The sequence below is a fragment of the Hippopotamus amphibius genome, chromosome 7 (genome assembly GCF_030028045.1).
Source record: "Hippopotamus amphibius kiboko isolate mHipAmp2 chromosome 7, mHipAmp2.hap2, whole genome shotgun sequence".
Taxonomy (NCBI): Eukaryota; Metazoa; Chordata; class Mammalia; order Artiodactyla; family Hippopotamidae; genus Hippopotamus; species Hippopotamus amphibius.
The window spans coordinates 65341480-65413568 of NC_080192.1; the positions used below are offsets into that span (position 1 = coordinate 65341480).

The 72089-nt window shown below is 37.8% G+C and overlaps 1 non-coding gene across 1 annotated transcript; it reads left to right on the top strand.

The window, feature by feature from the left end:
• Positions 1–14303: 14303 nt before the first annotated feature.
• Positions 14304–14410, top strand: LOC130857885 (U6 spliceosomal RNA). Its single transcript, XR_009054887.1, has one exon. It is a non-coding gene; the product is annotated as a U6 spliceosomal RNA (small nuclear RNA).
• Positions 14411–72089: the final 57679 nt, after the last annotated feature.

Below are 72089 nucleotides of genomic sequence, written 5' to 3' on the forward strand. Positions count from 1 at the left end.
TGGCATATAGTTGTTTATAGTAGTCTTTTATAATCTTTTGTAATTCTGCAGTCTCAGTTGTGATTTCTCCTTTTTCATTTCTAATTTTACTGATTTGTGTCCTCTCCCTTTTTTTCTTGATGAGTCTGGCTAAAGTTTTATCAATTTTGTTTATCTTCTCAAAGAATCAACTTTTAGTTTTATTGATATTTGCTTTTGTTTTCTTTGTTTCTACTTCATTTATTTCTGCTCTGATCTTTATGATTTATTTCCTTCTACTGTTTTTAGGTTTTCTTTGTTCTTCTTTCTCTAGTTGTTTCAGGTGTATGGCTAGATTGTTTACTTGAGATTTTTATTGTTTCTTGAGGTGAGATTGAATTGCTATAAACTTGCCTCTTGGAACTGCTTTTGCTAATTCCCGTAGGTTTTGGGTCATCATGTTTTCATTGTCCTTTATTTCTACGCATTTTTTAATTTCTTCTTTGATTTCTTCAGTGATCACTTGGTTATTTAGTAGTGCATTGTTTAGCCTCCATGTATTTGTGATTTTTACAGTTTTTTGCTGTAGTTGATTTCTAATCTCATAGTATTGTGGTCAGAAAATATGCTTGATATGATTTCAATTTTCTTGAATTTTCCAAGACTTGATTTGTGATGCAAGATGTGAACTATCCTGGAGAATGTTCCATGTGCACTTGTGAAAAAAGTGCATTCTGTCACTTTTGGGTGGAATGTCCTATAAATATCAATTAAATCTATCTAGTCTATTGTGTCATTTAAAGCCTGTGTTTCCTTGTTTATTTTCTGTTTGGATGATCTGTTCATTGGTGTAAGTGGGGTGTTAAAGTCCCCTACTATTATTGTGTTACTATTGATTTCTGCTTTTAAGGTTGTTAGCATTTGCCTTATATATTGAGGTGCTCCTATGTTGGGTGCATAAATATTTACAAGTGTTATATCTTCTTCTTGGATTGATCTTTTAATCACTATGTAGTGTCCTTCCTTATATCTGTAACAGCCCTTATTTAAAGTCTATTTTATCTGATATGAGTATTGCTACTCCAGCTTTCTTTTGATTTCCATTTGCATGTAATATCTTTTTCCATCCTTTCACTTTCAGTCTGTATGTGTCCCTAGATCTGAAATCGGTCTCTTGTAGACAATATATGTGTGGGTCTTGTTTTTGTATCCATTCAGAAAGGCATCAGAATAAATTTAAATCCCCACTTTGTGTGATACATGGGGCTATAAATTCTCAAAGAGCATCTCCAAAAGTGTGGGAAGACATTCTGGAACCTTTTTGATGTGGGCCAAGCGATGGGATTCTTGAGCAGTGGAGGAGCTGAGGGTGCGGGGCGTGGAGACTAATATCACCCTGTTTGGTCCTGAGGGATGGCTGGTTAGCCAAAGACGGGTAAGATTCCTCAGAGGAGGAACAACCTAAGACAGGCACAGCCGCAGAGGGGCCAACAGAGTTGGTGCATAGAACCTTCCTTATATCACCGTGTTTGGCCCTGGAGGATGACTGGTTAGCCAGAGACGGGTAAGATTCCTCAAGGGAGGAACAACCTAAGACAGGCACAGTCGCAGAGGGGCCAACACGGGTGGGGCACAGACCCCTAATATCTGAGAGAGGTCTCCTGCCCCCAGGGCTGTTTTGCTCTCCACCCCCAGCTCAAATCCACACCTGCTCAACTCGGACCCAGGAAGTAAACAAAGATAATTGCCTCAATCATGTGAGGCTTTTGACTGTTTATGAGTGTAACCTGAGAATGTTAGCCCACGAACTCAATAAAAGCAGCCTGGGATGAGTCAGCGGGGCTCTTGATCCGAGAGGTCTTGAGCCCCCCGGTCCCACTTTTCTCTTCAGTCTGTGTCTGTGTCTTCTTCAAGCTTGCGGCACCCGTCACTCACCTCGAGTCGCCGAGCTGGTCTCGGCAAGTGGCGCCCAACGTGGGGCTCGAAAGGCTTGAGTGACGAAGGTTCACAGAAAGTGAAATTGATAAAAGTAAAGAATTGGGAAGTGCCGTGAAGCCCCCAAGAGGAGAGTAAGAGGCCTCTGAAAAAATCCTGCCAGTAAGTAAATCTCTTGGGTAGTCTATGTTCGGGGTAAAATATGGGAAATAAAAGTTTAGATTAATATTGACCAGATGTATGCCTGTTACGGCAGCTCCTAAGGGCAGGTGGAGTAAAAAGCAAGTGAAGGTCTTGTAAAAAGCAAGTGAAGGTCGATTGTTAGAAATTCTGTAAATAGTTGAGAATACTGTATGTGGTTTCCTTCTTTAGGCTAACACTGGGTTTATGTACTTGGGGATAAGGTTGGGAGCAAACTTAAAAAATTGCATTCTAAAGGGACTCCCGTACCAGGTTCTGTTTGGTCAAATGTGGTCTCTGATTAAGTCAGTATTAGAGCCTCTATTAGAGCCTCTATGGGCTCCTGAGGGCTCAAATGATAGCTTTGATGAAGAAGCCGGTCCATCAGAGGACCGATGGGCTTGTGCAGTGCCAAACGAAACTGAAAAATCAAAAGGAATTAGAATTCATACTGAAGTGATTGATAATGATTATACTGGAGAAATTAAAGTGATGATATCAACTTCGGTTCCATGGAAAGCCCATCCAGGTGATAGAATAGCACAGTTGCTTATTCTGCCATATTATAAGATTGGCAATAGTACAAAAGTAAGGAGAATGAAAGGCTTTGGAAGCACAGGAGAGGCTGGAGTTTTCCTCTCTGAAAAAATTTTAGAAACACGCCCGACGTGCTCAATAACTATAAATGGAAAAGCTTTTAGAGGATTAATAGACACAGGTGCTGATGTTTCAATTATAAGCAGTAATCATTGGCCTTCTCGCTGGCCTACTTGTCCTGCAGACATTACAGTGGTAGGTTTAGGTAGAGCTCATGGCTTGCAGCAAAGTGCTAAAATATTGCCTTGTATTGGCCCAGATGGGCAGCCAGCCAGCAAAGTGCTAAAATATTGCCTTATATTGGCCCAGATGGGCAGCCAACCCTATATAGCAGACCTTCCAATTAATTTATGGGGAAGGGATTTATTGCAACAGTGGAAGGCTGAAATCCACATCCCAAAGATAGATACTTATAGTATGCAAAGTCAAGAAATGCTAGTAAATCAAGGACATCAGCCAGGGTTAGGTTTTGGTAAATATCATCAAGGGAAACTATTTCCCATTCCAGCTGAAGGTAATGCAAATAGAGAAGGTCTTGGATATCAGTCTTTTCACTAGTGGCCACTGTTCGTAAAAGCTTACTGCTTCCCCCAGCACCAATCCCATTGACCTGGAAAACTGATACACCTGTATGGGTTGAGCAGTGGCCTTTAACCATAGAAAAGTTAGAAGCTCTAACAGAATTCGTGACTGAACAGTTAGAAAAAGGTCATATTGAAGAATCTTTTAGCCCATGGAACTCTCCAGTATTTCCAATAAAGAAAAAAACTGGTAAATGGCGTTTATTAACAGATCTCAGAGCAGTCAATGCAGTTATACAACCAATGGGGGCCTTACAACCAGGCCTCCCATCACCTAATATGATCCCTGCTAATTGGCCTTTGATAGTTATTGATCTGAAAGACTGCTTTTTCACCATTCCATTACATCCCAAGGATAAAGAAAAATTTGCTTTTTCTGTGCCTGCACTAAATAATAAAGAACCTCGAAAAAGGTTTCAATGGAAGGTGTCACCTCAAGGCATGTTGAATAGCCCTACTATTTGCCAGAATTTTGTTGCTAAAGCCCTTGAACCAGTACGACTAGAATTTCCTAATTGTTATCTTATCCATTACATGGATGATATCTTATGTGCTGCTCCTAATCAAGATTTACTTACTCAGCTTTGCCTTGATAGAGCAGGACTTAAAATAGCTCCAGAAAAGGTACAGATGCATAGCCCATATCAATATTTGGGCACAATAGTTGATAGAACAACTATTAGACCACAAAAGGTGGAACTGAGGTCAGATCAAATCCAAACTCTTAATGATTTGCAAAAACTCCTAGGAGATATTAATTGGCTCTGCCCATGCATAGGGATCCCCACCTATGCATTGTCTAACCTATTTGCTTTGTTAAAAGGAGATTCAAAATTAAATAGTCCAAGAACTTTAACATCAGCTGCTTTAGAGGAACTAAAACTTGTAGAAAGTAAAATTCATTCTTCTCAATTACAGAGAGTAACTGTTAATCAGCCATTGCAATTAATTATATTACCTTCTCCTCATTCACCTACAGGGATATTAATGCAAAATGAAGGAATTGTGGAATGGTTGTTTTTAGCAAATACTGTGGTAAAATCCTTGTCACCTTATTTAGAATTATTAACTCAGTTGGTTCTGAAGGGAAGAACTCGAAGTAAGCATTTAATTGGAACTGACCCTTCACATATAATTATTAATTTAACTACTAAAGAAATTCAGGCTTGTTTCCAAAATTGTGTAAGTTGGCAAATTGCCTTTGCTGATTATATTGGAAAAATTGATAATCACTATCCGAAAAATCCCATTTTGCAGTTTCTTAAGAGAACTCAATGGATTCTACCTTGATATGTGGTCTATATCACATTCTACAGGACTTCCTTACAACCCCCAGGGACAAGCAATAGTTGAAAGAGCAAACCAACTACTTAAAAACATGCTCCAAAAACAAAAAGGGGGAATCACCCAAGGGCAACAAACAATTTTAAATAAAGCCTTATTTACTATTAATTTTTTGAATGTATCTGCACAGGCTACAGATACAGCAGCTGAGAGGCATTTTCGAGCCTCATCTAGGAATGTGACTCATTTTAATGATGCACAGCCGCTGATATGGTGGCAGGACCCATTGACTAATATCTGGTCATCAGGAAGGTTAATCACATGGGGAAGAGGGTTTGCTTGTGTGTCACCAGGACAAGGCCTGGAACCTGTGTGGATTCCATCTCGGAGAATTAAGCCATATCATGAGCGTTCCAAAGAAACGCCATCTTGAATGGGATGTAGAATCTCCGGAGATGAACTTTGTACATTTGTCTTCAGGTTTGAGCTTTGGAGACTAAGTTTACTAATTATGCCATCCCTGATAGACCTTTGTGTAAAATAAAACGGATATGGGCTGACAGACAAGATCAGATTCTTTGGGATGTTTGCTGTGGGACGGAGGGTGTGATACTACTTAATGGTTCCTATGGAACAGTATGAAACTGGTCCCCTAAGGGGTATGCAGTCTCTAATGGTTTACACCAAAAAAACTCCTCCTGCAATCCCTATAAAAGGTTGTAATGGCATATACCAATATTGCCATGCACTCGCCCTATCCCATCTTATGGCTTAGGATTGGATTAATACTTCCTTGGCCTCAATTAGAGAATGGCAGAGCTCAAACAGAAATATGGAAACTTCCTTTAAGTTTAAGAACATTACAAATCTGGAATGGCCATGATGCCAGTGACACATCGGCTGGGATATGGAGCGGATGGTCTCACACTGGACATACAACAATTACAAACTAAAATAACTGGCATGCAATATGATTTTTGCAGTCTCTACACCAAATTTACTACTTTACAAAGTATAGCTGATGGATTAAAAGCATTGCATCCATTGGATTGGATAAAAGGCATGAATAGCAGTCTCCTAAGCATTTTGATACTTTTTGTTGTCTTTTAATTATCCTATGTTTAAGTTCTCAGGTGCACAGGAGGAACGCTCCAAGGATTGACAGAAAAATAACTCCAATAGGCTTATCTTCTCCTACAGGCTTATCTTCTCCTACGAAAACAAAAAGGGGGAGATGTGGGAAGACATTCTGGAACCTTTTTGATGTGGGCCAAGCGATGGGATTCTTGAGCAGTGGAGGAGCTGAGGGTGCGGGGCGTGGAGACTAATATCACCCTGTTTGGTCCTGAGGGATGGCTGGTTAGCCAAAGACGGGTAAGATTCCTCAGAAGAGGAACAACCTAAGACAGGCACAGCCGCAGAGGGGCCAACAGAGTTGGTGCATAGAACCTTCCTTATATCACCGTGTTTGGCCCTGGAGGATGACTGGTTAGCCAGAGACGGGTAAGATTCCTCAAGGGAGGAACAACCTAAGACAGGCACAGTCGCAGAGGGGCCAACACGGGTGGGGCACAGACCCCTAATATCTGAGAGAGGTCTCCTGCCCCCAGGGCTGTTTTGCTCTCCACCCCCAGCTCAAATCCACACCTGCTCAACTCGGACCCAGGAAGTAAACAAAGATAATTGCCTCAATCATGTGAGGCTTTTGACTGTTTATGAGTGTAACCTGAGAATGTTAGCCCACGAACTCAATAAAAGCAGCCTGGGATGAGTCAGCGGGGCTCTTGATCCGAGAGGTCTTGAGCCCCCCGGTCCCACTTTTCTCTTCAGTCTGTGTCTGTGTCTTCTTCAAGCTTGCGGCACCCGTCACTCACCTCGAGTCGCCGAGCTGGTCTCGGCAAGTGGCGCCCAACGTGGGGCTCGAAAGGCTTGAGTGACGAAGGTTCACAGAAAGTGAAATTGATAAAAGTAAAGAATTGGGAAGTGCCGTGAAGCCCCCAAGAGGAGAGTAAGAGGCCTCTGAAAAAATCCTGCCAGTAAGTAAATCTCTTGGGTAGTCTATGTTCGGGGTAAAATATGGGAAATAAAAGTTTAGATTAATATTGACCAGATGTATGCCTGTTACGGCAGCTCCTAAGGGCAGGTGGAGTAAAAAGCAAGTGAAGGTCTTGTAAAAAGCAAGTGAAGGTCGATTGTTAGAAATTCTGTAAATAGTTGAGAATACTGTATGTGGTTTCCTTCTTTAGGCTAACACTGGGTTTATGTACTTGGGGATAAGGTTGGGAGCAAACTTAAAAAATTGCATTCTAAAGGGACTCCCGTACCAGGTTCTGTTTGGTCAAATGTGGTCTCTGATTAAGTCAGTATTAGAGCCTCTATTAGAGCCTCTATGGGCTCCTGAGGGCTCAAATGATAGCTTTGATGAAGAAGCCGGTCCATCAGAGGACCGATGGGCTTGTGCAGTGCCAAACGAAACTGAAAAATCAAAAGGAATTAGAATTCATACTGAAGTGATTGATAATGATTATACTGGAGAAATTAAAGTGATGATATCAACTTCGGTTCCATGGAAAGCCCATCCAGGTGATAGAATAGCACAGTTGCTTATTCTGCCATATTATAAGATTGGCAATAGTACAAAAGTAAGGAGAATGAAAGGCTTTGGAAGCACAGGAGAGGCTGGAGTTTTCCTCTCTGAAAAAATTTTAGAAACACGCCCGACGTGCTCAATAACTATAAATGGAAAAGCTTTTAGAGGATTAATAGACACAGGTGCTGATGTTTCAATTATAAGCAGTAATCATTGGCCTTCTCGCTGGCCTACTTGTCCTGCAGACATTACAGTGGTAGGTTTAGGTAGAGCTCATGGCTTGCAGCAAAGTGCTAAAATATTGCCTTGTATTGGCCCAGATGGGCAGCCAGCCAGCAAAGTGCTAAAATATTGCCTTATATTGGCCCAGATGGGCAGCCAACCCTATATAGCAGACCTTCCAATTAATTTATGGGGAAGGGATTTATTGCAACAGTGGAAGGCTGAAATCCACATCCCAAAGATAGATACTTATAGTATGCAAAGTCAAGAAATGCTAGTAAATCAAGGACATCAGCCAGGGTTAGGTTTTGGTAAATATCATCAAGGGAAACTATTTCCCATTCCAGCTGAAGGTAATGCAAATAGAGAAGGTCTTGGATATCAGTCTTTTCACTAGTGGCCACTGTTCGTAAAAGCTTACTGCTTCCCCCAGCACCAATCCCATTGACCTGGAAAACTGATACACCTGTATGGGTTGAGCAGTGGCCTTTAACCATAGAAAAGTTAGAAGCTCTAACAGAATTCGTGACTGAACAGTTAGAAAAAGGTCATATTGAAGAATCTTTTAGCCCATGGAACTCTCCAGTATTTCCAATAAAGAAAAAAACTGGTAAATGGCGTTTATTAACAGATCTCAGAGCAGTCAATGCAGTTATACAACCAATGGGGGCCTTACAACCAGGCCTCCCATCACCTAATATGATCCCTGCTAATTGGCCTTTGATAGTTATTGATCTGAAAGACTGCTTTTTCACCATTCCATTACATCCCAAGGATAAAGAAAAATTTGCTTTTTCTGTGCCTGCACTAAATAATAAAGAACCTCGAAAAAGGTTTCAATGGAAGGTGTCACCTCAAGGCATGTTGAATAGCCCTACTATTTGCCAGAATTTTGTTGCTAAAGCCCTTGAACCAGTACGACTAGAATTTCCTAATTGTTATCTTATCCATTACATGGATGATATCTTATGTGCTGCTCCTAATCAAGATTTACTTACTCAGCTTTGCCTTGATAGAGCAGGACTTAAAATAGCTCCAGAAAAGGTACAGATGCATAGCCCATATCAATATTTGGGCACAATAGTTGATAGAACAACTATTAGACCACAAAAGGTGGAACTGAGGTCAGATCAAATCCAAACTCTTAATGATTTGCAAAAACTCCTAGGAGATATTAATTGGCTCTGCCCATGCATAGGGATCCCCACCTATGCATTGTCTAACCTATTTGCTTTGTTAAAAGGAGATTCAAAATTAAATAGTCCAAGAACTTTAACATCAGCTGCTTTAGAGGAACTAAAACTTGTAGAAAGTAAAATTCATTCTTCTCAATTACAGAGAGTAACTGTTAATCAGCCATTGCAATTAATTATATTACCTTCTCCTCATTCACCTACAGGGATATTAATGCAAAATGAAGGAATTGTGGAATGGTTGTTTTTAGCAAATACTGTGGTAAAATCCTTGTCACCTTATTTAGAATTATTAACTCAGTTGGTTCTGAAGGGAAGAACTCGAAGTAAGCATTTAATTGGAACTGACCCTTCACATATAATTATTAATTTAACTACTAAAGAAATTCAGGCTTGTTTCCAAAATTGTGTAAGTTGGCAAATTGCCTTTGCTGATTATATTGGAAAAATTGATAATCACTATCCGAAAAATCCCATTTTGCAGTTTCTTAAGAGAACTCAATGGATTCTACCTTGATATGTGGTCTATATCACATTCTACAGGACTTCCTTACAACCCCCAGGGACAAGCAATAGTTGAAAGAGCAAACCAACTACTTAAAAACATGCTCCAAAAACAAAAAGGGGGAATCACCCAAGGGCAACAAACAATTTTAAATAAAGCCTTATTTACTATTAATTTTTTGAATGTATCTGCACAGGCTACAGATACAGCAGCTGAGAGGCATTTTCGAGCCTCATCTAGGAATGTGACTCATTTTAATGATGCACAGCCGCTGATATGGTGGCAGGACCCATTGACTAATATCTGGTCATCAGGAAGGTTAATCACATGGGGAAGAGGGTTTGCTTGTGTGTCACCAGGACAAGGCCTGGAACCTGTGTGGATTCCATCTCGGAGAATTAAGCCATATCATGAGCGTTCCAAAGAAACGCCATCTTGAATGGGATGTAGAATCTCCGGAGATGAACTTTGTACATTTGTCTTCAGGTTTGAGCTTTGGAGACTAAGTTTACTAATTATGCCATCCCTGATAGACCTTTGTGTAAAATAAAACGGATATGGGCTGACAGACAAGATCAGATTCTTTGGGATGTTTGCTGTGGGACGGAGGGTGTGATACTACTTAATGGTTCCTATGGAACAGTATGAAACTGGTCCCCTAAGGGGTATGCAGTCTCTAATGGTTTACACCAAAAAAACTCCTCCTGCAATCCCTATAAAAGGTTGTAATGGCATATACCAATATTGCCATGCACTCGCCCTATCCCATCTTATGGCTTAGGATTGGATTAATACTTCCTTGGCCTCAATTAGAGAATGGCAGAGCTCAAACAGAAATATGGAAACTTCCTTTAAGTTTAAGAACATTACAAATCTGGAATGGCCATGATGCCAGTGACACATCGGCTGGGATATGGAGCGGATGGTCTCACACTGGACATACAACAATTACAAACTAAAATAACTGGCATGCAATATGATTTTTGCAGTCTCTACACCAAATTTACTACTTTACAAAGTATAGCTGATGGATTAAAAGCATTGCATCCATTGGATTGGATAAAAGGCATGAATAGCAGTCTCCTAAGCATTTTGATACTTTTTGTTGTCTTTTAATTATCCTATGTTTAAGTTCTCAGGTGCACAGGAGGAACGCTCCAAGGATTGACAGAAAAATAACTCCAATAGGCTTATCTTCTCCTACAGGCTTATCTTCTCCTACGAAAACAAAAAGGGGGAGATGTGGGAAGACATTCTGGAACCTTTTTGATGTGGGCCAAGCGATGGGATTCTTGAGCAGTGGAGGAGCTGAGGGTGCGGGGCGTGGAGACTAATATCACCCTGTTTGGTCCTGAGGGATGGCTGGTTAGCCAAAGACGGGTAAGATTCCTCAGAGGAGGAACAACCTAAGACAGGCACAGCCGCAGAGGGGCCAACAGAGTTGGTGCATAGAACCTTCCTTATATCACCGTGTTTGGCCCTGGAGGATGACTGGTTAGCCAGAGACGGGTAAGATTCCTCAAGGGAGGAACAACCTAAGACAGGCACAGTCGCAGAGGGGCCAACACGGGTGGGGCACAGACCCCTAATATCTGAGAGAGGTCTCCTGCCCCCAGGGCTGTTTTGCTCTCCACCCCCAGCTCAAATCCACACCTGCTCAACTCGGACCCAGGAAGTAAACAAAGATAATTGCCTCAATCATGTGAGGCTTTTGACTGTTTATGAGTGTAACCTGAGAATGTTAGCCCACGAACTCAATAAAAGCAGCCTGGGATGAGTCAGCGGGGCTCTTGATCCGAGAGGTCTTGAGCCCCCCGGTCCCACTTTTCTCTTCAGTCTGTGTCTGTGTCTTCTTCAAGCTTGCGGCACCCGTCACTCACCTCGAGTCGCCGAGCTGGTCTCGGCACAAAAGCAGTTCTCAAACTTTGTTGCACTTTGGAAGTGCCTGTGGAGCTTTAAATAAGTATGGATGCCCACAGAGATTCTGATTTAATTAGTCCCTGTGAAATAGCCTTGGCATCCCTGTTTTTTGCTCCTGTCTTGTGTGTTTGTTTTTCCACCCCACCAGGTGATGCTAGTGTGCAGCAAAGTCTCAGAAGCACTGCCTTAGAGACAGTGCTTAGTTAAGTCTCTGAAAGGTCAAAGACCTTTCATCGAGGGTGTAGCCCTTTACTACAGGTTGCTGCTTTTGTGGAGGTCTCTGTTTCCACTCCAGTGACCTTGTGTAGTATCCAGAGGAGATTTCAAACCCCAAGATTCTAGACTACAAAAAGGAATAACCTCCAGGGTGAATATAGCCCATTTGCAGTGTTTGTAAATGTATTTACTATGCCAGTTGTCAGTTTCCTTTCCTTTTTGAAAGCTGAGAAGTTCCTTTTCTTATTTCTTTTTCTCTTGTAAGTATCATTATTCTATTAAAACTATCTTGTTCTATTTTATCCAGAAATTTGAAGTGTTTATTGCTGATAGTTTTTCTATAGATTGTATCCCATTACTTCTTTTTATTTCTCAAACTCAATTTAAATGTCACCTCTTTGGGGAAGCATTTCCTTTTAGTCAGATGTAAATGCCTTTCTCTGTCTTCCAATAGCACCCTGTGCTTTCCTGTATGGAGAAACACAAGAGTGTCAAAAGATCTTTAATTAGCATTCCTGTCATTATTAGCAGGAAAAACTACCTGAGGACCATGCACCATGTCTTAAATAACATACTACATCAAGTCCTTACCACAGTCCCTGGCATATAGAGATACTAAACAACAGTAAGAAGATAAATTGGGGAAACTAAGATCCTAAGTGTTCCTTGTTTGTTTGTTTGTTTTTTAACTATGGTTGAGAAGATACTACACAAACAGTTGCTTCATAATTGCATGTAGTATCAAGATTTTTGAGATATAGGCTAGAATCTGTGGTGTCCAACACAGTAGCCATTGACCACATGTAGCTATTTCAATTTCATTTTAATTATCTTACATTAAAAAATTAGTTTCTCATTCACACTAGCCACATTTTAAGGACTTACTAGCCACAGGTGCTAATGGCAGCTGTATTGCACAGAATGGACATAGAATACCTATTCAACAATATAGAAAGTGCTGTGGCACAGCAGTGAGATAGAATATCTTTTCAAGGCAGTCAGCTCCACTAAACCGTGAAAATTATGCCACAAGACCTGGCTATTCATTCTCATTGGTAAGTTTTGAATTCAATTTTAATTAAATTTTTTGCAACACAGTGTTGCCTCATTTCCCTGGTAATAGAAGAGTTACACAGGATTTTACCTGTGTTTCAGCTTTAAATAGCATCACGGTGAAGTTTCTCAGTTTACAGCTAAGCAACCTAAGATTCAGAGAGGTTTAGCAGTTTTGTCAAATCCACACAGATAGTTCAAATAAAAAAGGGTAAATTACAATGGAGAGAAACTAACCAAGAGAGGCAGTCTTCTCTACTGATGACTAAAGCACAGATGAGTTTACTAAGATGTGGCAGTGCAGTTTCAAAGCACCTAACATCACCTACTGCTACAGGCATGGAGGGGCTGCCTTTGTGCCTCTACAACAGCAGCATGATATTCGATTATGTGTGGATGCAGGAATTACAGAAAACAAGGTGGCATCAAACATTCTGTCTATGCTTGCAGCTAGTGTATAATCCTCAGGAGTCTCTGCCTTAGATTAGTTCTGTATTTCCAGAGCTGGATAACAGACACCACTGGTATACTATTTTGCATTACAATAAATCGGTGCTCCCTTTCTGTTCCATCAGCCCTCCATAGCCTCTAAGGACCAAAGCTGCCCAAGATGTTTATAATCCATTCTAAATGTACACACTTTTACACAGCTCATGGTTATGAGACTGTCTTTGGATATTCACATGGCTATCTGTCAAGTAAGAGAAGACCAATTCTGCTTGTTAATTATTATCATACAAATTCAAGTAAATGCCAGAATGGAGTTTTTAAATACATTCCTTAGGAAGACTCTCCCTTCAACTATCTGAGTCTTAGGTAAAACTGTTTCTTTTGGAATTCACATTTTTATTAACCTAGCTGCTTTCACTGTTGGTTTGAAAAAGCTCAACTCAGGGACATTTAATTTAATAGGTATATCACACACAGATGTATTCACACCCCCCTACACATTTATGCATATTTATTTCTCCCTCAAGATAGAAAATAGACTAGTAGTATCCATTGGTAAGAAAATATTTAGAACTTAAAAAGAAAGCTGAACAAGTTTGGTGACTGATTTTTCAAATTTTACTTCCAAGACTGGGCGGCCATAAATCCGTTGACTGAATCCTCTCTGTATTTTCTTCTTATTTTTCTTTTTGATTTGGTTTTGAGTGTGAGACAGCCTGTCTTATATAGCTCAAAACTTTCCTTGGTTCTGTGAGTCCCAGAATCAGTTTAAGAAATACACTTATTCTCAGGGATGCTGCATAGTCAAGGCCATGACTGACATCAATGGCTCTCTCCATCATTTTTTAGAAGAAAAGTTGGGGACTTTGATATAGACTAAAGTGAAAACAATTCTGCTGAGTCTCCAAAATGTGGCACAAAAAATGACTGGTTGAGGATAGCATGCCATAATTGTCACATGAACCTACATTTTCTAATAACTTTCTTAGAAAACACAGGGAAGAAAGAATTATTTGAAATCTGTGTTTTAACCACCCCTATGTGAGTGAGAAAATAAGAAGCCCCAGAGCAGTGGTAGAAGCAAGGGTATGCATGGGGAGGCAAGTGAATTCCAAAAGTAAAGAGGAAAGAAGAAAGGCAAGACGGCAGCAGGAAAGCAGGGAGGGAGGAAAGAAAGGAGGGAGGAAGTAGGTGGGGAGGAGAGAGGATGAGAGAGAAAGAGAGAGAGAGAGAGAGGGAGAAGGAGAAGAAGGAGGAGGAGAAGAAGAAGAGCAAGAAGAAGAAGAAAGGGGCCAAGGAAGGGGAGGGAGGGAGAAAGAAAGAAAGAGAGAGAAAGAAAGAAAGAAAGAAAGAAAGAAAGAAAGAAAGAAAGAAAGAAAGAAAGAAAGAAAAAAAAAAAAAAAGTCAAAGATAACAGAAGAAACCGGCCATAATTTAACCACACATTGGGAGGTAAAATAAAAAATTGGGGGAGGCGGAATTTGCTGGTCACCTTTTTTTCTTAAAAAAAAGAAAAAAAAAAAAACAAATTCACAGACCATTTTGACTCATATGTGTCATCCCTTGCTCTCTTACTATGATATGTTAGGATCAGAGAGCTTGCACAAAGTGAAGTCCTGGTGCTCACTTCGGCAGCACATATACTAAAATTGGAATGATACAGAGAAAATTAGTATGGACCCGACACAAAGATGACATGCAAATTCATGAAGCATTCCATTTAAAAAAAAAAAAAAAGAGAGAGAAAAAAAAAAATGAAGTCCTTCACAGCAAACAAGAATAATTAGAGAAGAAACCTGGGGGAACACTGAGTTTGCCAGCAATGCCAGGGAAGAATGGGGGTCTTGAAGAGTGAATCAGGGCTTGATGGGAAGGCATTCTTGATTATACCACCAATATTGGCAATATTCATTGATCTTTAGTATCTAAGACTCAGTACTACTCAATCGTCTGCATAGTTCAAAAGAAACTAACTTTCCTGATGTTAATTATTTATTTGTCAGATTCCTAGTACATAAAAGCCAGAATAGTAGCAGGTCATGTTGAGCTAGAAAAGATATGGAGAAAGTGAAATGTAAGCATTTACAAACATTTTAATCCATGTTCTTCTGTTTCATCATATAAATTCTAACCTTTCCTTAAAGGTGGATGCCAGTTCCCAATTCACCAATAATACGCTAAAACATTTTGGCTTACTGTGCCTTTCTATTATCTGACTCTATATAATTTTTAATATAAGAGCAACACAGTTTGGTATTTAGCTGTATGTTACCTGGCATTTATACTTTTAATTTATTTTTTACAGTTTCCCCAAAAAGACAGATACTAGGTTTTCATCTCTTTTAACTTTTACACAGTACCTCACATAGCACCATGCATATAAAGATACTCACCTCATGCTTCCTGACTTCAAAATTTATCATAAATCTATAATAACCAAAACAGTGTAGTAGTGGCATAAGATAGACATGCTGATCTATGGAATAGAACTGAGAGTACAGAAACAAACCCATACATCTCTGACCAATTTAATTTTGACAAAAGTGCCATCTATTCAATGAGGAAAGAATAGTCTCTTCAACTGCTGGAAAACTATACATCCATATGCAAAAGGATAAAGCTGGACTCCTACCTGATACCATATACAAAATTAAACAAAGACGGATAAAAGACCTAAATATAAAATCTGAAACCATAAAACTCTTGTAAAGACACATAGGGGTAAATGATCATGACATTGGGTTTGGTGATGAATTCTTAGATATGATACCAAAAGCATGAGCAGCAAAAGGAAAAATAGATGAATTGGGCTTCATCAAAAAAAAAAATTATCAAAAGATACTATTAAGAAGTGAGTAGAAAATCTACATAATGGCAGAAAATATTAACAAATTATATATCTGATAAGTGTATAATATCCAGAATATATAAAAAATACTTACAACTCAAGAACAAAAAGACAAACTTAAAAATGAACAAAGGACTTCAATAAACATTTCTCTAAAGAAGATATACAAAAGGTCAGCAAGCACATGAAAATCTGTTCAACATTATTAGTCATTAGCAAAATACAAATCAAAAGACAGTAAGGAGGGAGAAAAAAAAAGATGGCGGCGAAGTAGAGAGACGTGGAGTGCATCCCTCTCCACAGATGCATTGGGAATGCACGGAAGGACACAGTAATTCCCACAGAGAACCAGCTGAACACCAGCAGATGGCCTCGGACACCAGAAAGGACTGTGGGGAGCCGGACATAGCCGGTAGGGAGGCATCTACGATGGCTCAAAGAGGGTGAAGCAGTGGAGCTGTGGCAGATGGGAGGGAGTGAGAAACATACGGAGGGTCCGCAGCACAGCTCAGAATTCCCGGACTGAGACATAGATCCGTGGCTGAACGGAGGGTCCAGGAACGGGAGCGTGGGAACCAGAGAGCTGGTTCAGGGTGAGAAACATTGTTGCCGGTAGGGTGACGGACCGAGAGGACAGGAGGGAGGAGGTCCGCGGAGAGGAGTGCCCATCCCTGAGAGCTGCCCAGCCATGATGGCGGCTGGAGGCTGCAGGCTCACGGGCGGTGGGGGGGGAAGAGCCGCCTGCATAGCCTCTCTCTCTCTTTCAGCACCTCTGCAACAGGCAGTGGAGAGACGCCCTGAGGGCCACCTAAGGCTCTCAGGGATAACAAGCACCCTCAGGTGCTCGGGCGGGGCTAGATTAAAACTCCTTGCAATGCCAGCAGCAGGGAGGCTGCGGAGACAAAAAAAACAAAACAAAACAACAACAGCAACAAAAAAAAAAAACCCGAGAGAGGCCCAAATCTAAGACTGTCTGTTTACGCCTGAGCCACCAGCGTCCCTCTGCAACAGGCACCTCCAAGCCCGACTGAAACAACAGTGCGCCACTGCTCACTCACTCCCAAGAGAAGGAGACACTATTGTATCCTCTCCCTCCCCACACACCCACGCTTACAGACGAACAATAAAGGAACCTCTGCTGGTTACAGAATAATGCAAAAAAACCCAAGGCAAGGAGAAGGACACTTACAGCTGAGACGCTAAAGAAACAGAAATAGTGGTATCAATACCTATTGAACTGGTCCATTCTGGGATCAGTTCTGGATTTTTTTTTTCTCTTTTTCTCTCTCTCTTTTTTTTCTTTTTCTTTTTTTCTTTATTAAATACGATCTTAGCCCTAAGGGATCTACAAGTTTTATAACATAATTTTTTAATGATATTTTTTATTCTTTTTTTTTTTTTTTTTTGCCCTTTTATATACTTCTATATCTAGCTAAGTTTTTGGTAGTACGGACAATATATCTCTCATACTTTCCTTTCATCCCTATCTTTTATACGTTTCTATGCCTTTCTTTTTATTTGCATATTTCCAACCACATTACGCTCTTCTGTTCCCCTTTCTTCCAGCCTTTTTAAGTTTATTTTATCTTAACATACTTATAAGCAACACTATCGGTCTGCTCAGACTCCTTGCTCTATTCTCCAGATGATACACTGCCTTGGTATTTAATATTAGGCTTTTGACTTTATCTTAGTTCTTAGTACAGTTGTCTAATTACATTCTGAGAATCTCCATTCTCTCTGGTGGTACTCCTGCTCTTTTCTATATTTGATCCTAGCTTACAAAATCTCCCTGGATTAATGTTTGTATGTGTAAGGTGTTATTTGTTTGTTTGTTTGCTTTTGCTTTTGTCTCTGATTTGTTCTGTTTCAGTTGTCAATTTCTGTTGGGTTTCTCTTTGAAGTACTGATAGCACACTGGGGTTCTGTCAGGTCTTTCTAGAGCCTTATGTCCTAATGGATTTAGTACTTGTGTGTCTTATACATGTATGTGTTTCCTAGACTTAATATTCGTTTAATCCAATACTTGGACATTAGTCTGAGGCTTGGACAGTCTTCTATAAACACCTCTATCACCAGGACAAGCAACCCCAAAAGTTTGGACAACCTAGAGGAAACAAAGAAACACCATGCAGGCGAAGGAGCAGGAAAAAAGCCCACAAGACCAAATAAATGAGGAGGAAATAGGAAAAATGCCTGAAAAAGAATTTAGAGTAATGATAGTAAAAATGATACAAAATCTTGGTAACAAAATAGAGAAAGTACAAGAAACAGTTCATAAGAACTCAGAAAAACAAACAGCAAAGGATAACAAAATAACTGAAATTAAAAATACTCTAGATGCTATAACCAGCAGAATGACGAGGGAGAAGAACGAATAAGTGAGTTGGAAGATAGAATGGGGGAAATAAACGCCACAGAGCAGGAAAAAGAAAAAAGAATAAAAAGATTAGAAGACAGTCTCAGAGACCTCAGTGATAACATTAAGCGTACCAACATTCGAATGATAGGCATCCCAGAAGAAGAAGAAAACAAGAAAGGGTCTGAGAAAATATTTGAAGAGGTTCTAGTGGAAAACTTCCCCAACATGGGAAAGGAAATAATTCACCAAGTCCAAGAAGCACAGAGAGTACCATACAGAATAAACCCAAGGAGAAATACACCAAGACGCATATTAATCAAACTAATAACAATTAAACACAAAGAAAAACTATTAAAAGCAGCAAGAGAAAAGCAACAAACAACATATAAGGGAAAACCCATAAGGATAACAGCTGACCTTTCTACAGAAACTCTGCAGGCCAGAAGGGAATGGCAGGATATACTGAAAGTCCTGAAAGAGAGAAACCTACAGCCAAGAATACTCTACCAAGCAAGAATCTCATTCAGATTTGAGGGAGAAATCAAAAGCTTTCCAGACAAGCAAAAGTGAAGAGAATTCAGCACCACCAAACCAGCCTTACAACAAGTGCTAAAGGAATTTCTCTAAGTAGGAAACACAAGAAAAGGAAAACACCTACAAATACAAACCCAAAACAATTCAGAAAATGGTAATCGGAACACACATGTCAATAATCACCTTAAATGTCAATGGATTAAATGCTCCAACCAAAAGACACAGACTGGCTGAATGGATACAAAAACAAGACCCTTCTGTATGCTGCCTACAAGAAACCCACTTCACACCAAGGGATACATATAGACTGAAAGTAAAGGGATGGGAAAAGATATTCCATGCAAATGGAAGTCAAAAGAAAGCTGGAGTAGCAATACTCATATCAGACAAAGTAGACTTGAAAGTAAAGACTATTAAAAGAGACAAGGAAGGACACTACATAATGATCAAGGGATCCATTCAAGAAGAACATATCACAATGGTAAATATCTATGCCCCCAATATAGGAGCACCTCAATACATAAGGCAAATGCTAACAGCTATAAAAGGGGACATCGACAGGAACACAATAATAGTGGGAGACTTGAACACCCCACTTACATCAATGGACAGATCATCCAAACAGAAAATAAATAAAGACACACAAGCTTTAAATGACACATTAGACCATCTCGACTTCATTGATATTTAGAGGACATTCCATCCAAAAACGACAGACTACACTTTCTTCTCAAGTGCACACAGAACATTTTCTAGGATAGATCACATCTTTGGTCACAAATCAAACCTCAGCAAATTCAAGAAAATTGAAATCATATCAAGCATCTTCTCAGACCACAACGCCATGAGACTAGATATCAATTACAGGAAAAAAACTGCAAAAAATACAAACACATGGAGGCTAAACAATTCACTCCTAAACAACCAAGGAATCACTAAGGAAATCAAAGAGGAAATCAAAAAATATCTAGAAACAAATGACAATGAAAACACAACAATGCAAAACCTATGGGATGCAGCAAAAGCAGTTCTAAGAGGGAAGTTTATAGCAATAGAGTCCTACCTTAAGCAACAAGAAAATGATTGAATAAACAATCTAACCTTACACCTAAAACAATTAGAGAAAGAAGAACAAAGAAACCCCAAAGGGAGCAGAAGGAAAGAAATCATAAAGATCAGAGCAGAAATAAATGAAAAAGAAAGGAAAGAAACCATAAGAAAAATAAATAAAACTAAAAGCTGGTTCTTTGAGAAGATTAACAAAATTGATAAACCATTAGCCAGACTCATCAAGAAAAAAAGGGACAAGATGCAAATCAACAGAATTAGAAATGAAAAAGAAGTCACAACGGACACCTCAGAAATACAAAACATCATGAGAGACTACTACAAGCAACTATATGCCAATACATTGGATAACCTGGAAGAAATGGATACATTCTTAGAAAAATACAATCTTCCAAGACTGAACCAGGAAGAAATAGAAACCATGAACAGACCAATCACAAGTACGGAAATTGAGACAGTGATTAAAAATCTCCCAACACACAAACGCCCAGGACCAGATGGGTTCACGGGCGAATTCTATCAAACATTTCGAGAAGAGTTAACACCTATCCTTCTCAAACTCTTCCAAAATATTGCAGAAGGCGGAACACTCCCAAACTCATTCTACGAGGCCACCATCACCCTGATAGCAAAACCAGGCAAAGATGTCACAAAAAAAGAAAACTACAGACCAATATCACTGATGAATATAGATGCAAAAATCCTCAACAAAATACTAGCTAACAGACTCCAACAGCACATTTAAAAAATCATACACCATGATCAAGTGGGGTTTATCCGGGGGATGCAAGGATTCTTCAATATACACAAATCAATCAACGTGATACATCATATCAACAAATTGAAGGATAAAAACCATATGATCATCTCAATAGATGCAGAAAAAGCTATTGACAAAGTTCAACATCCATTTATGATAAAAACTCTCCAGAAAATGGGCATAGAAGGAAATTACCTCAACATAATAAAAGCCATATATGAAAAACCAAAAGCCAACATCGTTCTCAGTGGGGAAAAACTGGAAGAATTCCCTCTAAGAACAGGAACAAGACAAGGGTGTCCACTCTCACCACTATTATTCAACATAGTTTTGGAAGTTTTAGCCACAGCAATCAGAGAAGAGAAAGAAATAAAAGGAATCCAAATTGGAAAAGAAGAAGTAAAATTGTCACTCTTTGCAGATGACATGATATTATATATCGAAAACCCTAAAGACTCTACCAGAAAACTGCTAGCACTAATTGATGAGTTTAGTAAAGTAGCAGGATACAAAATTAATGCACAGAAATCTCTTGCATTCCTATACACTAACAACGAAAGAGCAGAAAGAGAAATTAAGGAAACTCCCCCATTCACCATTGCAACCAAAAGAATCAAATACCTAGGACTAAACCTGCCTAAGGAGGCAAAAGATCTGTATGCAGAAAACTTTAAGACATTGATGAAAGAAATCAAAGATGACACAAACAGATGGAGAGACATACCATGCTCCTGGATTGGAAGAATCAACATTGTGAAAATGACTGTACTACCCAAAGCAATTTACAGATTCAATGCAATCCCCATCAAATTACCAATGGCATTTTTCATAGAACTAGAGCAAGAAATCTTACGATTTGTATGGAAACACAAAATACCCCAAATAGCCAAAGCAATCTTGAGAAGGAAAAATGGAGTTGGTGGAATCAGGCTTCCTGACTTCAAACGATACTACAAGGCCATAGTGATCAAGACAGTATGGTACTGGCACAAAAATAGAAAGGAAGATCAATGGAATAGAATAGAGAACTCAGAGGTAAGCCCAAACACATATGGCCACCTTATCTTTGACAAAGGAGGCACGAGTATACAATGGAAAAAAGACAGCCTCTTCAATAAGTGGTGCTGGGAAAATTGGACAGCAACATGGAAAAGAATGAAATTAGAACACTTCCTAACACCATACACGAAAAGAAACTCCAAATGGATTAAAGACCTACATGTAAGGCCAGACACTATAAAACTCCTGGAGGAAAACATAGGCAGAACACTCTATGACATCCATCGAAGTAAGATCCTTTTTGACCCACCTCCTACAATCATGGAAATCAAATCAAGAATAAACAAATGGGACCTCATGAAACTTAAAAGCTTTTGCACAGTGAAAAAAACCATAAACAAGACAAGAGGACAACCCTCAGAATGGAAAAAAAATAATTGCCTATGAAACAACGGACAAAGGATTAACCTCCAAAATATACAAGCAGCTCATGCAGCTTAATACCAAAAAAGCAAATAACCCAATCCACAGATGGGCAGAAGACCTAAATAGACATTTCTCCAAAGAAGACATACAGATGGCCAACACACACATGAAAAGATGCTCAACATCACTCATCATCAGAGAAATGCAAGTCAAAGCCACAATGAGGTATCACCTCACACCAATCAGAATGGCCATCATCACAAAATCTGGAAACCACAAATGTTGGAGAGGGTGTGGAGAAAAGGGAACTCTCCTGCACTGTTGGTGGGACTGTAAGTTGGTACAGCCACTATGGAAAACAGTTTGGAGGTTCCTTAAAAAACTACAAATAGAACTACCATATGATCCAGTCATCCCACTACTGGGCATATACCCAAAGAAAACCATAATCCCAAAAGAAACTTGTACCATCATGTTTATTGCAGCACTATTTACAATAGTCAGGACATGGAAGCAACCTAAATGCCCATCAACAAGTGAATGGATACAGAAGATGTGGCATATATATACAATGGAATATTACTCAGCTATAAAAAGGGATGAGATGGAGCTATATGTAATGAGGTGGATAGAACTACAATCTGTCATCCAGAGTGAAGTAAGTCAGAAAGAGAAGGACAAATATTGTATGCTAACTCACATATACGGAATCTAAAAATGGTACTGATGAACTCAGTGACAAGAACAAGGAAGCAGATACAGAGAATGGACTGGAGAACTCGAGGTATGGGAGGGGGCGGGGGGTGAAGGGGAAACTGAGACGAAGCGAGAGAGTAGCACAGACATATATATACTACCAACTGTAAAATAGTCAGTGGGAAGTTGTTGTACAACAAAGGGAGTCCAACTCGAGGATGGAAGATGCCTTAGAGGACTGGGGCGGGGAGGTTGGGGGGGACTCGAGGGGGGGGTAGTCAAGGAAGGGAGGGAATACGGGGATATGTGTATAAAAACAGATGATTGAACCTGGTGTACCCCCCAAAAAATAATTTAAAAAAAATGTAAAAAAAAAAAAAAACAAAAACAAAACAAAACAAAAAAACAGTAAGGTATATCCACCAAGATATAACAGTCAAAATAAGAGAAAATTAAATGTATTAGCAAGGATGTGGTAAATTGGAACCCTCAAAAACTGCTGATGGAAGTGAATGGTTTTGCTCCTGTAGAAAAGTTTGGCAGTTTCTCAGAAAGTTAAATATAAATTTAGCATAGGATTGAATAATTTCACAACTTAATATATAACCAAAAGAATCAAAAACAAGTTCTCAAAAAGTACATGTACACACATTCATAACTGCATGATTCACAATAGCCAAAAATTGTAGGCAGCCCAATTTTCTATCAGTGGATGAATGGATAATCGTGGTATATCCATAAAGTATATTATTCAGCTATGAAAAGGAATGACTTATGTATGTGACAATGTGAATCAACCTATAAAACATGGTAACTGAAATAAGCCACAGGCAGAAGATCACATATTGTATGATTCCATTTATATGAAATATCCCGAATAGAGAGAGAATGCAGATTTTTGTTGCCTGGGTCTGGTGGAGGGGGAAGAGAACACGGGAAATAACTTCTTAATTGAATAGGTTCTGCTTTGGGGGTGAAAAATGTTTTGAAACTAGATAAAGGTAATGATGGCCTAATATTGTTAATGTACTATATACTGCTAAATTGTTCCCTTTTTTAAATGGTTAACTTTTGTTATTTGAATTTCAGTTCAATAATGAAAAAAGTACTCAATTGTTTCCTTATTATTTCATTTATTCAATAATTGTTTCAAATGCTAATTCATTGTAGGTTTACAATTTAAAAAGGTAATTTGCACACACATTTGATATTTGAAATGTATCTGCATCAATTTATTCCTAAACTTACAGTTGCAGTGTTTTCTTGGTGTGGATGCCAGTGGACTAATCCTGTGATAAGCCCAATGAAAGTATGAGAATGGTGTGCAGATAGAGAGTGGCTGGTGGTTACTGACATGGGAGGGTAAGGGAACAAACGCCAGCAGCTGACTATTTCTGAAATTTGTACTGACTTTTACCTTCCCTGTCAATGAAGGACCTATTCTGAACAAGCAGTTTTTCAGCCCCAGCACTGTTGTCCTTTTGGGCTCAATAATTCTTTGGTTAAGGGGACTGTTCTGTGCAATGCAGGACATTTAGCAGAAGCTCTGGTGTTTACCCTGTCAGAGGTGGATGTCGATAGCAACCTCTCCACTCTTCACTTGTCAAATCTCATTGGTAGGGGGAAAGGCAAAATTGCTTCTGATTGAGAATTACCGATGCAGAGTGAGTTCTTCAGAAATTTAAGAGCAGAGGTTTCTAAACAGTTATGGTGTCTCAATTGTCATTAGTCTGTGGCAAAAATATGAGGAAAAAATGAGGAAATGGTTGGAAGAAGATTTTGTTGTGATGATTGTCAAGAATCCCTGTTTTTAAATTCAAAGGAGTGCTCATTTTTTAATGAAAGGTGTTTAAACCCTTTTATTTAATTACGGTAATTGCATAGGCATTTGAATTAGTTTTTGTTTTGCTTTAGTCTTCTTGACATTGACAAGTCCTCAAAATTTATTTTGAAAAATTTTGCCTTGATAAAAAAAAAAAAAAAAAAAAGAAAAAGAACACCTAAAAATCAGGACTTACTTCTTTAGATCAGAGCAAGTATATCTTTTTCTCCTTCACACAACTTGGAATGGTATCATCCTGGGATCTATACATACCTATCACCATGTACACCTAACTCAGATTAGGTAGCCACTTGCAAGAGCCAAGATGAGACAAAAATAAAGCAAAACTGTTTTATTTTCTTAATACGAAGGTTAAGAACTGGTAGCCTGCAGCTAGTACATGGCCTGCAGGTATACTTTGTATAATAGTATAGTAGTTTTAAACCTGTGCTTTAATTGCCAATACTTTTAAAAGTAAAATTTTACATTTAAATGAGTATTACTGGCTTATTTTTAATAATGGTAAACCCACATTTTGAAGTAGAAAAAGCAGCTGGAACTTAGAAATTCCATTCAATTCAGTATGCATTCACCATTGGGCCCATTTATCTCCATTTTCTATCATCTCCTAAACTTGTCCCTCTTGACTCATTTATTTTATTCTTAGAACAAATTGTTAAGAATAACAAATTGTTGTTGTGTCATTTTTTGTTTTCATACCAGCCAGAATGAGATGGTTTGTGCATCATTTAATAAAAAAATCTCCATTTCATTCTTTTTAAAATGCTTTAAGCTAATCTTACAAATAAACTGATAGTGAAAAATATTCAATTTAAAGAAAAATAAACCAAACCAATTATTTTGAAGTTTTATGATTTTGTTGGTTTTTCATTTGTTTGTTTTAATGTTGAATTCAGAAAAAAAAAGTTTCAACTTTAAGTGTATAATTCAGCTAGGTTTTAAGCACATTTCTCCTTCCCTCATATACCTACAGGCCTCATCTAATTCCATAGGTAACAGTAGATCGTTAGGGAAGTGAGAGCCACTGACAAGGGGAGAGGCAGGTGGGGAGGAGGCCCTCAGGATTTGCCAGAGGAGAGATGTCATATAAATTTTAAAAAATAATCTTAGCAGGTGATTCTAAGTAACTGTTCCTCCAATACCAAAAATTAATCCCATTGAGAGTTATTTATTTTGAACCTTTCTAAACTTGTCTGAAAAAGCTTGGGAGTCCCTCCTGATTGTTTAAAAATACATGAATGAATGCATATAGGGAACAGCTAATAAAAAGTTATATTACTGAGCTTTGATGAATGAAGAATTAAATCAGTCTAAGAAATGGAATCAAGAGTCACAATAAAAAAGTCTTTCCTTCTTTCTCCTCACTTCTCTTTGATGATTTTGTCTGCATTCCATTTCTTTTAACTCAGAAGCAAACAAGAAATAGAATGAAAAACTATAACAAACAAACAAACAAAAAACCCTCCCTTAATGGATTAATTAACATAACTCTGAATAAAATATTTCATATCCAGTGCCATCACCTCTTTTAGGTCTACTTACAACAGGTGTCATTTCCTTTCTCATTTCTTGCTTTCTTTTATGCCTAATGACCTCTTCTCCCATTTGAATTCTCCCTTTTCACATTCTCTCTCTTGTTACACTACATATCAATCACTTCCATTAAAAAAAATGACGTTGAAATTAAACTGGCCAGCTTTTCCCTCCAACCCAGCTCAATATTTTGGCATATCATCCAAACATAACTTTTTTGTATTCCATTGCCCCCAACCCAGTTTATTTTTTCTCTCTTTCTTATGGCTTGAAATTCAAAAGATATTGTTCCTACTGCCAATTTTACTTTTGTATCAGCTGGATCATACCTCTGAGCTTCAGTTTCCTCATCTGTATTCCCTAAGTTTCATTCCATTACTAGCATTCTGTGCTGCTCCCAAATCACACAGCTCAGATTCAGATGCCTCCCTGACACCCGTAATGCTCTGCTTTAGTGGACCAGGGCAGGAGCCACTTGGCCTAAGCAGGACAAAGGCGTGTATTGTGCTTTGACAAAGGTATTATGGAAGATGACCAGAGGCCACTTTAAATATATATGATATTATATGGTACATAATCTATGCTCTTCCTATCTTTCTCTTTGGGGCATTCATCCTCTCCTTTATCATTTCATCCTTTAGGCATCCAATCATTATGCATCCAGCAAATGAATGGACAAATGATTGCAATGTCTGTTAGAAAATCCATTTGATTTTGCTGAATGAATTGGCTTCCCACATGAGAAGAGAATATAAATCAAATGTGTTGTTTCCTTTATAGACTAGTTGATAAATCAATCAATCTATTCTTTGTGATTTTGTACTGAAGATAGGAAATTATATTAATTTCATGGAGAAAGATCCTCACTACAAACTCAGGGGAAAAATGTTCCTCCTGTTGTACTTGGGATTGGTAAATAGTGAGTGATGGATGCACAAATGGAGAATTCTTCTTTTCTTCATATTTCTTTTTTTTAATTGTGGTAAGAACACTTAACATGAGATCTACCCTCAACAAAACTTTCTAGTGTAGAATACAGTATCAGTAACTATAGGTTGAGTATTGTGTGGCAGGTCTCCAGAATGTATTCATCTACAGTTTAATTGAAATAAAATGATTCCTTGCTTCACATAGGTGATTCTTAGGGCTTAGATTTTCACAAAATATCAGTTTTCCTTTCACAATTCTTTGGGTACTGAGTTTATTTTTAGCTGGCAGGTTACTAATCTCACAAATCATCTACTGAGAATGAAAAAAAAAAAATGGTTCCTGCTATGGGAAAAATATCTCTTTGCATTCCTGACTTTTAAACCGGGACCAGCTTGTTGCTGCATTAATGCAAAGGAGTGTTTGCATTTCACAGCACCTAGGGCTCCTTCAGCTGTCACTTAGCAAGATCTAAACATTTTACACAACATGGATTTTAGAAAACTTTTGACCTTTTTAGATCTTATTTTATTTTTAATTTTTTGTTCTAAATGTCAGGAACCATCAAGGAACTTGTCTTAAAGGAAAAGGTCACCTCCAAAAAGAAAGTTAGTCCTGGGTTGAGTGACAGTGTTTCTCTGCTTTCTAATCCAGAGTGTCAAGCGCTAATTGTGGAGTGTGGGAATGATAGCTTACTTTTTGCATTGGTCATAGGTGTACAAGAATGTCTTAGGAATTTCTGCAACTATTTCCAATGCAAATCTGGTGAAATGTGACAATTAATCCAAATCTAACTGTCATGGTAAATGAAAGTCAGTATCTTGAATTGTGCAGCTTTTGTGAAAGCCAGTTATATATACTTTAAATAGAGACAGTATTTATTTGAAAGTGATTCATCACTAGCCTACATTATCATTATGGAGGGACCACTATGAACTAATTACTATGTAGGAGTATGTTTTTTGCTTACAACAAAGTATCCTTGATTGAATATCAGTCTTACTTGCAATTATAAAGTAGAATAAGTACATAACAGCACAGGTTTATTCCAATGAAACAGAATCATATTTAAGACTTTTCTTAAAAGCTGATTCTTAAAGTAAATGAGGCCACACCAAGTGAATATAATGAAATTATTATAGGTGTTGTAAAATGGTATAGTTGTCTTGGAACTTCCCATCTATTGTTAAAGAGCAGTTTTGTTTTGCAGAACAGAACACTGAGACCAAACGAAGCTGCAGTTAATCACATTCCTCAGGAACTACAGCTCATTACTGACAATCTTCGGGCTAGGATCTCGTCTCAATATCTCTTCTCCAAAGCAGTCTGTTCCCATGCAATTTCTGATGGCTAGAATGCACAAGTAAACCAGACTTGGGACTTTGTCATTTGTATACATTTTAATGATCAACTGGCTTCAGGAAATGTCACTATGGAGCCAAATTTTTAGTCTAGGCATTGAGTTCCTACAAGAGTTATACAACCCAAGAAATTGAGACCCTGAAATAACAAAGTTTGTGATCTAGTTCTTGAGTCTGAGACTTAAGCAACCTATGATTTGTAATCTCAGAATATGTGCTATCGTACTCTATCCATGCTGTTAGATTTAGGAAGTATCTCAAGGGTCTAAGATAGATGTAATTTTGGGCAATAAAGAAATACTAATCAGGATTGTAAATCTCAAAAATAAAATTGCACATACTGGTACTCAGCACAGATTTTGAAAGTGTTTAGATAAGTTGTTGGATGTGTTTTTAAAGGAAGCCTTTTGGGGGATATACATTCTGAAACTGTGAGACCCATAACAAAGGACTAACCACCACTTTCTTTCAGGAATCAAATAATGGTTCTCAGGTGAAAAAAGCTGGAGCTGATAGTGTTGGGAAGCAAAGAAACATCAACAGTGAGAGTGACTCAGGACTCTAGGACAGTAAATGTCTCAAAGTTTCATTTCTAGTTCATTTACCTACAAGTACACATCAGTCATTAAGCTGAGTTGGCAGAGAGAAACTTTTTAAATTGGAAATATAGTTGCAAATTAGAAAAAGTTCATGTCATATACAAGTTATTCATCACCAAAAGTCTGCAAAACGAATAGTAATACTTTATTATTCATGTCTTCAGGATTACAATGAGCTTTAAAAGTTACTAAAATCAAACTTGATACTATTTTACATGTGTATAGCTGCCTTTCATTGGTATAAGATATCAGTAAAGAAACTCCCTTAATATCTTATTTGCAATAGACTCTGCAGTCAAATGTATGACAAATTCTGGAAGATCAAAAGATAGTCTGCAATATCTAGAATGTATGGAAGACTCTGCTCATGTATAGGAATTAAGAAAATGCTAGACGTGCAGAGAACACCCGGCAGTGATTTTACCTGCCTGAAGCATCAAACTGAGTGAAAACAGGAAATCAGTGGTAAAATCTTACAGCTTCCCTCCATCAAAGCGCACACACCTGCCCTCTGCCAATGCCTGCATGCCTATTCTCAGTGGGCTAGACATCTGGCTGTCACTGTAGGAGCAGTCATGAATTTCCTTCTTCTAAGGCTTATGCAAGAGCCTCTCACTGGTACAATAAAAACCAGTGCCCTGCAGGGAAAGGGAGTCTGGGAAATGCTTTCTGCTGCTAGCCTCTGAAATACCGAGAGGATGGCAAAAGCAAGGGGAATAGTGTTGAGGCGCTAACAGGAAATATAGCATGTTTTTTTGTCCTAAAGAAAATGCAGCTCAGAGCAAGTATTGGTATTGTTTATGTTCTTTGCCCCTCTATTTTGGGAATGTTTCTGTTACATAAATAGAATTCAGTCTTATACTGTTAGAAGTTGATTTGGTTGATTTCTTCAAAGGAGATCTCCATCTTGGCCTCATTACTTTCTCATTTGGGCCTGGGGCAGGAACAGGAGCAAAGACAGGTACTTGCAATGGATGATTGGAATCCATTTACTTCTTATTTGTGAAGACAATGGTCCAGGATTGAATAATTTTTAACTCCTGAAGTATTCTAGCTAAGAAATTTGCATGCTGTGAGTTTATTTTCTAAAATACAGACAGGCCTGTGTAGCTGGACAAATAGTCTTCTTTGGAAATCTAACTTTTGGTTGGAACTGGGGGTGGTATATGTCTATTTTATAGCTACAGCAAGTACTCTGTAGCAGGTGTCCTTCAGGTGATGTTCCAAGACCCGTAGCATTAGCATCACATGAGAGTATATCAGAAACGCAAATTCTCAGGTCCCATCCTACAACTAGTGAACTAAGTCTCTGAGTAAGGGCCCAAATATCTGTGTTTTTAAAAGCTCTCAAATAATCCTGAAGCCAATTTGACAACTACAGATCTATATTTTGAAGAATTGAGAGAATTACTTCAAGATCTGCATTTGATCCAGGAAAACTTAATGTGAGCGTAGTGGAGGTGACTATGCTTAGGGTGTTATAATGAATCATCACTGAAGACCCCAAACTTAATATGATGAAAACAGAGACTCCACTAATCTCTTCCATTTTTCCTCTTTGCTTCGCCTTCCTTCATTGATTCTCTCTCAGACTACAGATACTAACACCTAAGTCGAGGTGGTTTCTGTGACTGATACTCCACAGCAGTCCACTTGATTTACTTCCCAACTTGCATTTCCAGGGCATAAAGATAAAGATTGAGTTTTACTCTATTTTATTTTAATCTTTAACATTCACCTCTGATCTCTTCTTTGAGAGATTTCCCCCCATCCCAGCATGGCTGCAAAGTGTAAAACTTAACTTTACACCCTACTTTTCTTCAGTGTTTACACCCATCTCTTTGCAAATACCAAAGTTCAGCAAGCAGGGTATTCTTTTTTTTTTTTTTTAAATTTATTTATTTATATATTTTATTTATTTATTGGCTGTGTTGGGTCTTCATTGCTGTACACGGGCTTTCTCTAGTTGCTGTGAGCGGGGCTACTCTTTATTGTGGTGTGCAGTCTCCTCATTGTAGTGGCTTCTCTTGTTGTGGAGCACGGGCCTAGGCATGTGGGCTTCAATAGTTGCGGCACATGGGCTCAATACTTGTGGCGCACAGGCTTAGTTGCTCCGTGGCATGTGGAATCTTCCCAGAGCAGGGCTCGAACCCATGTCCCCTGCATTGACAGGCAGATTGTTTACCACTGCGCCACCCAGGTAGTCCAAGCAGGATATTCCTATTGAATGGTTTCATATCTAATTACTGGTGGTTGTTGGAGCAGAGAGTTTAGGGGTTATAACATAAGAAATGTGAACAGGATATAAAAGCTAATGTCCATTATTTTCAATCTGTGTCTCCTGGCACGCTTTTAACAGACACACATATATGTACCACACTGAGGTTCTATGCTATCTTTCTTTGCCATCATTGATAATTTGGTAAAAAATTTTGAGAAGCACTGCAGTGAACACTCAAAAAACACTAAATGCAATTGAAACCTGCTTGTTTGCTGTTAGTCTTGTATTTCCAAATGGATTGTAAATTTACTAATAGCAATGTTTACCTTCATCTAGTTTTGCTTCTGTTAGTTATACTATTGGTTCTCATGCATGTCAGTTACAGCACAGTGCTGGCACATAAGATTTGTTCATAATTACGAGACATATTTCTGAACACTTTTCTGTCATAATGGTGTCCATCTTTCGTTTAAGACTACTTGAGCTTCTAACGGAGCTAGTTCTCCCTCTGTGTAACTCTGTCCCTTAGTTGAGATACTGTATTTGAAGATAAGATATTGTTATCTGCATTTTGCCACTGGAGGAAATTGTCAACTGAGAAGAAAAAAAAAAAAGCACAACCTAAAAGTTGAGAATTATGCCTTATTTGGTGGACAAAACTGAGAATGTAAGCCTGGATACTGCCTCTCATGTAGCTCTCAGAGACTGCTCCAAGGAGTAAGGGAGGAGTCAGAATGTATAGGAGTTTTTTCAACAAAGACCAAGTAGCTGGAACTTCAAAAGATTACAGTTAATTAAAGAAAACCAGACATCTCAAGTTAAAGAATTTAGTGCTTTTTTATGTATGGGAAGATGCAAGAGTCTGGACTCACTGAAATCATTCCTTTGATATACACCTGTGCTATCTGGGACCAGTATTCTGTGCTTTCTCAACCTGAGTCTCCCCAGGGTGCATCACTGGAGGTGGCTGGGGCAGCTGACTGCTTGATGGTGGGCACCCTGAGTCTCCTCAGGGCTCACTGTACGGGCAGCTATAATGTGATGGTTTGATTGGTGCAACATCCTTTATTTACTGATATGGCAGGCAATATTTTTTCACTGACAAAATTAACATGTATTGTATAGTAAACTGAGCCAGAAATAATCATGAACATAACCATTGTACATGTGTGTGTGTGTGCGTGTGTGTGTGTGTGTGGTGTAAAAAGTTAATAGAAACCTCAATTAAAGTTGGGAGACCAGAAAGGGGAGCTCTCAAGCCCTAAGATGATAGTAGAGCCCAACAGAAAGAGGAAACACTTACTCTCCTTTCCTGATAAGAGCTCTGCCAGAGGCAGATGAAAAGCCATAGCCTCTGTCTGCTAGCATCCTCCCAAATTCCTTTTCCCCACAGAAGAGTTCTACTTCTTTGAGGAACTTGCACGTGGCTTACCATGGTTGCAGACCTCAAATACAATTCTTTGCTGATCCCAAATAATCCCATTTTTGCTGGAGAAATAACTGGCTGTCTATTTGTTTTAGAATAACAGCGTGTTTAACATATTGTTTTAATTAATAATCTTATGCTTCTCAACAATTTTGAGAATTTGTTTGATGAGTGCTCTCACTTTTAAAAAACATTCAATCATTTACTCATTTAATAAACCAGTTTTGATACTGTTTTAAAATATTCAGTAGTATGCAGAAAATGCTGCCAGAGGAGTTCACTACAGTAATTCTCTGTGTGTATAATCAATGACTGATTTTAGCTGTTTTATTTGTATTGTACAATACATGTTGGAATACCATCCAAATATTTTTATGAACAACATATATCTTAAACAGGTATGTGTGTGTATATGCTGTATACGTATGTGTTTGTATGTGTGCTGTGTATTATACATACAGAGAAATATCAAATAAAACTGAGGGCATAAAATAAAAATTACACAATGAGAAAATAGAAAGCAATATAATACAATTTTAAGCTTTGAATAATTAGTTTTCATGATCACATAATTTGGCATATCTGATATGTTTCTTTAGTGCTCTACCACATAGAACTCCACTAAAATATATATATTACTTATGTCTGTCTTCACACTATTCATGTATTCCTGAGGTACAGAAGTCCCCTTGTTTTTCTGTGTCCTCTACAACTAGCTCAGTGCCTGGCACATAATAGGCACTCTAGAAATATTTGTTCAATGCTTAATTTCATGTCAGTTGAGGACCGTTTCCATATAGCCCCTTAATCAATGCTTTTTTTTTTTTTATCTAAATCATTGAACAAACATTTTTAATGCCATCTATATTCTGTACACTGGGGATTACAAAATGTTGAATTGTCAAAGAACTTATAAGATCATTATATACACACTAAATTAAAACGTGAATAAAATAAGTTATTTGAGATTTTCCAGTGTTTAAAGAATAATTAGGATTTTGAAAGGTGGAAAATAAAAGGACTCAGTGAAGTTAAAGACATTAAGCAATTAAAGTGTAGTGTTGGTTCAATGAGTAGTAAGATTACTTGCCTGTTGTTTCAAAATTATCTTCATTTGGGTAATAATAGAGTTGTAAATTCCTGTTAGGAACTACAAAATGTAATCATATCTTGAGATGTAGATGAAAATGAACTCACCACTGGAGCAACACCACCAGTAAGACGTAGCAGAAGACCAGAAGAGAAGTGAGGGGAATTTCAATCTTCAGAGAAGAGGCCAGGGAACTGAGAACGTGAGAGGGACATTGAAGAATGAACAGATGTGAAAAGCAAGGGAAAGACTGATTTTTAGGAATAAGTAGACAGAAAAAAAAGAATCTCATCTGCATATTTCTGTCAGCAGTACACTGTGAGAAACAGTTTGAGTATAGACAATAGAGATAAAGCTAGATTTCAAAGATTCTAGAAATCCACATCAAGTAGATGCAAGTAAAGGAAGTGGACTGAGGAATGCCATAGAGGAGTTCTCTTTTAGAAACAGGAAACCTTCAATGTACATTAACTGTGATGGGAAAAATAAGCCATGAGAGGGAAACTGAAGATTAGATGAAAAGAAAAATTGATGAGGCAAGTTTTCAGAGATATTGATAAATAAATAAATGAAATGTTCAGGAAATGGATTTTTCAAAAGGGAGTACAGATGATTATTCTGAAAATTAGTCAATATATGATGAACTTTTTTTTTTTGATGTTAGAGGTAGATTTATTTTTCTAAATGTAAAATCATCATCTTGGTGTGGTTTGGACTACACTGGATTAGAAATAAGGCAACTTGAGCTTTAGTCCTGACTTGTCCTTAATAAGCCAAGTGACTTAGAATAAAATATTTCACATCCTTAGGTGTCTAAAATGAATAAGTTGAGCTAGATGTCCCTAACTTCTCCTGCTGTTACTATCTGTAATTCTCTGTGTCAGCATTCATCCAACAGATACAAACTAATGGAATCGACAGTGTGTATGTCATTTGACCTTGTGATGTGTTTCTGTCACAGACATTCAAATCTCATATGATGAACATTCTGAGAAATTTTGGGGTAGAAAGAAGGGAAAGTGGTTTTTAAGGAGGATGTTACAAGTGGTTTTAAATAGGATGCCATTAAAGTTGTAGGCTTAGAATTCACAAGCCCTTTTGTGATTTCTGGATCTACCACTTAAAAAGAGATCTTACTCTCTTCTATTTTAAAAAGGAGATTATAATGGACATAGAAACATGCTTCCCAGATTCTCCTTCCAAGAAAAAACTTGTTGCCCTGGGTGATGGCAGTGGTATATGCAGGCAGTCTTCAGCTGGCAACCTCTTCAAAGATTGCCTCAGTTGCCATCTCACCTAAGGCCAGGTCCTTCTGAGGACAGCACATATGAGTGACTGATGGAAATAGGGGCAAAAAGGCCTGGCCATTTCAGGCCAATATGAGACAACTCTGATGGAACATTGAAGCTTCAGAGCTACTGTGGGGTTGGTCTAAGTTGGTCTTTGGGCCTTTATGCAGCTGGGCTTCTCTTTTGCCCAATTGTTCTACCTCCTCTCCTCTGAGATGTATTTATCCTATTAACTTCTATCTATTAACCTCTGCCTCAGAGTTGCTTTTGGAAAACCTGTTTTGTCACCAAGATTGCTGTGAAGATTCAAGGAGGAAGTGAATATAAAACCGTTTTAAACTGGGTAGGTGTTCCTAGATACTATAGATCATATTTTAGTTACAGCTCTTATTTCATAAAGAATAGGACATATTCTTCTGAATATTCTAAAATAACTAAATATTTTCTGAAGTTATTTTGCAATATCTACTTTGTAACATTCTCCTGATCTTTTAGGTTTTTTTTCTGGGAGTGTGAATGAGTAGTTCTGGAGGGATTCCTATACATTCACTCTTTGACCACAATTTTCATATGTGAATGTGTTGCTAAACTCAGGTCCAGCTGCTCACCACTTGAAAATCAACACTTGAGAAGCAAGTGTTGGTAGAGATGGGAAAAATTGCTTTTAATCAGAAATCCATCAAACAGGGGAGAAGGTGGACTTGTGTCCCAAAACAAGCTCTGAGGATTCTGCTCAGCCATGAAAGTTTTTAAATGGAAAAAGGAAAGTAATCTCAATTAATCATTGAGATATGGCTTCAGACTCATCGACACCCCCCACTGTGTGCAGGCTTGCGTGCAGGCTTGTCTACTCGTGATCCTTCTTTAGCTGCTTCTCACTCACAGGATTTACTCATGAGATCACTGAAGTGGAAGCTAGGGAAGAGATCTTCTCATCTGTTAATTACTTATTCTTCATTTCTACTTCTTAGATCTACGGAAAGAACCATCAGGTAGGCAAGGTATTGTGTGACCAAAAGATTTGAAAGATGTGCCTTGGCCAGAGATGAGTAGGGCATGGGGGTGCCAGGTTTAAGGTTGGGGGTGCCTAGTTTAAGGTTAGTTACAATATTGCTTTGCTAAAGTGACAAGACAAAAGTGGCCTCCTGCAGAGAGCTCTTTCCTGCAAAAGCTGCTTGCAAGTCCCACTTGCCAGAATATCACTCCATTTCTATGGGATTATGGGTAAATATCTGTCTTCTATAAATTCTTCATGCTGACATAGGGCACCGTATTTTTAAAGTGAAATGCCAACGGGGGTCTGTAGCATTTCTTTGCTGATAATTTTAATTGCCTGCTTACATATGCAGGCAGACAGAGCTATGATTATTTTGATGCATACAAAGATATAGATTATTATAAGGAATAGTGTTAATCCTATTCTCTTAAGGCCAGTTCTTGGAATTGTGCCAGCAATAGATTCAGTATTTGTCAAGATGGAGCAGCTCATGTCATGGCTGCAGTCTGGTCATCATGCAGTGAGCTTTTTTCCTCTGGTGGCAGTTACAGCATCTGTTAAATGATCCAGGAATGTGCATCAGACACTGAGTCTATGACTCTATTGTCCTAGTCATTAACTACTTGAACTTGCTCTTTTGTGACTCAGGGAGGCTTGGGAGATTTCAACTTTTCTACAAACAAGAATCAACGGGCATGGAGGAGGCTTTTTATCTGGGTGGGGTGGGGGGTGGGGGGCGGGGGGTGGAGGGTCCTGCTCGGTTGCAAGAGGGCATTACTAACTAGCCTGTGGCCATGTTTTAGGTATAATCTGTGTTTGTAATTAGAGGTCAGGCAAGACTTAGAAATCATGTTGTAGTTGGGATTTGGAGCTATACTGAGACATAAGGAATCAGTTAATAGGTAGCTTTATGGAGGAAGCCTACGTTCAAGGAGAAATGTGAGGAATAAAAGAAAGTTTCATCCAAGAAGTATTAGTGACTTTATTCTTTTTGGAAGGGAGTGGTAAGGAGCTCACCACTCAGCCCCCTATACTGATTGCAATGTCATATTTGGTTTAAGCTGCAGGAATTATGACGAGGAGAGTTTTCTTTCTTTCTTTTACTCCTATTGCTAAAGATTTGTTGTCAACAGCAATGCATTCAGGTGCAGTGTCTAGTGCTTCAAGAACTACAGCTTCCCTGAAGTGAATGGAGATTCATAGCTGATAGCAAACCATTGCAGAGAATGAGTTCACACCAGCAAAGCTATAACTCCATTCAAAAGACCAGCAGTTCAGTCTGATAGTGTCCTCCCGAGAAGAATAGTTTCCCATTTAAGCACCAGGATGTGATGAAAGAGTAGGAAATGGTTGCTTTGTCAATATTTCTCAATGGATTTGCTTTGGATGGCTATGACCTACCTCTGCTTTATAAATCATCTCAAAAGTTAACTTCTGAGTAATGCTGAAATATGCCTCTGCTGGGAACAATCTACCACTGATAGAAGAGTTAACACACAGCATTTTTTTTTTTCCAATTTTTGTCAGGACAATCTGGCTGCTTTTTGACATTTCCCACTAACTTGTTTGGTTTAATTTCACCAAGTGGACAAAGATCTTGAGAAAAGCAGCAGCTTAGGAAATGAATGTCATTGAGAAAAAAAAAAAAATCATCATTTACGTTTGTGTGACTTATCCATGAAAGCTGTCTGGCTTTGCTTTTTATGCCTGGAGATGAAAACCTCAATTCTATGTACCTGATGATAAAACAATCTGTCAAATGAGTGAATTTAGTTAATTTACAGAGGGAAAAATCAGCTAAACAGATCCATTTGGTCTGTTTAGGGGGTTTAGTGGTCATGTTAAAAATTAAACCTGAATGTGTCTCAAATTCTTGGTAATGGGGGACTTTCCTTGTGGTGCAGTGATTAAAAATCTGCCTGCCAATGCAGGGGACACTGGTTAGATCTCTGTTCCAGGAAGATCCCACATGCCTTGGAGCAACTAAGCCCATGCACCAAAATTACTGAGTCTGTGGTCTAGAGCCCTCAAGCCACAACTAATGAGCCTACATGCCACAACTACTGAAGCCTGTGTGCCTAGAGCCCAGGCTTTGCAACAAAAGGAGCCACTGCAATAAGAAGCCTGTGCACTGCAACGAAGAGTAGCACCTGCTCACTCAACTAGAGAAAGCCCTCGCACAGCAACGAAGACCCAATATCACCAAAAATAAATAAACAAATAAATAAACCATTAAAAATTAAAAAAATTAAAAAAATAAAATTCTTAGTAGTGGATGTAAATCTTTGGGTAATTCTTCTCATAAAAATCTAAAAATTTATCCATTCGATGCATTATTTTTCTTCTATTTTCAACATAATTTGGCTGACATATCACAAACATTTCTATACTAAATGTTTAGATGTGCACATATTTATATGGAATAAAAGTAACAAATTAGAAAAAAGTTCACTGTGAAAATTGTGGAAATTAAATCTCCCTCCCATTCTTGGCCTGGGCCACACAGTATTCTTATCAAGGGTAACAACTGTTCAGAGCTATTCTGTTAATACACAGGTTAACACATGCACACATACACAGACACATATTTTGTTTTTCTTTATATAAATAATAGCACACTATACTTCCTATTCAGAACCTTGAATTTTTTTTACTTAACAAAATATCTTTGATCACATAGTGGAGAAAAAAAAAAAAAAAGAACATTTAACTGCTGCTATGTTGTCCAGAAATGTATTACAACCATCATGGGGCCTATCAATTTTCAAATATATTACCCACCCAAAATAAAGAAGTTTGTGATAAATAGAATCATTTCTTGGGTAGATAAAATTTTAACTGTAGCTGTACTTTCATAGACTTGATTTGCAGGTTTGGGAGGTACACTGTTTAAAAAATTCCCTGTTAAAAGAGGGCTTTGCAACTTTTTTCTCCACTTCATTCTCTCCTTTCATCTTTCAATCTTTCCATACATTTCCTAGCTGTTGGGAACATACTAGCCATGTAGCAGACATTGAATGAAGCAAGTTCTGGTTTGGTAGAGGTAGTGCAAATGTCAGGATGAAGAAGGGGACTAGAGTAAAATGTAACATGGACGTACAATCCACAGTGGCATATATCATAATGTATGCATAAAATACATTGACCAGACAAAGGGAAGAATGTTTATTTTTCCTGAGTCAGAAAAATCTTGTCAAAAAAAGCACCACTTGAGCAGAGTTTTGGAGAAAGGGTTTTTTTTTTTTTTTTTTTTTTTTTTTAACAACAATAGACATGGAATGGCTTTCCTAGTGGATGAAGCCACATTCAAGGAGCACAGAGTTAAAAGGAGGAAGAGGAGCCCAAGGACTCTGAGAGAATATAAGTAAAGAAAGATTAAAAGGCAGTATGTTGCCTTTGGAAAGTAATATGTATTTAGATGTGGCTCAGAGTTAAAACTCAAGATGGAAAGAAGCTTTGGAGAAACAGATGGAAAGATAAAGAGGACAATTTTTAGATAATGGCAAGTGTGCATAGACTATATTTAGTAGTGAAATATCCCATTGAAGTACTTTACGTTTTGGAGAAAGGAATTTGATTTGTGTTTAATTAGATTAACTCATACAGTTCAACGGAGAACAGCCTGAATGAGGAAAAAAATTCTAGGCAGAAAAAAATGTAGGGGATATTTTCCAGTGGGTTAATGTGATGAGGATCAGAATAAAAGTGACAGCAGGGGCCTCCCTGGTGGTGCAGTGGTTAAGAATCCGCCTGCCAGTGCAGGGGACACAGGTTGATCCAAGAAGATCCCATGTGCCACGGAGCACCTAAGCCCACGAGCCACAATTACTGAGCCCACATGCCACAATGACTGAAACCCGTGTGCCTAAAGCCTGTGCTCTGCAACAAAAGAAACCACTGCAATGAGGAGCCCACATACCACAACAAAGAATAGTCCCCTTTGGCCACAACTAGAGGAAGCCTGAGTGCAGCAACGAAGACCCAACACAACCAAAAAAATAATAATAATAATAAAATAAAATTAAAAAAAAGTGAAAACAGTACGAACGTAATGAAAAAGTTATTAGGAGCAATATTTAATAAAAACCACTGGATTTGGTTCCTCTCTTAATAGAAGTATGTAAGGGGAAAGAAGAAATAGAACTTAACCCCCAAGTTTTTGGCATAGCACCCCGGTGGATGGTGATAGCAAAAATCTTCCAATTTGGATATGATGCATTAAGTTATATATTTCATAGTTAGCATCATGGGTACACGACATATTGAAAAGGGTGTCTTGCATAAAATAAATAATATGAACTATTTGCTTAAGTATCTAGGAGTTACTTTTATGTGCAAGGAATTATCAATAATAATTTGCCAAATATCCACCTTACAAACTGAATATATATCTTCTTTGAATCAGGACAAAAAGAAAGTGTAGAACTTGTAATTAAGGCATGTCCTAAAATCAGAGACCCAAAATTGAAAGCAAAAAGGTTTCACTGCTCTGAGGGAAAAGAATATATGCCAAAATAATTGAAGTGAAATATGAACTTCCCAAGTTACAAATCAATAAATCAGCAAAGATATAAATGTATTGCTATATTTGGAGTATCAGTCTAGCCAAGACAATTTGGTACTTATCCAGTAAAAAAGGACATTTAAAAGTGAGAGAGAAATTGATGTTGGAAACCTAGCCACAGGAAAACTGAGATTCAGTGGAAGAAATCCAGCCATTGAGAGAGTTTCGCTTACAGGGTAGAAGCAAACATGGCAGAGTGTAAGGCTGCAGTTCTCTCTATGGGAGAGGCCCATAGAACAAATGTTCTAAAAAACCTGGGGGTTATACAGTAACAGAACCCAGTCAGTGTGGACTGGGATACTATGTTACAAGACTTAAACTCTTAAGCTTATACCATACAACTCCTTAGAATCCTTCTTAAGTACCAGTGCTGGCTCAAGAATTTGAGACAGAACAGAAATAAACCCTCCAATAGAGGTTAAGTGACTTAGTAATGTGGATATGAGCAACTGGGCATGCAAAGTCCAAATAGGTCATTACAACTTGGGCATAACTTTATGACTTTTAAGATACTGAGATACGGAATAACCAAACATTGTATAATGCCTGTAACAAGTTTTATTTCAAGTTAGCATAGGAAGCAGTTGTATGTAAATTGAAAGATGCAGGAGTTCATATTAGTATGAGAAACCATAATGAGAAAAGTGCTATACTGTATTGTTATTATCACTGAATTTGATTTAATTTGATTTTAATACCATTTTAACAGTATTCATTAAGGCAAATAAAACAATAGAAATTGAACCTGTTAAGAAGTAATCAGAATTGATAACAGTAACGTATATAGGTCAAAAAAGGATATGTCACAGACTCTATTTTTATGGCTTTGTTTTACAGCAGTAATGGAAATTATTGGCAATCAAGAAGGGTAGAAAGACATAGAAATATTACTGTGGTTAGAAAGAGACTGATGGAAACAAATATGAGAGAGAATTAATATGCAACAAGTGAGTAACCTCCTACGTTTATAGTTTTAGGCTTTGCCATCTTTAAATATCTTTTTAAAAAAAGAACATGACCTTGAAAGTTTCACACTTTAAATTATCATCTGGTAATAGAAACATGTGAAAAAGTACATCAATTCACCCAGCAAGCATATATTTAACACTATTAGGTTTACCAGGTACAGGATCCCACCCAAGGCCTTCATGGTAGGCTGACTTCTAAGATGTCCCCCAGTGATAACCATCTGGCATTTATTTAATCTTGTCCCATTGCGTGTGGGCTGGAAAAACTGACTCAATTTTAAATAACAGACAGTGGTAAATGTGAAAGGTTGTCACTCCCACAATTAGGTTAAGAGAGATAGTGACTCTGGCTAGCACTCTTTCTCTACTCTCTTGGCGTCTACACTTTGATAAGCAAACTGCCATGTTGGAGAGGCTCGCATGGTCCATGTAGAACTGAGGGCCACCTCTAGTCCAACAGCTCTTGATGGGCTAAATTATGCTAAGAACTATGTGCTCCTGGAAGCAGATACTTTGAGATGACTCATGCCCAACATGTGGATTGTAACCTTGTGAGAAAGAAAGAAAGAAAGAGAGAGAGAAAGGGAGGGAGGGAGGGAGAGAGGGAGGGAGGAAGGAAGAAAGGGGGAAAGAAATGTGTATATATATGTGTGTGTGTGTGTGTGTGTGTGTGTATAAATATATATAATTTGGTGCCTTGTGAAAGCACCAAAAAGTGAGAATAGGCAAAATGAAGAAAATATTTTGGATAAAGTTTTATTAAGCATATTTAGATTTGCTCTAGAGACAATGATTATAAGCACATCAAATGGATGGAAATGCACATGCTTGGAGGCAGAGAAAGCACTTTTGGCTACAGTGTGGGGTATTTGGACAAGTGAGAGATTTGGATTTGAATGTAGGATAGTTGGGTAAAGATGGTAGAAAATCTTTAATGCAAAACTGAGTTTTTTGGACTATACTTCTTAAGTGAAGATTGCTTTCCTTTTGCTTGCTGTGTGCAGTCTGATCAAGAGAAAAGGGGTAAATAAATAATAAATATCATCTAGATTTGACAAAACTCATGCATCTCAGCATTGAAATGAAAGGCTCTTGTTGGAACTGAGAAACTGGAAATTGGCATAAAGGGAGGACATAGGTACCAAAAGATAAATATACTTTAAGGAAAAAGAAATTTGAAATGCATAAGAAAATGGTTTAATAGAGACAGTGAAAGAAATAGGACACTCCTCATCAAGATGTTCAGCTTTTTCATCTGGCTGTGAGCAACAGCTACCCATAAATAGAACTTCAGGCAAACACATTTATGGGGAAGAGAATTCGACTTGTGGCACATCCTCCCCAGCTTACCTTCCCCATGGAGTTGCCACACTTTTAGAGAAACGTTGAAAACAAGGTCATCAAAATGATGAACAAACTCAAAACTTGAGTTTGAGTTTGCCAATAAGAAAAATGGGTGAAATGACAGGAGATGTAAAAATTGAAAAACAACTGATTAATTACGGGGGGCATCTTGAGTGTCTTATGTATGTCAAAAATTGTCAGGTGGAAAAAGGTTTAGAGTTGTTTATGTGGACGCAGTGGGCAATGTAAGAGCCAATGATGTGGCTGTTGCAACCCAATTCACAAACAATTAAAAAAGAAATCTGTAGCATGTCATACACTCTTGATAGATACTGGGAATAAAAATGTGAAAGAGACAAAGTCCTTGGCCTTAAGGAATTTACAATTTAGTGGAAAAGACAGAAACATGGCTAATGAGAATATGTGATGAATGGGAAGAAGAGATCAGAAGTTTATTGAGAGGAGAGAACAGGGTTGGAATTAGAGGACAAACCCCCACATACAAAGAAGAAGATATACAGATGTTAGAAGCAGGTTTTCTGCTTTGTTAGGCAAAGAAACCTGAAGCAGTAGTAGTAATCATGATCTAATCATTTTTGTTAACAGTATGCTGACACTTCCTTGGACCAAACCCCGTGAGGTAAATTGAAGGAAGGGTAGGAGGAGCCTAGAGATCCCTTACTTCCAGTGAACATCAGAAATCCATGACAGAGTCCTCCTAGTTGGTGCAGTGGTTAAGAATCCACCTGCCAATGCAGAAGACATGGGTTCCATCCCTGCACCAGGAAGATTCCACAGCCCGTGGAGCAACTAAGCCCCTGCACCACAACTATTGAGCCCGTGCTCTAGAGCCCATGTGCTGCAACTACTGAAGCCTGCACGCCTAGAGCCTGTGCTCTGCAACAAGAGAAGCCACTGCAATGAGGAGCCCATGCACCACAATGAAGAGTAGCCCCTGCTCGCCACAACTAGAGAAAGCCCGTGTACAGCAATGAAGACCCAACTCAACCAATAAATAAATAAATTAATTAATTAATTTAAAAAAGTAATCCATGACAAGATTGGGCTACTAAGGCTGTGGTACCCAGATAAGAGATTAATAGCCTATAAAGATCTCAACAACAGCAAGAATGGAGTGTGATAAATCATTTTGTGCATTTCTCAAACAGGCAGCTAATATAAGGAATTTACCCAATCACTACTCTTTATCTCAGAATATTTGAGTGTGATGATACACTATATGATATATATATATATATATTTGGTACCATATGCTGAGGCCATGGATCAAGTTAGCCTTTTTACAATCTCTTTTCCCTAAGAAGAACAGCACTTAGTATTAATAAAATGTTTTACTTAGGATTCCTATATTATTCCCCAGAATGAGTGATGGTTGTCCACAAAAGGCTAAAGCATTCTTGATAGAGCATAAACTTAATTTCAAAATCTCACATTGATTCCTATCACCTAACCATCTTGACTCCATACCTGCTACCCACTTTTGGGTTGAATACTACTAGTAAACTCTGGATTGAACCTATTCCTATATTTCTAATACTATTATCAACTTCCAAGCCCATTCCTAATCCACCCTACCACTCCTCTCTGCCACATTTCTGATCCTGTTTCATTGCTTCTGTTTTGGGGTCCTGGACCTGTGTCCCTTCCCCACTATCTGCCTGCCTGCCTCCCAGAGGCCTTCATTTCTACCAGGGGAACAAAGAACACATTTGGCCCTCACAATCAGACCTAGACTGGTTTTAGTCTTGGCTTTCTATTTTCAAAGTTGTGCCTTTTTCAGCAAACCATGTAAATTCTAGATCTCCATCTCCTCCCCGGGGAGATGTTAAAAATAAACACATGCAAAGCGTCTAGCGCACAGTAGGCACTTTATAATTGTGAATTATTTTCCTTTCTCATTTCCTCAATCTTACATAAATTGCTCTGAAGGGAATGCTCAACTGTGAGAAGGGGGAAAAAGAAAGTTAACACTACAGAATTTTTGAAGAGAACTTACCATTCTCCTGAACAATTTATCTGTCAGAATAAAAAATTGTATTCACCACATTCTTTCATTCTAAGAAGTGCTTGCACTCTGTGAGATGTGGTGATGAAAGGAACATGCCTTCTTATTCACTTGCACAGTACAGCAGGCTGCTGTCTAGTACACGTTTCCATAGAAACAGAAGAATGGCTGCTGGGGCAGGGGTACATGGGACTCTCTTTATGGAACCTTTTTCTTCTTTTTGGCAGTCAGTGGCAGCCCTGGGTTTGGGTGAGCCTCTAAGTAGGCAGACGTTGATTTGAAGCTGCATGAATTTCAGAGGAACCAAGCTCAAAGTAAACCTTTAACATGGAGTCTTCTATGTTCAGGCAAAAAAGAAGGGCACTTTGGACATATGTTGTGCTGACAATAAATCAATGAAAATGTTAATCACTTATTATTCAGTTAAACTTATACTTGAGGCTTTTAAAACCAGCAGAAATACCATGTATTTGTAGTTAAGTTATTGATTTACATTTTTTTGCAGTAAAAAGATAGTAGAAGACACTTAGGACTATCAACCTATGAATGATTCACCTCTACATCCTATCTAATACATGGTCATGTGGACTTCACCATTTGTAGGATTGTGGACCTCTCTCTTGGTATAAACAGTCCATTCTACTGTTGGACAGCTTTAGCCATATTTCTCAATTTCATGGAAACTTGCTTCCTTCTATTTTCCAGGCAGAAGAATAATAGTAAACATGGTACCATTGACAATGTTGGATTGGGAGGTGAGTGTAAGTGTGGCATAGAAAGCCTGTTAAAATTGGATAGATATTGCTCATAAATTTTTTTGGTTGTTAGTTTCCATCATGAAAGGGCTTTGCAGGGTTTTTTCTTTTTCTTTTTGTTTTTGTTATTGCATTTTCAGAAATATTTAGGCTCTTCTATGTATGTCCTATAAATATCTTCAGTTTAATGTATCTCATTTCTTAAACAGCCTACAAGAACCTGTCCTGGCTTCTCTTCTATCAACTATTTGGCAGTTTCCTATTGTTCATCACTATCCCTACCTTTTGAAGAATAGAGCTATAGTGCAGAAATATTTTTTGTAGAGTGATTTGAAGTTTGAAAGCCTTACTTAAGTAATCAAAGACGATTTCATTTTGAAAGGAAAATATTTCAATCAAGTTTATCCATACCCCCTTGTCTATAGGAAACACCGAATTCTTGTTTTCTTTGTCCGTGTATAGAAAATTGTGTGTGTGTGTGTGTGTGTGAGAGAGAGAGAGAGAGAGAATGAGAGAGAGAGAAAAAGAGAGAGGGATAAGAGGGAAACATATATCACAGAATAAATACTTTAGTAATTCAGGAAAATTATAGACTTCAAATAATCGTATTGACTTTCCTTTATACTGTTACCTTAGTCACTGAAAAGGTCTATCAATTCGAGAATGGCCTGGTAAAAATAAGCTATGACTATTTTGTTAACTTAATCTTAGCAAGGGGAACATAGATTATGTGTCCAGAAATATTCAATAATTGCTAAGAAAAACTAAGGAAACATAATATTATCACTTATTTGGGAAAATTTGCAGACTATTTGGAGAGGCAAAAAAGGAATAAAAGGTGGAAATAACAACAACAAAAATAATCACAGAATAAATATATATTTTATTTCTTATACATTTTATTTTCAATGTAGTTTTCTTCTTTTCATGTTTTTATAGTACGTAAGACTGCAGCTTCAGTTACAGAGTTCAGACCTTTTTGATTAATCATTGCTCCCTGAAACCTGTCACACAATGGCCCATACATACCCTATCTCATCAGCTAATCCCACTACACCCTTTCCTCCCAAATTCTACCCCCATGCTGGCTTGTATTTATACACACACCCAAGTATTCTCAGACTTTTCTTCTGGAATATTTCCCCAGTTGTCTTGCCTAAATTAAAATCTGACTCTCTTCTGATGTGTCATCAAATCCCCACTCCAGAGGATACTCACATCCTCTCACATCCAAAATATCTCATGGTGGGGAGTGGGAATGTCTTCATTTTCATCCCTTAGTGTATCTTCTAGGTCATAAACTTCTTCATTTTCTAAGATTCTCAGCTGTTTTCAAGTTTATTCCTACACTTATAACCTACTCTTCCCTATATGATTGCTGAAATCTACATTCTTCATTTACATTTTCAACTGTGCTTAGTTCCTAACAACCTTATCTCCAAAGTCCTTTTCATCCTCTCTATCTCAGCCACACAGTCTCAGGGACATTTTTTTGTTGTTAACAACACTTGAAATTACCAACACAATGAATGCAAACATTCTATAGTTTTCCATACTTCCAGTTTATTTAATTTACATTGGCATTGAAAGCAACATTTGGCCTCTGCAGCCTAGAAAGTGTTTGTCAAATATCTGGTACAACAAACTCCCTTGGAGAAATTTAGTTCATGTGGTTAATTCTGGTTAAAGTATTGACAGTAAAGAGAGGATGTGCATCTTATACTCAGTGCTTATTCTACTTAAATGACTTTGGAAGACATGCAATGAGATGATAACACCACTAAGTAGAAGGAATCTAAACCAACCAGTTGCTAGATGGAGTAAAGTTCACACTAGTACTTTTCAAATCTATCTTGCCTGAAAAACTACAATTTGCTGTGTTGACAATGAGAATCTGAGGGATTGTTTGTTGTGGCAACTAGTGTTAATTATACCTACTAATAAAATCTGCTGTCACTTATGATCCATTGAACCCTTAACCTTTTATGCAGTATTTAACACACTTTTTTCTGCCTCTACTTTCCTTTTCATCCAGCTGGTATTTTATGATCCATACTTATATTGATGCATCTCTAATTGTCCTTTCTCCTTTTGTTAAAACTTCTACCTGAGATGCAATAAACCAATTGTATTCTCTATTCTTCACCAAACCACTTTAATGTTATTGTCTCTATAACGTCACAATTACCTCCTTGAAAGAATACTTGACAATGCAAAATGGTTGATTATATTTCTTTAGTATGTTCATGTTAAAAATAGATATATTGAATACCTCAGTCACAATATGAAAAGTTTCTCACTCTGCTTTCATTTTCAGCTAATTAATATGCCTCAACACTGTATTTAGAAAAGAGAAACAGTTCAGAAAGGAATTCCCCCATCCTTCCTCCACCAAACATTTTTTAAAGTATTCTTTTCAGCATCAATCATTGTCTTCTCCTTCCATCTGTTGCCAGAATCTTGGCTCCCTGTTTCATCAATGCCAAATCAAAATATGGAGAAAAAGCTGCCAGAGATGGATCAAGATGGCAGAGTAGGAGAACATGTGCTCACTCCCTCTTGCAAGAACACTGGAATTACAACTAACTGCTGAACAATCATTGGTGGAAAGACACTGGAACTCACCAAAAAAGACACCCCACATCCAGAGACAAAGGAGAAGCTGCAATGAGATGGTAGGAGGGGCGCAATCACATTACAATCAAATCCCATAAATGCTGGGTGGGTGACTCACAAACTGGAGAACAGTTATATTGCAAAACCCCACCCACTAAAGTGAGGTTTCTGAGCCCCACGTCAGGCTTCCCAACCTGGGAGTCCAGCAATGGGGGGAGGAATCCCCAGAGAAACAGACTTTGAAAGCCAGTGGGACTTGATAGCAGGACCTCCACAGGACTGGGGGAAACAGACTTCACTCTTGGAGGGCACACAAAAAAGCAGGCTCACCAGGACCCAGTGGGAAGGAGCAAGGACCCCATAGGAGACTGAACCAGACCTACCTGCTGGTGTTGGAGGGTTGTTGGCAGAGGTGCGGGGCAGCTGTGGCTCACTAAGGAGACAAGGGCACTAGGGGCAGGGGTTCTGGGAAGTGCTCATTGGTATGAGCCCTCCCAGAGTCTGCCATTAGCCCCACTAAAGAGCCTGTAAGCTCCACTGCTAGGTAGCCTCAGGCCAAACATCAAACAAGGTGGGAACACAGCCCCACCCATTGGCAGACAAGCAGATTAAAGTTTTACTGATCTCTGCCCACCAAATTGGATTAAAGTCTTACTGAGCTCCGCCCATGCAGCCCTACCCACCATCAGTCCCTCCCAACAGGAAGCACATTCCAGCCTCCTAGATAGCTTCCTCCACAAAAGGGCAGACAACAGTATCAAGAAGTATCAGCAGTATTTCCTCCTGTGGAACTGAAAACCACAGCCACAGAAAGATACAGAAAATGAAAAAGCAGAGGACTTTGTACCAGATGAAGGGACAAGATAAAACCCCAGAAAAAAAATTAAGTGAAGAGGAGATAGGCACTCTTACAGAAAAAGAATTCAGAATAATGATAGTGAAGATGATCCAGGACTTTGAAAAAAGACTTGATGCAAAGATCAAAAAGTTTACCAAAGACCTAGAAGAATTAAAGAGCAAACAAACAGAGATATGCAACACAAAAACTGAAATGAAAAATACACTAGAAGGAACCAATAGCAGGTTAACCGAGGCAGAAGAGCGAGTAAGTGACCTGGAATACAGAATGATGATAATCACTGATGCGGAAAGGAATAAAGAAAAAATAATGAAAAGAACTGAAGACAGCCTAAGAGACTTCTGGGACAATGTTAAACACACTAACATCTGCATTATAGGGGTCCCAGAAGGAGAAGAGAGAGAGAAAGGACCAGAGAAGATATTGGAAGAGATTATAGTTGAAAACTTCCCTAACATGGGAAAGGAAATAGCTACCCAAGTCCAGGAAGTGTAGAGAGTCCCAGGCAGGATAAACCCAACGAGAAACATGCCAAGACATATAGTAATCATGGACAAAAATTAAAGACAGAGAAAAGTTATTAAAAGCAACAAGGGAAAGATGACAAATAACATACAAGGGAACCCCCATCAGGTTAACAGCTGATTTCTCAGCAGAAACTCTGCAAGCCAGAAGGGAGTGGCATGATATATCAAAACTGATGAAAGGGAAGAACCTACAACCAAGAATACTCTACCCAGCAAGGATCTCATTCTGATTTGATGGAGAAATCAAAAGCTTTACAGACAAGCAATAGCTAAGAGAATTCAGCACCACCAAACCAGCCCTACAACAAATGCTAAAGGAATTTCTCTAAGCGGGAAACATAAGAGAAGAAAAGAACCTACAAAAACAAAAACAAAACAATTAAGAAAATGGTAATAGGAACATACATATCAATAATTACCTTGAATGTAAATGGACTAAATGCACCAACCAAAAGACACAGACTGGTTGACTGGATACAAAAACCAGACCCATATATATGCTGTCTCCAAGGGACCCACTTCAGACCTAAGGACACATACAGATGGAAAGTGAGGGGATGGAAAAAGATATTCCATGCAAATGGAAATCAAAAGAAAGCTGGAGTAGCAATACTCATATCAGATCAAATAGACTTTAAAATAAAAAATGTTACAAGAGACAAGAAAGGACACTACATAAAGATTGAAGGATCAATCCAAAAAGAAGAGATAACAATTAAAAATATCTATGCACCCAATATAGGAGCACCTCAATACATAAGGCAAATGCTAACAACTATGAAAGAGGAAGCTGACAGTAACACAATCATAGTGGGGGACTTTACACCCCACTTACACCAATGGACAGATCATCCAGACAAAAATTTAATAAGGAAACTCAAGCTTTAAATGACACAATAAATCAGCTTGATTTAGTATATATCTACAGGACATTACATCCAAAAACAGCAGATTACACATTCTTCTCAAGTGCACATGGAAATTCTCCAGGATAGATCATATTTTGGGTCATAAATCAAACCTTGGTAAATTCAAGAAAATTGAAATCATAACAAGCATCTTTTCTGACTACAACCCTATGAGAATAGAAATCAATTACAGGAAAAAAAGTGTAAAAAACACAAACACATGGAGGCTAAACAATACACTACTAAATAACCAACAGATCACTGAAGACATCAAAGAGGAAATCAAAAAATACCTAGAGGCAAATGACAATGAAAACACAAGGATCCAAAACCTATGGGATGCAGCAAAGGCAGTTCTAAGAAGGAAGTTTATAGCAATACAATCCTACCTCAAGAAACAAGAAACATCCCAAATAAACAATCTAACCTTACACCTAAAGAAACTAGAGAAAGAAGAGCAAACAAAACCCAAAGTTAGTAGATGCAGAGAAATCATAAAGATCAGAGCAGAAATAAATGAAATAGAAACAAAGAAAACAATAGCAAAAATCAATAAAACTAAAAGCTGGTTCTTTGAGAAGATAAATAAAATCGATAAAGCTCTAGCAAGACTCATCAAGAAAAAGAGGGAAAGGTCTCAAATCAATACAATTAGAAAGGAAACAGGAGAAGTTACAACAGACACTGCAGAAATAAAAAGCACCATAAGGGAATACTGCAAGCAGCTATATGCCAGTAAAATGGACAACCTGGATGAAATGGACAGATTCTTAGAAAGGTATAACCTTCCAAGACTGAATCAGGAAGAAATAGAAAATATGAGCAGATCAATCACAAGTAATGAAATTGAAACTATGATTAAAAATCTCCCAACAAACAAAAGTCCATGACCAGCTGGATTAACAGGTGAATTTCATCAAACATTTAGAGAAGAGCTAACACCCATCCTTCTCAAACTCTTCCAAAAAATTGCAGAGGGAGAAACACTCCCAAATTCATTCTACAAGGCCACCATCACCCTGATACCAAACCCAGACAAAGATACTACAAAGAAAGAAAAATACAGACCAATATCACTGATGAATTTAGATGCAAAAATCCTTAACAAAATACTAGCCAACAGAATCCAACAACACATTAAAAAGATCATACACCATAATCAAGTGGGGTTTATCCCTGGAATGCAAGGATTCTTCAATATACATAAATCAATCAATGGGATACACCATATAAATAAATTGAAGGATAAAAACCACATGATCATCTCCATAGATGCAGAAAAAGCTTTTGACAAAATTCAACACCAATTTATGATAAAAACTCTCCAGAAGGTGGGCATAGAGGGAACCTGCATCAACATAATAAAAGCCATATACGACAATCTCACAGCAAACATCATTCTCTATGGTGAAAAACAGCAAGCATTGCCTCTAAGATTGGGAACAAGGCAAGGATGTCCACTCTCACCACTCCTATTCAACATAGCTTTGGAAGTCCTTGCCACAGCAATCAGAGAAGAAAAAGAAATAAAAGGAATCAAAATTGGAAAAGAAGAAGACAAACTGTCACTGTTTGCAGATGACATGATATTATACATAGAAAATCCTCAAGATGCCACCAGAAAACTACTTGAGCTAATCAATGAATTTGGTAAAGTTGCAGGATACAAAATTAACACACAGAAATCTCTTGCATTTCTATACACTAACAATGAATGATCAGAAAGAGAAATTAAGGAAACAATCCCATTCACCATTGCAACAAAAAGAATCAAATATCTAGGAAAAAACCTAACCAAGGAGGTAAAAGACCTGTACTCAGAAAACTATAAGACACTAATGAAAGAAATCAAAGACGATACAAACAGATGGAGGGACATACCATGTTCTCGGATTGGAAGAATCAACATTGTATAAATGACTATACTACCCAAAACAATTTACAGATTCAACGCAATCCCCATCAAATTACCAAAGGCATTTTTCACAGAACTAGTACAATAAATTTTATGATTTGTATGGAAACGCAGAAGACCCTGAATAGCCAAAACAATCTTGAGAATGAAAGACGGAGTTGGTGGAATCAGGCTTCCTGACTTCAGGCTATACTATAAGGCTACAGTGATGAAGACAGTATGGTACTGGCACAAAAACAGAAATATAGATCAATGGAACAGGATACGAAGCCCAGAGATAAGCTATGGTCAGCTAATCTATGACAAAGGAGGCAAGGATATACAATGGAGAAAAGGCAGCCTCTTCAATAAGCGGTGCTGGGAAAATTGGACAGCTACAAGGAAAAGAATGAGATTAGAATACTTCCTAATGCCATACGCAAAAATAAACTCCAAATTGATTAAAGACCTAAATGTAAGGCCAGACACTATAAAACTGCTAGAGGAAAACATAGGAAGAACACTCTTTGAAGTAAATAATAGCAAGATCTTTTTTGATCCACCCCCTAGAGTAATGGAAATAAAAACAAAAATAAATAAGTGGGACTTAAGGAAATTTCAAAGCTTCTGCACAGCAAAGGAAACTATAAGCAAGACAAAAAGACAACCCTCAGAATGGGAGAAAATATTTGCGAATGAATCAACAGACAAAGGACTAATCTCCAAAATATGTAAACAGTTCATGCAGCTCAATATCAAAAAAACAAACAACCTAATCAAAAAATGGGCAGAAGACCTAAATAGGCATTTCTCCAAAGAAGACATACAGATGGCCAAGAGGCATATGAAAAGCTGCTCAACATCACTAATTATTAGAGAAATGCAAATCAAAACAACAAAGAGGTATCACCTCACACCGGTCAGAATGGGCATCATCAGAAAATCTACAAAGAGTAAATGCTGGAGAGGGTGTGGAGAAAAGGGAACGTTCCTGCACTGTTGGTGGGAATGTAAATTGATACAGCCACTATGGAGAACAGTATGGAGGTTCCTTGCAAAACTACAAGTAGAGTTACCATATGACCCAGCAATCCTACTGCTGGGCATATACCCAGAGAAAGCCATAATTCTAAAAGACACATGCACTCCAATGTTCATTGCAGCACTATTTACAATAGCCAGGACATGGAAGCAACCTAAATGTCCATCAACAGATGAATGGATAAAGAAGATGTGGTACTTATATACAATGGAATATTACTCAGCTGTGAAAAGCAAGGACACTGGGACATTTCTAGAGACATGGATGGACTTGGAGACTGTCATACAGAGTGAAGTGAGTCAGAAAGAGAAAAACAAAGATTGTATATTAACACACATATGCGGTCTATAGAAAAATGGTACAAATCAACCGGTTTGCAAGGCGGAAATAGAGACACAGATGTAGAGAACAAACATATGGACACCAAGTGGGGAAAGTGGGGAGGGTTGGGGGGGAATGAATTGGGAGATTGGGATATCAAATTGTACACTTTAAATATATGCAGTTTATTGAAAAAAATATGGAGAAAGAGTTGTGGAGGATAAAGAAAGAGTGGCTTTATTTCTTTGTTAGGTAAAGGGGGAGCACAGTAGGCTAGTGCCTCAAGAACTGTGCCTCCCTCACTGGGGAATAGGGAGAGGTGATATAGTCGGGGTAGTGGTCAGAGGTATGCGATAAGGATCATGGCAGTAACAGTGTTGCATTCTTCTTTCTTCTGCAAAATTTCAAAAGGGTGGGGTTGCTGACAGGATTAGGGTGTATGCAGGGTCTTAGGTGGTTCAGTCTCCTAATCTCATGAGCTCCTCTGGTCCCTTTAATCTTGCCTCAGGTAGTTTCATGGCTTCTCCTCCCTTGATTAGCAACTATTTGCTAATCTGGCATTTGGAACTCAGGGAAGGTCATGGCAGCTGAAGTCTTACCTAAAAGAAAAGGGGACAAGAAAAAAAAAGCCTCCATGCCCAGAAGCCCCACAGGGACCTGGCAGGCATCACACATCCTTTTACCTCATTACCATGAAGGAAGTCTTCTTCTTTGTATGAAATGCAAAAATCTTCACCTATATTCCAGATTCTATCACCTCTCATTTTCTTGAGGAACCCAGTACAATAAAACCTTGGTTCACGAGCATAATTTGTTCTGGAAACATGCTTGTAATCCAAAGCATTTGTATATCAAAGCAAATTTCCCCATAAGAAATCACAGAAACTCAGATAATTCATTCCACAACCCAAAAATATTCATACAAAAATGACTACAATATAGTAATATTATACAAAATAATAAGGAAAATACAAAATATAAAGAAAAATAAATTAACCTGCACTTACCTTTTAAAATCTTCATGGCTGCTGTGAGGGAGACAAGAGAGAGAAGGGTTATTGTGTAGGACGACTTTCACTATCACTAACAGAATCACTGCTATCTGTTGGCTCAATGGAATCTTTTTCATTTTGTGCAACCTTAGCAAGGAACCTATCCAAATGACACTTGCTTTTGCCTCCTTTTGACAATTTCGCAGAAATGTGACATTGCATTGTTAGACAGATTGATTGCTCACACTTTTACAGCCTTATTTAGGTGGTGCTTTTCTACAAAATTTTGCACTATTTCCCACATTTTACACATCTCCCTAATCTCATTTGAAGTGAGGGATTCCTCTGCCTTTTTCTCCTCCTCCTCTGCAGACGAGATCTTCTCCATAACCTCTTGCTGTTGCTTGCAACGCAGATCCATCAGTTCGTGGTGGTCAGCTCGGTTGGCTCAGTTGTGATCATGTGACATTCCATGTCAGATACTACTTGTAGTGCAAGACATCACTAGTTTATGAAGTTAAAATTTATTAGAAATGTTTCCTTGTCTTGCAGAACACTTGAAGAACAAGTTATTCATAATCCAAGGTTTACTGTATTCTCAAATCTCTAACAGTAAATGTATCTGAAATTATCCCACATTTATTTCATATATCCTCCCAGCTACTGTCCAATTTCTTGTTCCAAATCACACTCAAACTTTTTGAAACAAACATTTCAACATCTGCTATATCAACTCTCTCACCTTCCATTCACTCTTCATTGCATGATTCCTGTGCAGACTATTATCCGCAAACTGCTCTTAAGACATGAAAATGACCACTATATTCCTAAGTCCAAAAGAGCATTTTCTCTTCTCATCTTTTTGGAACTCATAGCAGCATAGAGTTGAGCACTTCCCCCTCTTGAAACATGTTTCTGTGCACCCAAATTGTCAATCTCTGTTTATTTTCCCTGCTAACTCCTGCTGTGCTATTGTCAACTATGAATTGGTACTTGCCATGGGCACTTGCCATCTACCTCTATGTGGTTTAAGTCTCACATGCTGCTGCAGCTGCTGACCTTCAACATCCCCTAAAGGGAATCAGGGTGGAGATCAGGAATGAAGATCTCTATGCTTTGGAAAAATAGACAGAACAGGCCTTCAGATAGATGCTTTCAGGAGCTAATTGTATGAGCCAATCCTTGCATCTCCTCATTTCTAGAAAAGCACTGAATTCCTTCATGGTGATGTCTGCTCCTCATGACTAGCAGAAATCCTCTGCAAAAATATGTGTTTGATTGCATGTATCCCTCCTTCACCAAGATCACATATATACTGACCTTCCCCCTACCTCTTTGGAACAGTTCCTCAGAGCTATCTGAAATGCTCTCTCCTGGGATGCAGTCCTCATTTTGCCCCAAATAAAACTTAACTTGCAACTCTCATGCTGTGCTTTTTCTTTTTCTTTTTTAAGTCAACACTATCCAAGTGCTTAAGTTCTTCCTGGTTCCATCTTTTTGCTTTGAACTTTCTCTTTCTAGCTAACTTCATTCATTTCAGTGTCTGTGACTCTCATCTATCATGTTTTAACTACCAAATTTTATTTCTTATTTTGAACTTTCTTCTGAGCATACTCAATTAACTGCTTGATAACCTTACTTATATGACTCAAAGCTTCCCAAACTTAATACAGTATACCCAAAACAAAATTCTGGATATTTTCCTTGCAACATTCTCCTATAGTTCTATATATCTCTGTGAATTTTCTCTTAGAATGCTAGAAATCATGTCATTATTCATTCTACCTCAACCGAACATTCAATCTATAAGCAAGTTTTTCCATTTTATATCCAAAATATACTTCAAATTCATGTACTTCCATCCACATCTTCTCAGCTACCACCATCTTTATCTTGCACTATTATAGGAATTTCTTTAGTGTTACCTGTTTTAATCCCTACATCATTAACCCCCCATTTCCAATTACAATCCATTCTTTGAAACTGCTAAAATTTTATTATTATTTTAAATCTTAAATGAATCATATCACACACCAGATTTAAATTGTCCAGTTGCTTTCCATTGCACTGAGAAGAAGTTCCAAATATGTCTTCATGGACTACAAAGCCCTATGTGACCTGATCCTTACCTAGCTCTCCATGTTCCTAGTTTCTTTCTTTCATTTTTCTAAAAAATAAACTTTAGTTTTTAGAACAGTTTTACATTTACATAAAAACTGAGAAGAGTATGAGAGTTACCATAAACCCCACAGCCAGTTTTCCCTAATATTAACATCTTATATTAATGTGGTATACTTGTTATAATTACTCTGCTAATCTTGATATACTATTAATAACCAAAGTTCATACCTTGTTAGTATTTCCTTAGTTTTTACTAAATGAACTTTTTTCTGCTCCAGGATTCCATCCAGGATACCACATTAGAATTAGTCATCATTTTTTCTTAGGCTCCTCATATCTGTGAGTTTCTCAGACTTGTCTTGTTTATGATGATAATCTTGAAGATTCTAAGGAATACTGGTTAGGCATTTTGTAAAATGCACCTCTATTGGGATTTGTCTGATTTTCTTTTTTTATCATGATAACACTTGAGATTAAGTTTTTGGGAAGAAAGACCACCAAGATAAAATGTTCTTCTGATCACGTTATATCACATGTATCTACTTTCAACATGACTCATCACCATTGATGTTGACCTTGATAACCTAGCTAAGGTAGTGTTTGTCAGGGTTCTCCAACATAAATTTACTCTTCTTTTTCTCACAATTTTTACTCTCCTCTTTGGAAGGCAGTTACTCTGCACAACCCACACTTAAAGAGTGAGGAGTTGTGTTCCATGTCCTTAGGACAGAAAAAATGCAAACATACTTTGGAATTCTTCTGACCAGGAGATTTGTCTCTTCTCCCCCAATTATCAATTTATGTGATGTATTTATGTATGCATGGCATATATTTGTGTCAATATGGGCTCTGGATATTTAGTTTATGCTTTGAGTTTTAATCCAGTGCTATTTTATTTTGTTAGTCAAATTCCTCCAGCTTTGGCTATTAGTAGCTTTTTTGCTGTTGGCTCCTATTTCCCTTTGCTATATTCCCATTACTGAGGGGTTTTGCTTTTGATATATTCCCATTATTGAGGGGTTTTGTTTTTGATGATTTGTTTTTCTGTGCATTTCATTACTTCTTTGCATTACAAGATGCTCCAAGTTGATCTTATTTATTTATTGCCCCTGTCCTAGAACCAGCAATTTCTCCAAGAACCCCTGGTTCCATTTATTACAGAATGTTATTAGAAAACCAAAACCTGGTGCTAGGTGTGCTCATTGCTACTAGGATATCATTACTTCTAGGCTCTGCCAGCTGACAGAGCATGGAAATACATGTTTATATGCTCACACTATATTCATACATATTTCTGTAATAGCAATATGCATCTATATTAAGCTAACAATGAGTTTCTCCTAATGTTCCCAATTCTAATCTATTACCACTTTGATTTTTACAACCTCTTCCCCTTGCTTATCTGTACCCTTTCACTACAGCAATGAAAACCTTACCTTTCACAATTGCCATCCATTTACATAATTTTCCATTTCCAGTATACATGTATAAAAGCATCTGAATTGTTAATTCATATCCCCTTGAGACATAATTTTATCAGCTGGAGTACAGTGTTTATGTAAATTATCTTTTGCCTTTAGTCTTACAGATTCCACTTTCCAAAGTTACTTAGGTCAGCAGCTCTTCCCCCACCCCATTCAAGGAAGTTGTTTCATACATTAATAATACAGTCAGATTATTTTTTCACATTCTTAATTACATGCTGGGTTTTCCACTGAACTCCTGAATACTTTTTTAATTTGTATATGTTAAGGTTCACTCTTTTTAATGTAAAGTTCAATGGGTTTTGACAAATATATAATGTAATATAGTCACAATTATAGTATCATACAGGATTGTTTCACCACCTTAAATAATCCATTGTGATTTCACGAGTCAACCTTATCTCTCCACTTCCTAACTCCCCTGATATTTTTTATTGTTTCTAGTTTTGTATTGTCCAGAATGTCATATAATTGGAAATATATTGTATATATCCTTTCAGATTGGCTTCTGCAATGTAGCAGCATATATTTAAGATTTAGCCATGTTTTTCTGTGGCTTGATAGCTCATTTCTTTTCATCACTGCATGTATTCCATTGTATAAATGCACTACAGTTAGCTTATCCAGTCACTTATTGAAAAATATTTTAATTGCTTCCATTTATTTCTGATGTTACAGTTTTTTCTCATCTTAGTTACCATCTGGCCTACCTCAGATGGTTTACCTACCACTTTTTGCCTGGAAGTCTCTTAATAGTGTTCTGATATCAGCTTACATATCATTTCTTTACAGAAGCTTTTCTTTTCCCTTACAGTATATCCCCTTTAATTCTTCTTATAATGTCTTTCCTGGAATCTTAGCAGTGCCTACCACTATTTGCATGATAAATTGAAGTATTTTTCCCCTACATGCCTGTAACCTCATTCTGATCAATTCAGCTCTGCATCTCCAGCACCTGCTAATGGTTCAGCACATAGTAGATTCACAATGTTTCGTTGAACAAGTTTGTTATAAACCATCTCAGTAAATTTTTACAATAAGTGTAACATCAGATATTTGTGTTTTAAGTTGAGAAACTGAGACTAGGCAAAATTAACAGATTTGCTCAAATTTATATAGATAATACCACAGCTGCGATTTAAACTAGGATATCCGAATTTGAAAGCAAATGTTCCTTCCCATTAAAGGTGCTGCAAGTAAAGATGTTACACAGATGAAGATAGGTATTATCCTACCAGAAGAGAGCTATCTTAGAAATCTACGACTTTGAGGACATGGAGGTAAAAATGATCTAATTAAAATCTTAAAGAACTTAATAAACTCTTCCAAGGTTTATATTATATTTAATTATTAATGAATTTTAGCTTAACAGAAAAGTGTACATTTGAGCATAAAATGTATTATCATGTTTAAAGCTATTTTTCAGATTATCTGTGCCTGGAGAATGGTCATGTTGTTGCCCCTGTGTATTTTTCTACTGGCAACTACAGTAAAAATTCATAAGCCTCTACCCTTAGAGGTTGAGGGTAAAGTCACAGTGGCTTTCAATGTTTTTTTTTTGTTTGTTTTTTGTTTGTTTGCTTGTTTTTTCCCTGTAGATAAAAGTGAGTATTTTGTCATTGAAGTCCAGGCTGGGCCCTGAGATCTATTTTCTTAGCTTTCTCTTTTCTTCATAGAAAAGTTTGAAAGCCTCTGCTTTTGCCCTTTAAATCCATTTTAAACATGGGAAAAACATACACCCCAAATATGTCCTAAGGTTACAAAAAGGTACTATCTGCATCTTCAGCATGGTAATTCCACTCTTTCAACGACTGTCATTTTATAGAACCATCCAACATCACTGAAAATGAGGGATTGTGCAATTAAAAGATTACCTGAGAATCAATTCAGTCACTAAATTAATTTTCAGTTATTTCTTTATGTTTGGGATGGTTAAGCCCCAAAGCACTACGTGGGCCATTTTTCTACTAGAATTAAGAAGATTAAGAGGAGCAAAAAAGAACCAATAGTTCACCAATTCCATTTATCTCAATTGCAAAGCAATCTTTGGTAATGTTTCTATTTAAATTTTTTTGTGTTTTCTGTCATCTTTATATTTAGGATTTTTTTAAACCACATACTTGAAAAGTGATTCCATTGCAGAATACAGTGTACTTCATATTATTATTATTATTTTTTTAATCCACGGATTTCTATACCAAGAAATTACCTGGAATAATGAAAAGACATGCTGCTGTCATTACGCTTCTCCTGGTCTGACATCCCCTCCCCCCTCCTCACCTTACTTAGCCTCCTTGGAATAAATGGGAATAATTCTGAATGTGACACATGGATGAGGGAAGAAGATATCTAGTAAGAAAAATAACATACTTTTATATATCATAATCATCTGAACTTGGTACCCCTGTGCTTACTGGTTTACACTCTTGAATAAAGTCATCTTTTTACCACAAAACATCAATAAATAATAGGCTGCTTAGAGTCAAATGTGCCATCTCTAGCCTGACTTAGAGACCACCTGTACGTAACTGAGTTAATATGTACAATAGTCTTGTTTTATTATGAAAAGAGTACATGAAAGATTAAATGAATTAAGTAAACATTCTAATTACAGTAAATCCCCTACATGCAAATGAATTCCTTTCTGAGAGCTCATTTATAAGTTCAATTTATTCATAAGTCCTTCAAAGTTAGCCTAGGTACCCAACTAACACAATCAGCTGTATAGTACTGTACTGTAATAGGTTTAAAATACTTTTCACACAAATAATACATAGAAAACAAACACAAAAAATAAAGAAAACATTTTTAACCTTACAGTACACTACCTTGAAAAGTACAGTAGCACAGTACAACAGCGGGCACACAGGGGCGGCATCAAGTGAACAGGCAAGAAGAGTTACTGACTGGAGGAGGGAGAGGAGGTGAAAGATGGTAGAGCTGAAGGATCTTCAACAATAGGAGATGGAGGGAAAGCCGCAATTTTGCTCACGCTTGAGGTTGATGGCACAGGTTTCGGTTCCTTGCTGGATTCAATTCTATCTACCCGCTTGAGAAAATGATCCAGTGATGTCCGGGTAGAAGCTCTTTTTTTCTCATCATAGATGACGTGATAGCACTGGATTGCATTCTGAATGGCTGCTGCAACCTTTGTGTACCATTCTAAGGTCAGGCCCTGTGCCTCAAAAACTAACAGTGCCTCCTCAAATAAAGAAAATCCCCTTGCTGTTTCCTGCATCATGAATCTCTTTGGTTCTTCAGTTACTTCTTCCCCTTGTCTCTCCACTCTCAATTATTCTCACTTTTGTTTCCATCTTTATAGCTCTGTGCTTCTTAGCAGTACCAACTACTTCACCTCTGCTTTTACGCTTGCTTCCAGAGAGCCTGGGCTTGAAATAAAGATTCCGTACTACTGTACTTTATATAGTACTGTACAGTAAAATACACAAAAGCACAACCACTTGTAGAGGATGCACACATGTGACAATATACGCCAGACAGATGAACTAACACATGATTAGATAGGTGAACACACATTCGCACTTGACACTTTGCAACTTGAAGGTGCATATGTAGGGGACTTACTGTATATATAAATATGTAATCACACTGCCTGCAAATAATGCTATCAATATTTGGATAGATACCTAGTGTGACATATTTTTATGGTTACATTCTGTAAAATTTAAATGATTGCCTTACAAATGGGATGATACATATATATATATATTCCATATATATAACCAACATTATGTCTAAAATTTTATCTATGGAAATGCTACATCATGTTTTATTTATTATATATAAGTAGCTGTTTAGATTTTGCCTCATTTTTCACAACTTCAAACAACACAGTGATATACATCCCTTAATATGTATTATATTCCATTATATTTTCTTCAGGACAATTTACTATGAGTGGAGTTCTCGAGTCAACACTCATGTATATTTTTCTTGCATCCAATATTTCCATTATATATTCTGGAAGGAAGTATTTTACTATTTTGCAATACTACCTGCAGTGCGTGAGATTCCCCATCAATTATAATTTTTAAAATCTTGACCAATTTAAAAAACAAAGCATTTTTACATCCCTTATTTTTGAGTTCTGTTTCTGGAGATGTCGAATTTTTTAATATTGATTGAACATTTTTATTTATTCTACACCACAGACAAAGTTTGAGGAGTCAGACATACTGAAAGGAGGATATGATTTACATACCACCTACACTTTGTCACAAATTATCTCCCCACATTAGGAGGAAAGCTAGTACAAGCACATCATTGAGTATGTTGTGAACCTGTCCCAAAGCATAAAAATAAATGCCATCTCAGACCCAGTGCCTTCATGGACTCTGCCTACAACATGCATTTGAGCCATTTTGAACTGACTTACTACCAAATATATCTCTTGCTTTGTTCAGCCACTGTGCAGATTTTTCATGATTTCTTTTAAATATATTATAAGCAAGATATTAGATAAGAAAGTTCTCAAAATAATGTAAACAGGAGTAAACTCTATATTATTCTTGTTATGGAGACCTTTATTATGCTGCATAGAATATAGCATCAATGACAATGGCCAAAGGGAAGTCCATTTTTACAGTGGATCTTTAATCAGGAGTTATGCTTTCTGAGAAAAGAAACATATTTAACATTATTATTTTCATTGATGAGTAATTTTTGAGTTCATGTAGGAGAGGAGCATGTAATTTACTTTCCAGTCATGCTTCTTCCCAGTGATACAGCTGAATAAAATAAGTCCTACACCAAATACCCAACTTATATTGTGTTTCTTCATTTTGCAGATTAACACTGCCCAGACATTTAAAATCAATGATAAGTCTTTCATACCACAGTGATGTTTTTTAGACATACAAATTTATGCCAGTAAAGAGAATGGTCTTACGTCCAATAAATATTCTTTCAGATGTTTCTCAACTAAATGTAACTGGTCACAGTCCGATGAGTTTCAGGTCATTGACAATGTCAAAAAGTGAAGAGACACTAGTAATACAAATTAAATGTCTTTTATCTGAGGCTTTTGTTACAATATTGTAGATCCAAACCTTTTTTTCATTGGGTCCCTCAGCCAACTTTCCTGGAATCCAGTTCCACCAAGCAGTGAGCACACACAAGCTTCAGGATATCTGGAACCCTGTAGCCAGCTATGTCAGGAACTGGCCCCACCTACCAGAATTCAACTCTGCCTGCCAGTGGGCCCCAAGACACAGCTAGCCCCAGACATAGCTTCACACACCGATGGACAGGCACCAGCACCAGGATCCTGCCCCACCCACCATCAGGCTGAAACCAGCTTCAGGACCCCCAGAGCCCTGCAACAAGAAACCCTAGGGATGCAGCTCTGCCCACCAGTGAGCTAGCACTAGCCCCAAGACTCCCTGCACCATGGCTCCACTGACCAGTAGTCTGACTCTAGATCTGGGAACCCTGGCCCCACAACCACATATGCTAGAACCTGGCTCTGCTCACCACTGGGTTAGAAACAGCCCCGAGATCCCCTGGGGATGTGCAGCCAGCCACCTCATGACCTGGCTCCACTGAACAGGGGCAGCGCCTGGCAACCAATTGGGCAGGGGGCAAGCCATGCTCACCAGACTGCCCAGAGTAGACAGTCCATCACTGTAGAAGGGCCCATGGAGCCCACACAGGGGTCACTCTTAGAGCATAGAGCTCTCGTGACCATAGGGAGTGTGTTTCTGGGAAGCATAGGACATCTCTTAAAAGAGGCCACTTCTTTAAATTCAGGAAAATTTATTTCTCTGTAGCTGGTCAGCCTACAGCTACGTAGAAACAAAAACAGCAAATAAGGCAAAATGAGGTGACAGAGGAACATGTCCCAGACAGAGAAACAAGATGAAACCCTGGAAGAACTAAGTGAGTTGGAGATAGGCAATCTACCTGACAAAGAGTTCAAGGTAATGATCATAAAGATGTTCAAAGCATTTGGAGGACAAAAGAGAGATCAAGAATGCAATAACTGAAACAAAATTACACTACAAAGAATCAACAGGGTGATACAGAGGAACAGATGAGCCAGCTAGAAGACAGAGCAGTGGAGATCACTGAAGCTGAACAAAGAAAAAGAAAAACAGAATGAAAATAAATGAGGACAGTTTCAGAGACCTCTGGAATAATATCAAGCATAGCAGAATTTGCATTATAGATGTGTAAGGATGAGGAGAGAGACAGAGAGAGAGAGAGAGAAGGACAGAGAGCATAACTGATGACATAATAGCTGAAGATTTCCCAAACCCGGGAAAGGAAACTAATATCCAAACAAAATCAACCCAAAGAGGACCACACCAAGATACATTATAATTAAAATGGCAAAAATTAGAGATTAAAGAGAAAATATTAAAAGCATCAAGGAAAAGCAACAATATACAAGCAAGAAAACTCCCCGAATACTATCAGTTGATTTTTCAGCAGCTTATTAATAGCTTTACTTCCAAGATGGAGAGAATAATATGACTTCCTTTCCCACTCAAGCAACTTTCCAGTCCCTAATTTCTTTATCTTCATTTTAGTCACCTGCCAATTATATTTTTTTACCTCTTATTTTTGCATGAACAAGGTTGTATGGGGTCCCCAAAACACTTAATTTCATGAAACCTATCTTAGAGAGAAACTCACTACTGTTGGTATTACTATTACCATTGGTTCATTACTATTGGTTCCTGGAGGGTGTGGGGGTTGGGGGAAGGCAGTGGAATTTATCTACAAAGTAAATTCTCTTGCTTGATAAGATGCTCATGACTATTCCTCCCCTAGCCAACTTCAACAATTTCCATATAACTTCTGCTTTATGGTTCATAGTCCCCAATAATTTGGACATTTCTGCAAATCAAAAAACAATGTTGGGCTTCCCTGGTCGCGCAGTGGTTAAGAATCCACTTGCCAATGCAGGAGACACCAGTTTGATCCCTGGTCTGGGAGGATCCCACATGCCACAGAGCAAAAAAGCCCGTGCACCACAACTATAGAGCCCACATGCCACAACTACTGAAGCCCACGTGCCTAGAGCCGTGCTCTGCAACAAGAGAAGCCACTGCAATGAGAAGCCCATGCACGTCAACAAAGAGTAGCCCCCACTGGCCACAGCTGCAGAAAGCCCAAAAGCCCGGGTGCAGCAACAAAGAAAAAACACAGCCAATAAATAAATAAATAAATAAACAAACAAATAAATAAATGAAACAAAATTTTGAGAAAAAGCCAACAGACATTAAAGAGATACAATACAAAAGTGAACTTCAAAGTTAACTCTGGGGGATGAATATATTATTCATTGGAGCAAAGCCCCCAGAACCCACAAAATCACAGTAGGTCTGTGCAGCCATGTCTATGTGCATGGTCTGCTGCAGCCTCATGTAAAGCAGCAGAATGTAATATGTAAATACCACTGATAATGTTAATGGAGGGCTTGTTTTGAGCTTTGCAGTGTTTTAGGGGCTTTAGTGCTAAAGAGGGTCTAAATTCATATCCAACATTTGCTAGTTGTGTGACTTGGGACAGACTTCTAACTTCACTGATTTTCTGTTTATTTCTAAAATGGAGATCTGTAAGTACTTGCCTAAAAGGATTGTTGTGTAGATTAAATACATGATTCAATCAACATCTTTAGGAAAGAACTATGCACAAAATGAACATTTGCTAGCATTTTAATTACTTTCTACAGACTGGTCTCAATATGTGGATTTTTTTTTTTTTTGTATTCTAGTTTATAACTTAGAAAATCCAGCATATTAGGCGCTCCACTTTGGTCAGGGAATATGTTAATGGATTTTCATTTTCATACCGTCTTTAAAGCAATTATGTTTAACTTCGATTTCTTTCATTCTCCCAGTGCCTTATATAGTCCTCTACTGGCTTTGGAGTCATAGAGCCTGACACCAAGGTGATAAAATTTCCATTTCAAAATGGAAATAGCCATGTAGTTTTAAAGTGGCTTAAAAAATAAAGCTCTCAATTTTGTTACACCAGACAAAAAAGAATTACTTCTACTTACTACTGTTTTTGATGAATGCTGTGGTTCCAAAGACTCTCATTATATTGTCAGCTCATCCTCAAATTCTCTTTCATATTACAAAGTAAAAAATATATATATATATACATATATATGTGGTAATATAAATGTGGATATATAAATGCAGTACAGATAGATTTATACATATTTATAAATATAGATTTTTTATTGATTGATTTTTCAACAAAAGCACATCCACACACAATCACAACAGAGGAGGGAAGATTACTGCTAACCCCTGGTCTTTAAGAGCCCTACCAAAGTATAAACAGGCAGAGTAAGTGACTAGCTTCATTGAGTAAACCAGAGGGTGCTGTTTAGATTAAAAATACCACTCCATTTAGGGCTTTTTAAGGTCACTGTGTGAATGCAAAACTACTTTCTAGAGGAAGGTGTCATATAAAAGGAAGTGAAAATAATGTGAGGGAGAAAATGTTCCCAGAACATCAACACTGAAAAAATTTGACACCTTCAATTTTAATATTGTTTTTTTGAGAAAGCAAGTCTTTAAGAGCCAGAAGGCATATTGATGGTCTGAATTAAAGACTGACATGAAAGAGACGTGATGAGCAATGAAGGAGAGAATGCCCTGGTAACCACACTGGCTGGTTAAAATTACTGTCCCCTCTTCACTTTAATATGAATGATGAAGAGGAAACTGAAAATACATATTTACACACCTTCTCTTCTACCTGAATGAAGGTACTTCAGTTTCTCTGTGGTGTATATTGACCTATCCCAATGCTTTGTAGGATCAGCAACATAAGGACTCTGGCAGCTAAGCAAGGTCTGGGGCACTTGAGAAGTTTATTTTTATAAATCTGAAGGCTAATTACATGGTGATGTGGATGGCTGAGTTAGAATTGATGGTGTCTGTTTCATGAAATCATATCACCACTTAAGTGAAGGAAGGTTGGGTGATAGGAGTGGTTTTACAAAATTTATCTGCTTGTGATGGTACAACTGGGAACGTAAAAGCATATCTCAAGCTCTTTTGTTTTTATTAGAAATTAATTGCTTTACACTCTTGTACCAGTTTTTGAGGTACACCAAAGTCAATCAGCTGTATTTATACACATATCCCTATATTCCCTCCCTCCTGTGACTGCCCCCCACCCTCCCCATCCTGGCCCTCTAAGGCATCATCTATCATCGAGTTGATCTCCCTTTGTTATACAGCAACTTCCCTTTTGGCTATCTATTTAACAGTTGGTAGTATATATATGTCTATGCTACTCTCTCACTTCATCCCAGATTCCCCTTCACCCCCCGCACCCCCAAATTTCTTGTCCTCCAGTCCATTCTCTGCATCTGCATCCTTATTCTTGTCTTGTCACTGGGTTCATCAGTACCATTTTTTTTTTTTTTTAGATTCCATATATATGAGTTAGCATACAGTATTTGTTTTTCTCTTTCTGGCTTACTTCACTCTGCATGACAGACTCTAGGTCTATCTACCTCATTACATATAGCTCCATCTCATTCCTTTTTATAGCTGAGTAATATTCCATTGTATATATATGCCACATCTTTATGCATTCACTTGTTGATGGGCATTTAGGTTGCTTCCATGTCCATGTAAATAGTGCTGCAATAAATATTATGGTACATGTTTCTTTTTGGATTATGGTTTTCTGTGGGTATATGCCCAGGAGTGGGATTACTGGATCATATGGTAGTTCTAGTTTTAGTTTTTAAGGAACCTCCAAACTGTTTTCCATAGTGGCTGTACCAACTTACAGTCCCACCAACAGTGCAGGAGAGTTCCCTTTTCTCCACACCCTCTCCAGCATTTATTGTTTCTAGATTTTGTGATGATGGCCATTCTGACCAGTGTGAGGTGATACTTCATTGCGGCTTTGAGTTGCATTTCTCTGATGATTAGAGATGTTGAGCATTTTCCCATGTGTTTGTTGGCCATCTGTATGTCCTCTTTGGAGAAATGTCTATTTAGGTCTTCTGCCCATTTGTGGATTGGGTTATTTGCTTTTTTGGTATTAAGCTGCATGAACTGCTTGTATATTTTGGAGGTTAATCCTTTGTCCATTATTTCGTAGGCAACTATTTTTTCCCCTTTTGAGGGTTGCCTTTTAGTCTTGTTTACGGTTTCTTTCACTGTGCAAAAGCTTTTAAGTTTCATGAGGTGCCATTTGTTTATTCTTGATTTTATTTCCATTATTCTAGGAGGTGGGTCCAAAAGGATCTTGCTTTGATGTATGTCATAGAGTGTCCTGTCTGTGTTTTCCTCCAGGAATTTTATAGTGCCTGGCCTTACATTTAGGTCTTTCATCCATTTGGAGTTTATTTTTGTGTATGGTGTTAGGAAGTGTTCTAATTTCATTCTTTTCCATGTTGCTGTCCAATTTTCCCAGCACCACTTATTGAAGAGGCTGTCTTTTTTCCATTGTATATTCTTGCCTCCTTTGTCAAAGATAAGGTGCCCATATTTGCTTGGGCTTACTTCTGAGTTCTCTATTCTGTTGCATTGATCTTCCTTTCTATTTTTGTGCCAGTACCATACTGTCTTGATCACTATGGCCTTGTAGTATAGTTTGATGTCAGGAAGCCTGATTCCACCAACTCTATTTTTCCTTCTCAAGATTGCTTTGGCTATTCGGGGTCTTTTGCATTTCCATACAAATCATAAGACTTCTTGTACTAGTTCTGTGGAAAATGCCATTGGTAATTTGATCGGGATTGCATTGAATCTGTAAATTGCTTTGGGTAGTACAGTCATTTTCATGATGTTGATTCTTCCAATCCAGGAACATGGTATGTCCCTCCATCTGTTTGTGTCGTCTTTGATTTCTTTCATCAATGTCTTAAAGTTTTCTGCATACAGATCTTTTGCCTCCTTAGGCAGGTTTATTCCTAGGTATTTTATTCTTTTTGTTGCAATGGTGAATGGGAGAGTTTCCTTAATTTCTCTTTCTGCTCTTTCGTTGTTACTGTATAGGAATGAAAGACAGTTGTGTGTGTTAATTGTGTATTCTGCTGCTTTTCTAAATTCATCAATTAGTGCTAGCAGTTTTCTGGTAGAGTCTTTTGGGTTTTCGATATATAATATCATGTCATCTGCAAAGAGTGACAATTTTACTTCTTTTCCAATTTGGATTCCTTTTATTTCATTTTCTTCTCCATTTGCTGTGGCTAAAACGTCCTAAATTATGTTGAATAATAATGGTGAGAGTAGACACCCTTGTCTTGCTCCTGTTCTAAGAGGGAATTCTTTTAGTTTTTCACCATTGAGAATGATTTTGGCTTTTGGTTTCTCCTATATGGCTTTTATTATGTTGAGGCAATTTCCTTCTATGCCCATTTTCTGGAGAGTTGAACTTTGTCAAAAGCTTTTTCTGCATCTATTGAAATTATCATATGGATTTTATCTTCAATTTGTTGATATGATGTGTCATGCTGATTGATGTGCGTATATTGAAGAATCCTTGCATCCCAGGGATAAAGCCCACTTGATCATGGTGTATGACCTTTTTAATGTGCTGTTGGATTCTGTTAGCTAGTATTTTGTTGAGGATTTTTGCATCTATATTCATCAGTGATATTTGTCTGTAATTTCCTTTTTTGTGACATCTTTGCCTGGTTTTGGTATCAGGGTGATGGTGGCCTCACAGAATGAGTTTGGGAGTGTTCCTCCTTCTGCTGTATTTTGGAAGAATTTGAGAAGAATTAGTGTTAGCTCTTCTCTAAATGTTTGATAGAATTCGCCTGTGAATCCATCTGGCCCTGGGCTTTTTTTTTGTTGGGAGATTTTTAATCACAGCCACAATTAATGTACTTGAGATTGGTCTGTTCATAGTTTCTATTTCTTCTTAGTTCAGTCTTTGAAGATTGTATTTTTCTAAGAATGTATCCTTTTCTTCCAGGTTATCCAATGTATTGGCATATAGTTGCTTGTAGTAGTCTCTCATGATCTTTTGTATTTCTGTGGTTTTCGTTGTTACTTCTCCTTTTTCATTTCTAATTCTCTTGATTTGCGTCTTCTCCCTTTTTTTCCTGATGAGTCTAGCTAATGGTTTATCAATTTTGATTATCTTCTCAAAGAACCAGCTTTTAGTTTCAATAATTTTTTCTATTGTTTCCTTCATTTGTTTTACATTTATTTCTGATCTGATCTTTAAGATTTCTTTCCTTCCTGCTTTGGGGTTTGTTTGCTCTTCTTTCTCTGATTGTGTTAGGTGCAAGATTAGGTTGTATATTCGATATTTTTCTTGTTGCTTAAGGTAGGACTGTATTGCTCTAAACTTCCCTCTCAGAACTGCTTTTGCTGCATCCCATAGGTTTTGGGTTGTTGTGTTTTCATTGTCATTTGTTTCTAGATATTTTTTGGCTTCCTCTTTGATTTCTTTAATGAATTCTTGGTTGTTTTATAGTGTATTGTTTAGTCTCCATGTGTTTGTACTTTTTGCAGTTTTTTTTTTCCTGTAATTGATATCTAGTCTTATCGCTTTGTGGTCAGAGAAGATGTTTGATATGATTTCAACTTTCTTGAATTTCTTGAGGTTTGATTTGTTACCCAAGATATGATCTATCCTGGAAAATGTTCCATGTGCATTTGAGAAGAAAATGTATTCTGTCATTTTTGGATGGAATGCCCTATAAATATCACTTAAGTCGAGATGGTCTAATGTGTAATTTAAAACTTGTGTGTCCTTATTTATTTTCTGTTTGGGTGATCTGTCCATTGATGTAAGTGGGGTGTTCAAGTCTCCCACTATTATTGTGTTACTGTCAATTTCCCCTTTGATGGCTGTTAGCATTTGCCTTATGTATTGAGGGGCTCCAATGTTGGGTGCATAGATATGTACCATTGTGAAATGTTCTTTTTGGATGGATTCCTTGATCATTATGTAGTGTCCTTCCTTTCTTTCTTTGTCTCTTGTAATAGTCTTTACTTTAAAGTCTAATTTGTCTGATATGAGTATTGCTACTCCAGCTTTCTTTGGACTTCCATTTGCATGGAATATCTTTTTCCATCCCCTTACTTTCAGTCTATATGTATCCCTTGGTCTGAAGTGGGTTTCTTGTAGGCAGCATATAGAAAAGTCTTGTTTTTGTATCCATTCAGCCAGTCTGCGTCTTTAGGTTGGAGCATTTAAGCCATTTACATTTAAGGTGATTATTGACACGTGTGTTCTGATTACCATTTTCTTAATTGTTTTGGGTTTGTTTTTGTAGGTCTTTTCCTTCTCTTGTGTTTCCTACCTAGAAAAGTTCCTTTAGCACTTGTTGTAAGGCTGGTTTGGTGGTGCTGAATTCTCTTAACTTTTGCTTGTCTGGAAAGCTTTTGATTTCTCCATCAAATCTGAATGAGATTCTTGCTGTGTAGAGTGTTCTTGGCTGTAGGTTTCTCTCTTTCAGGACTTTCAGTATACCCTGCCATTCCCTTCTGGCCTGCAGAGTTTCTGCAGAAAGGTCAGCTTTTATCCTTTTGGGTTTTCCCTTGTATGTTATTTGTTGCTTTTCTCTTTCTGCTTTTAATATTTCTTCTTTGTGTTTAATTGTCATTAGTTTACTTAATATGTGCCTTGGTGTATTTCTCCTTGGGTTTATACTGTATGGGACTCTCTGTGCTTCTTGGACTTGGTTAATTACTTCCTTTCCCATGTTGGGGAAGTTTTCCACTATAACCTCTTCAAATATTTTTCTCAGACCCTTTCTTTTTTTCTTCTTCTTCTGGGATGCCTATGATTCGAGTGCTGGTGCACTTAATGTTATCACTAAGGTCTCTGGGACTGTCTTCTATTCTTTTTATTCTTTTTTCTTTTTCCTACTCTGTGGAGTTATTTCCCCCATTCTTCCAAGTCACTTTTTGGTTCCTCTGCCTCAGTTATTCTGCTACTTATACCATCTAGAGTATTTTTAATTTCAGTTTTTTTGTTGTCCATTGCTGTTTGTTTGTTCTTTAGTTCTTCTTAGTCCTTATTAACTGTTTCTTGTATT